A 66,318-nucleotide genomic window follows, 5' to 3' on the forward strand; every position below is an offset into this window, starting at 1 on the left:
ATTAAAGCCTCTGCAGCTAGCTTCTTTTAGAATCTTCTCTGTGCCATTCCAGTTCTTCTTCAAGACCAAACATTCTCTTTTCAGTTTCCTCAACTTCCTGAAGAGGTGACCCTCAACCTTTCAAAAGCTCCTTCTCCACAAGAAGATAAAGAAGTTGTATTTGCCATTAATAAGGACAGTGTTGCTGACCTCATCATCAAACTGATTATGTCCAAGGCATATGACAAAGTCAACTAGCCAATATTCAGTGGTCGAAAAGATGGGATTTCCTAACAGATGAATCATCCTTATTAAAATTGTCATTGAAAATTATTGGTTTACAGTTCTTGTCAATGGGGAGCCTTCTGGATTCTTCTAATCTTCTCAGGGTCTTAGACAAGGAGATCCTATTTCCCCCAACACTTTTCATTCTTGCAGCAGAGGCCCTTTCTAGGGGGCTAGACTACCTTTTCATGAACAACAAAGACATGATCTACCAAACAGGCTGCAAAATCAAGGTGTCTCACCTAGCCTATGCAGATAACATCATCGTCTTTACAAGGTGTGCGTATGAGGCCCTGACTAAACTAATGGATTTCTAGATCACTATGAGAAACAGTCAGTTCAGCAAATTATCATTCTAAAAGCTTCTTTATCCCTGGAAAGAAGGCCAATCTCCTAGCCCAAAGAATTAAATCTCTCAGTGGCTTCACTTTGAAAAATCTTCCTATCACTTACATTGGAGACCCCTTGGAACGCTGTCATCTCCCACAAAGGGGAACACTTCAGTTGATTAAAAGTGTCTTGCATCCATGCCAATCTATCTTCTTCAAGTATTGAGCCCCAGTATTTGCATTATTCAAAAACTTGAACAACTCTTTGTAAAAAATTTTCGGGGATCCTCACCTGATCATAAAAAAATTCACTGGACATTGTTGGATTTCATTTGTTACCCAACTAAGGAGGGAGGACCGAGAATTAGGAACCTTAGAGATGTCATTGCAGCATTTTCACACAAACTCTGTTGGAGACTGAGGCAAAATAACTCCCTCTAGTCAGCAAATACTGTCACAAGAACACTCCTGCTATTGCCAAAGCTTAAAGGAAAACTCTTATATTTGAAGCAGACTTTTAATATTATGGCTGCTACCCAGATAATATCTTCTGGTGTCTTGGAGATGGCAATGTCTCCTTCTAGCATGACTGGTTGACCCCAGAAGGCAGCCTTCAGCATTTGACGAATCAAGACAGAACTTATAATACTCTTGTTAAAAGTTTTTGGAGGAACCACACATGGGACATCAGCAAACTACAGCAAGAGGTTTCTCAGCATATCACTAAACTCATTTTGCATATCCAAATCAATCCTGGTTTTCAAGATCATATGCATTGGAAACAATCCACAAATGGTGCCTTCACTACTAAAGCTTGGGAGTTCATTAGAGATCATAAACCATCTCAAGTTGTCTTCAGATCTCTTTGGAGTTTGGTCCCATTTGATCCCCCTAACCATCTCAGTCTTTTCCTGGCAACTTCTCAATAACTGGACCCCTGTGGACAACAAGCTTAAACAGAAAGGAATCCCCATTGTTTCTAGATGTGTTTGTTGTTTTAAGGACATGGAAACTCCTGCTCACCTTTTCCTTCACCATAAAGCATCAATTGATGCCTGGAATTTCATTGCCACAAAGCTATGGATCACTTCCCCCTGCACAGACAACTTCATCATGTTCCTGTAGGCTTGGAAGTGCAACATACACTCTCAACCTCATTCTAGGGACATCATACCTTTGTTGGTCATGTGGAATATCTGGACAGTTTGTAATGCAGCCAAACATGAAGGGACAACTTTCAGATCAAGCCATATCATATTCAAGACACTCAACTACCTCCAACTCTTACCCAAAGCTAGATTCTGAAACCTGCTCGGGATAGATGCCTTTCTTCTAAATATTCCCCTCCGTATTAAGGAAAATAACTTCAAATTCACTATTGTTAACTGGAAATATCCGCAAGAGGGGCGTTTCAAATTTAATACTAATGGAGCATCCAAAGGTAATCCTAGCATCTGAGGTGCTGGAGGTATTGTTAGAGATCATCATGGACAGGTTGTCTTTGCATTCCTAGAACCTCTTGGTTTTTCCTCCAATGCTTTGGCAGAATTACAGGCTATGTTTTGAGATATTTGGTTATGCATTGAAAGAGATATCAAAAGAATCTAGATTGAAACTGATGCTCTCATTATCATCAGACTCATTTCTCTTCGTACGAAGGAGCCTGGCACCTTCAACCTCTTTTGCAGCAGATCAGAAATCTCTTATCTCAAGCTAAATCAAGGTTGTCCCATATTTTTAGAGAAAGCAACCAAGTCGCTGACTTCTTTGCCAACGAAACTTAGAGGCTCCAACAATTATCCATTCTAAATCTTGAACACATTACAGCTATCCTTATAGTTATGATTAAACTTGATGCTAGTTGCCTCCCCTACATAAGTTTTTTGAAGTTCTAGTACCTTTATTTCATCTAAAGTATCTTACATGCAATTTTTAGTACTTTACCTTCTGTTTGGTTGGGAAATTGTTTGTTCTTTACCCTGAACTATGGCTAATTGACTTGGGAGATGTTCTCCTTGTATTCTTCACTTCCCAGATTTCTATAAATCAATTTTTTGGCTTCTATGCATGCCCTGCTCTACTCCTCCCACTCCTTTTGATATGTTCAGGGATGATTATATGTATGTCTGTTGTGTCCATACTTGCCTGTTTTGGGGGAAGTAGTTGCAAACACGAACTTCACCTCTCTTGTTCTGTCACTTTAGTTACCTCTTGGGAGAGGAGAAAGTCCTATGGATCACCATCTGTTCCTTTGTACGTGTTCTGTTGTGCAGCTACTCTGTATTTGCCTTTGGTTCTGCTGCATTATGTCCGAGATGCTTTTATTGCTGCAGATCTCTTGTTGTGTTGATTCACTATGTTGCTTGGTTTGTTAAAATGGTAACATGTTGATGAAACTTGTCTGCGTTGATATTGCATTGTGTTATCTTGGTAACATTATCTTGGCCTACTTTTTGTTCTGCTTTTTTTGTGAATACATGTTGACAAGACCGGTGCTGGAGGTTCTCTGTACGATATTGGTGAAGTGGTAGAAATTTTTTACTTGCAAAATCCTTCAACCCAACACCCTCATTGTATCTGGTATTTAGGAATTTTGTTCATTGTAAGGGAGTAGTTCTCTTTATTTATACTTTCTTTATAGGGTGTAAAAGAGTACTATTTCTTGTTTATGCTTTCACCGTAATTTTTCATTGTAAAGGAGTAGTACTCCTTATTTATTGCTTTTTAAGAATAATAGGGAGTAAGTACTCCCGGTTATACTTTTTTATTTTTCATGATTTAATAAAAAAGGGATGGGGTCCCTCGGAAAAGTACTCCCCCACCTCCGGGTTGTTTAATTAAAAAACTTGCTAGAAAAAATAGTCTGAAACTGCGAAAAATTGGACTATCTCAAAATTTATATGTAACTTAACCCAAAAGTAGCTCTAAACCCTAACATTTGTAAGCTAACTTTTTAATTTAAATAATAACTACAGAACAAATGGAAAAAAATAAACTTGCTTGAAAAAAAGGCCTGAAGCTGCTAAAACTTACACTATCTCAAAACTTCATGAAACTTGATCCAAAAGTAGTCCTAAACCCTAAAATTTGTTTGGTAACTTTCCAGTAAATGTAAATTTCATTATGTAAAAAGAGTACAGAGATACAATACAACATGTTTTAAAGCTAGGCATCCCCCTCGACAGGCCAGGGATCCGCCATAAACAATAAAGTCCACATGAGCTAATAGAATAGGGTAAGTCAGCACTAAATATCCTCTATCGCACGTCTCCTATAATGATAGCAGCAAGGTTTGATGCATCACGTTCCTCTCTGTCAAATCGACGAAGGTTGTGTTCGCGCCAAATGTGGTAGATAGCCGAAGCCACAAGGGCACGGTAGGACGCAGAGATGGAATCCTCACCCTTCCATTACGTCGCTACCCACAAATTATCCGTTGGCCAATCACAGTTAGGCCAGTCAAATCTAAGGGTCTGTCGGATCACTCTTTAGCACTTTAGGGAATACCTACAATGGAAAAAAGGTGTGTATGTATTTTCATTGTGTCATCATCATATAAGATACATGAACCGCCCAGCTGAGACAACCAAGGTTTGTCCAAGGTAGAGAGTTTCTCGAGAATAGCGAACTAAAGGACAAACGCATGCCTGGGAATTCGTAAGGGACCCAAGAGTAGTGAAGACCAGCCTATTTTCGACCCGTGAGGTCTCATGATACTAAAAATGCAGGCAGTCGTAGGAGTATCGAGTGATCTCCAAGTCCTACAGCCCCTCCGCAATGGATGGCGGGTAATACAAGAAAGATTTCTAAGTAGTCGGTATCCGTGATATACGGCCAATGCCACTGTCCGTCCTCAATAACCACATTAAAAAAAGTTGGTAACTTTTCTAAGGTATATCAGAACTGCCGAATGTATGAAAAAGAAATAAACTTGCTTAAAAAAATTAGCCCAAAACTGCTAAAATTTAGACTATATCGAAATTCTACAAAAATTAACTCAAAAGTAGCCATAAACCCTAACTTTTGTAACGTAAATTTTTTAAACTAAATAATAACTACATAATATATAAAAAGAAATAAACTTGCTAGAAAAAATAAGCGTGAAACTACTAAAATTTGGATTATCTCATACTTCCACGAACTTGAACCAAAAGTTTCCCCACACTAGCATTTATACGGTAAATTTTCTAAACCAAATAATAACTACAAAACGTATAAAAAAAAACAAACATGCTTGAAAAAAAGCTTGAAACTGCTAAAATTTGAACTATCTCAGAATTCCACATAACTTGATCCAAAAGTAGCCCTAAACTATAACATTTGTATGTTGAATTTTTAAAGCTAAATAATAACTACAGACAATATGGAAAGAAATAAACTCAAGCCTGAAATTGCTAAAATTTGGACTATTTCATAATTCGAAAAAACTTTATTTCAAAAGTAGCCCTAAACCCTAGCATTTATACGGTAAATGTTCTAAGCTAAATGATAGCTATAGAACGTATGAAAGAGAAATAAACTTGCTTGAAAACAAACTCCTGAAACTGCCAAAATTTTGACTATTTGAAAATTCCGTAAAACTTGACCAATAAATAGCCCTAAACCCTATCGTATGTATAGTAAGTTTTCTAGACTAAATAATAACTACAGAATGTACGAAAAATAAAAGAGTTGAAACTACTAAAATTTGAATTGTCTCAAAATTTTACGAAACTTGACCCAATATTAGCCCAATTCCTTGAATTTGTATGGTGACTTTTCTAAACTAATAACTATAAAGCGTATGAAAAAGAAGTGTTACTGCTCAAAAAATAGGCCTGAAACTACTAAAATTTGGATTGTCGCAAAATTCCATGAAACTTGATACAAAAATAACCCATACCCTCGCATTTGTATGAAAAATTTTCTAAGTTAAATAATAACTATAGAACATATGAAAAAGAAATTAATTTGATTGAAAAAAAGGCCTGAAACTACTAAAATTTGTACTATTTCAAAATTTCAAAAAACTTAACCCGAAAGTAGTCGTAAAGATGATGAGTAGCACTTTGATGGATCAAAAGTCCCTTTTGACCTTGCAGTAACAATTTTTTGGTAAGTCTTGCAGTAACAACTAGTAACAATTGTGGTTGGAGGTTTTGGAAACCATTCAAGTATTCTTTATTTAAGTAATCTTGTCTCGACGAAAATAGTAAGTATTTGTCTTTGGTACATGTGTTTGTTGTGGTTACCGATTACGTTAAGCACTAGTTTGACGTAATAACATATACGCACAGACCACTTAATAACCCATGTAGTTAGGTTGCGCATTGGATGGTGGCTATGAAACCAACTTCTGAGGGTTGGTCTGAAATGTTCCAAGTCGAGGACCTCGAGACTGGGCATCGAGAGTCCTACTGAGACTTGCACTGAGTATCGCAGTCATTGGATGAGAGTTGTGTTTCATCCGCGACAGACGTTGAACGTTTATGCAATTTTAGTGGGTTAGTTGAAAAAGTGGTCAACTGACTGAACTGACTCGTGGGGTTCGTCATATGGAAGCCCTAGAGGCTTGATCAGTATAACTCGAATCCCCGGCTTCGATAGAATAGGAGTAGTCCTCAGACTTAAGGAATCACGGCATGTGAAGACTGTATCTTGGATCTGTGTTAGAGGTGATTATGTCACAGATATAGTCATCATAAGCCTTGTCCAGTATAGTCGGAGTATGTAGCGAAGATGGTGAGTTCCAAGAAGAGGTATCTCCTATTCACTTGAGATACATTCATGCTTTATGAACCTATGGTCACAGTTGTTCATCGAATAGGAAAAAGATATTCCTATGTCAAGAAACTTGACGTAACGCGATATCAAGTATTAAGCATAGATGTCTAGACCAGGATGAGAACCGATGCCGAATTCCATGCTTTAGACTAAGGCCGGGAGATGGTAGATGGAAGGACCGTACCCTTATGGACTGGAGAGCCTAAATGTTCACAAGAACATCAAATTAGGTTGTCGTCTAGCAACCATCTACCCATCCTTAGTTTAGGGTATGGAATTAGGTATCGATTTTCATCCTAGACTAGACGCCTATGCTTAAAACTTGAGATCGCGTTACGCTAAGTTTTTCGATATAGGAACCTCCTTTTCCTATTCGATGAACGACTATGGCCACGGGTTTATAGAGTATGAACGCATCTCCAAGTGCATAGGAGATACCTCTATCACATACTGACAGGGGACAAATCCTCTTCTTCGGACTCACCGTCCTTGTTATATACTGCGACTATATTGGACAAGGTTTATGATGATCATGTCTGTGACACAATTACCTCTAGCGCAGATCCAAGGTACAGTCATCGAATGCACGTGACTGCCGTGATTCCTCAAGTCTGAGGACTACTCCCGTACTATCGAAGTTGGGGATTTGAGTCATACCGACCAAGCCTCCAAGGCTTCCATATGACGATCCCCGTGAGTCAGTTCAGTTGATTCGACACCTTGTCAATCAACCTACCAAGATCGCATAGAGCCCCGCGTCTGTCACTGATGAAATACGGTACTCACTAATTGAATGCGATTCTTAGTGCAAGTCTCCAAAGGACTCTCGAGGTCCTCCACTTGGAACATTTCAAACTCAATCTTTTGACAGTTGGTTTCATGATCACCATCTAATGCGCGGCCCAACTGCACGGTTGCCAATTGATCTGTGGGTTTTGTTGTGATGTTTAAGTAAATGCAAACATACAGAATGAGCATAATAAAGTAAATGCCAAATAAGCGAATACTCATTTTATTCACTTAAAATAATATAAATTAAATTGTCAAAATAAAATATACTCATGCCAATCTAATTGGCTTTTTGGTCACCTATCCTAATAATCTCCCACTTGACCTAAAGCCAACACCCATTGACCTCTATCCCATCTTATCAAGATGTTAAGTATGACTAATTTGCGATACCGGTTTAGTCAATGGATCTATTGTGCTTTCTGCTGAGATGGCTCGGTCCATCCACAGGTCACCTCTGCTCACCATCTCTTTAAGCAGAGGGTAGCATCTAAAAATGTATTTGGAACGGTGATGAGATCTCAGTTCCTTTCTTGTGCTATTTTCCCGTTGTTATGGCAGAAGATAACTATGGGTTCGGCAATTCTAGGCACTACACCCAACTCTTGGATGTACTTTTTCATCCAAACCGCTTCCTTAGCTACTTCTAAAGTTGCTATGTATTCAACTTCTATGGTGTAATCCTCTGTGGTAGCTTGCTTGGAACTTTTCCAAGTAACCACAGCACCATTTAGCTTGAATACAAAACTTGATTGAGAGTTGGCATCACCATTATCCGATTGGAAGCTAATGTCGTTTTAGTCTTGTATCACTTCTCCACCACCGTAGATCAAGAACATATTTTTAGTCCTTTTCAGGTACTTAAGTATGATTTTGACCGCACTCCAGTGTGCTTCACCAGAACATGCCTGATATATGCTCGTTACGCTCAAAGCGTATGTGACATCAAGCCTAGTGCATTAGATAGCATACTAAATACTGCCCACTACTCAAGCATAGGGATGTCCGACATCCGTTTAAGTTCCTCACCAGTCTATATAACTATGCTTAATCCCATGCCTCATTGAAAGGAATCCTCGTTTTAAGTTCTCCATCTTGAATCTCTTCAAGACTTTCTCAATATACGAGGGTTGAGTTAATCCTAACATCCTTTTGGATCTATCCGTGTAGATCTTGATGCCAACGATGTAGCAAGCATCACCCATATCCTTCATGGAAAATTGAGTGGACAATCATTCTTTTATGCTACCCAATATCTTGATATCATTATCAATGAGCAAGATGTTATCAACAAAAAACACAAGGTACGCAACTGAGCTCCCACTAAGCTTTTTGTATACACAAGGATCAGATTCGTTCTTGAGAAAACCATACCCCCATATGACTTCATCGAAATGTGTGTTCCAACTTCAGGAAGCTTGTATGAGACCATAGATGGACCTTTAGAGATGACAGACTTTTTGCTCGTCTCCAGCAAGATGTGAAATCTCCCAGTTGATCCATATAGATCTCTTCCTCAATGAAACTATTTAGGAAGACCGTTTTCACGTCCATCTACCATATTTCATAGTCATACCAAGCTGCAATAGCGAGCGGTATCCGAATGGACTTGGCCATGGCCACAGGCGAATAGGTTCCGACAAAGTCGACCCCGGGTCTTTGAGTGTATCCTTTTGCCACGAGCCTGACCTTGAAGGTAGTAACCTCCCTGTTAGCTCCAAGCTTATGTTTGGATACCCATTTGCAACCTACTGGCTTAACACCTTTAGGTGGGTCCATGAGGGTCCAAACTTGATTTGAACCCATCGAGTCCATTTCAGATTTCATGGCCACAAGCCACTTATCCAAGTCGATGTCAGATATCGCTTCTTCGTATGTCCTTGGATCACCGTCCAATTGGTTAGTCAAACCTAAGAATCCATACCTATCAAGTGGTTGGACACTCTAGGTCATGGAGAATCGGAGCACTATTACCGGGAAACATAGCTACAGATGTCGTTGCATTACCTTGATGTGGTACCTTACTTGATTCTTCAAGTAGTTCCTCATCACGTCGGCTATTAGTAGGAAAACCCTTTTACAGAATAAAGATTTTGGTTTGTCTCCCACTAGCCTCTTGACATATGCAGGGCTACTCCAAACTCTCAAGTAGTTGTAGGACGCAAGCTTGCCGTGTCATATCTCATATGGAGTCTGAGACACGGCTTTGAACGACGCCATGTTAAGCAACTTGGCCGTTGTCTTAAGAGCATATCCCTAGAAGGACGGGGCAATTCGGTAAAAACTCATCATGGATCGAACTATGTCGAACAGGATTCGATTTCTCCTTTTGGCCACGCTGTTAAGCTAGACGTTCCAGGAAGAGTCTATTGAGAGAGAATTCCATTCTCTTAAAGGTAATCGATGAATTCACCATGTAAATACTCCCCACCTTGGTCTGACCGAAGGGTTTTGATCTTACAGCTAGTTTTATTCTATATTTCATGTCTGAATTCCTTAAACCTTCTAAAGGCCTCAGAATTGTACCTCAAAAAGTAAACATAACCATACCGTGAATGATCATTAGTAAAGGTTATGAAGTATGAGTATCCTCCTTTAGCCAGCGTATTAGTGGTCCAAAGACGTTTGTGTGGATTAAGTCCAACAGACAAGTGGTAAGTGTATTTTATCCAAGAAAGTGTTTCTTCGTCATTTTCCGTTTTAGACAGGATTCGCAAGTTGATAGTTTATCCAAGTCGTCTACCTCTAGACTCCTTAACTCCACCAACTTCCTCATCCTTTCTATAGAAGCCAATATGATACTGTGGACCTTGCGATTGTCCTCATGTCACTTTTTGAATGTCACACATTCTTCGGGCGAGGACCCTTCCAGCAAGGTCATAGGAAGTGGTTTGTCCAAGACATAGCCATGGTTCTCGAAATCTAAGACAACCCTTAGATTCAGCAGCCAATCATTGGAGTTTATGTCATTGAATTTATTAATCTTCATTATCAGGGTTAAAGGGTTCTTAGATATTCTCTACATAATACAATTAAACAAAAATCAGCAGATGATAGTAATATTATTGATAAGTTCAAGATAAAATCTTTAGTCTTTTACTCTCTCACTATTTATATGAAAGTCCACCACTCTCACGCGGGCTTTTGGGAAACCATTTTCTAGTGGGCCTAGGATCTATAAGAACAGTTTACCATGCCCCGCTTTTACGATTCACATGAAAAAAGCCTTGTGGGAGGCAACCAATGTCATTCTCATTCCATGAGATTCCCAAGGTATTCTGCTCACCTCTTCACATGATCCCGAGAACTTCAAGCGAATCATGTTACTTAGTGTTAGGCCTGACCCATCAACCTGTCGCCCCCCACGGCTCATGAGATAGAAAAACATTGAATGTGCTCTTTGTTCACAACAATAGTGCAGCTTTCCTCTATTCCAAGTGTGCCATGACTCGTGAGACCACACTTGGGTAGTGGTAGATTCCTCACCACATTGTTGTGGATGGAAGGCTTGGACAGATCAAGGCATCTTCATCCAAGTCCATTTTGGGCCTAATATTTAACTTGGTCCAGTCAAGTGAGAGTTATGTTTGAGTGCTCGACCGAGACCTCTTCACATAATTATATTGCATGCATAAACATTAAATGCTTAAAGCAATAAAAAATCACTGCATGCAACATAATTCAACATACCTCTATGGGATGATCACGAACCCAACCTATGAGACTCACTAAGCCCGCAGTGAGTCTATGGTCAGTCTAAGGTGGCTCTATGTTGTTGCAAAAGTAATTTACCCATCAACATATAGATAGACCTTGTAACTTCTTCTTGGGCTTTCTTCTCCATGGGCTTGCTTTAAAATAAAAAACCTTATCCAAAAAAATCCTACACTACTCTTATTACAACTGAAAAGAAATCCTGATCAGAAGTTGGGGCAAGTACATAATGAGGGAGATAGCAAGCGTTATTATTTCAAGGCAAAAACGAGAGGGAGAAAGAAGAAAACGTTATAAGGGCATACGAGCCCAACCATAAATATAAACATACAAGAGGTTGTGGGCTCCGTGATCATCCATCCATACATCATATAATATACATCCCATGTAATATTATAAACCATGATATCCAATATCATAAAATTAATTATATGAAGAAAACGCAAGCTCTATATTTACAATTAAAAGGATGATCGAAAAATATGTGCATCAAATGCACATAATGAATCCAATTAATCATACAATTTTAATTTTAGAAAAATCTAATTTTATCCCAAAAAATTAAAACAGCACAATTAATAATTAAGAAAATTTTAGAAATCAAACTCTTGAAAAATGACAAAAAACAACCCAGCCGTCGGTCGTGGGCCTGCAGTGTGCGCTGTCGTCCTTGCCCGTGCACGGCCGCATTGTAGAGCGCTCTCACGCTGGCCCTTTGCCAACATGCGCGCGTGGGGGCGTGTGTGTTGGTGCGGCGCACACTGTGCACTGGCAGCGACAGTGCTGCTGTAGTTTTTTTTTTCTATTTATTATGAAATAAAAAAAACAAGCATAATACATAAAATACTAAATTTTCAAATGCTTAAATCATCAAATTAATTAAAAAAACAAACGAGCGATTTTCATCATATAATTACCTAACAAAAAGCGATAAAAACATGTTTCATAAGCCATAAAAACACGTTAACATGCTAATATAACATAACCATCAGCCTCTACATCGAACCAGGCTCTGATACCATTTGCAGGAAAGCATGGTACGTCCCGAGAACGCGCCAGCAGAAGCGGTAAGCAAAAAATGCATAATAAAAAAAAATAAGCATAAAATATCGAATTCAAGGGTTGTGAGTTCCCGGGTGTTTGATGTATAAAGAAATAAAAGAAGCATAAACAGGGCTGAGGTGAAAATACATAGACCGAAAAATATGAGAGGTAGAAATACAATACCTTCATTTTCTAAAATCTGATTCAAATGTTGTTCACTTGAGGCTCCAAAGCAAGAACACTCTAATTTGTCCACACAACACCATAATTGGAATCTCGATGTTCTCTTTGCTCGAAGAGAACAAGAGAAAAGATTACTCCAAGAGCAAGAGAGAGAGATGGGCGGCCGAGAGGTCGGTTAGGAAGAAGGGGATTTTTTTTTGTGGGTGTTGTGTAATAATTGTGATAATTATTTTCCAAATAATTATATATATATCTTGTATTGATAAATAAAAATGTGTCTAGATATATTTTTTTATCTACAAGTTATATTTTTCTTTATTCTAAATAAAGAGATCCCCAACAATGACTAAAATTGCACTTTTTAGAATTTTAATTTGCTAGTCATTTATTTCTTTAACAGAATTTTCCATGGGCTCAGGAATGGGGCTTGGCCGATCTTTATTAAATAAAAATACAAGTCCAATGAATTTTTATTTAAATTCAATTTTGATAAAAATCCATTCAGTTGGGCCCATCATGTATTTAATCTAATTAAATACATAAGTTCAATTTCTCTTTATTAATTAATAAATCTAATTTATTAAATAATAAGGACAAGCCAATATAAATTAATGCTATTAATTTATTCTTGGGATTTTTTTCATCCAATGGAACTCTCCTTTTGTAAGTAATCTAATTACTTGTGGAATTAATTCCAAATTAATTCCTTGTTCCTTTCTAGTGATTTGTGTGTGGCTAGTTAAGTTCATATTTCAGCTAGACTTAGGCTAGTGTCTAACACTATTATCAATTAAATTTAATTTAACTGATAATTCTTGATTAACTCTTAATTAAGAAAGCCTGTTACCATGGGTGGTCGTCTAACAACAGTCCATGGCACTAGAGACAAGTGAATTTTCGTATGGTTTTTCTGTCTACCATCTCCCAATCTTAGTCTAGGGCATGGAATTAGGTGTCAGTCCCATCCTGGACTAGGCGTCTATGCTTAATACTTGAGATCGCATTACACCAAGTTTCTCGACATAGGAACCTCCTTTTCGTATTCAATCAACGACTGTGGCCATAGGTTCATAGGGCGTGAATGAATGTATTACAAATAGGTCTTGCACGGAGCAAATTTATTATGCCTCCTGGGGTGAGCTTATTTGAGAGGGGCCTCCTTGAAACAGGACCTAGGGACCTCGCTAGAGGAAGAATAAAGTGTTCACTGGAAGCAAGGCTTAGATGCCCTCCACAGAGGAGGCTTAGGTGCCTGCATGAGACAAAGCTTAAAGGTCCTCAAAAGAAGGGCCTAAGTGCCTGCACGAAGGAGGGCTCAAGTGCCTTCATATAGGAAGGTCTTTGTGCCTATGTAGAAGACAAGGTTTTTTATGAGAGGGTGTCTGCCTAGGACAGGGCTTTAATTTAAGAAGTTTGAGAAGGTTGCTTCCATCATGAAATTCCAACAAGAAGGCATTTGTTAGCACATCGAAAATGGTAAAATAAACCTCAAGGTTATTAAGTTAGAATATTAAAGATACTCCTTGAGGGAAGCTTGTATGTGAAGATTTATTCGGTAAGAGGGATGCTTGCCTAAGGGCAATGCTCATTTTCTGAGTAGGATGCTTACCTAGGGATAGGGCTTACTTTCTGAGGAGGATGCCTGATTGAGGGTAGGGCTTTATTTTCTTAGAAGGATGCCTACATGGGGGCAAGGCTTATTTTTTTAGGGGGATGCCTGCTTGGGACAGGGCTTTATTTTTTGAGGAGGATGCCCGCCTAGGGCATGATTTTCTATAGACGATGCCTGCTTGGGTAGGGTTTATTTTCCGAGGACGATGTCCTCCTTTTTTTCCAAGGGGACATCCTATATATTAAAAATTAAATTACTAATAACATTAGAATTAAATAATGATAATGACGGGGCCGCTGAAGTTGGGCCTTGAAAGGAGGTAGTAATCATCCATGGGAGGTCCTCTAGCTTGAGGGGGACTATCCTTCCAGTGGAGTCATCTGAGGATGTACGGGCTCCTTTCATTGTTCTCACGTCTTAGATCTATGTTCTCACAAATGGTGCCAATTGATGTGTTCAAAAAATACACAGATCCAATATAAATGGACGATGTTCAAAGCTTGGGCAGAAGCATATGCAAATCCTGAAAGGCAGACCTGCAAAAAAAGGCGTTGGCACTCTGAAGCCCATGTTAGTATTGGATTTGAGATGAAAAAAGCAAAAGGTAAGTGAATTTAATTAAAAATTAATATATGGTAAATAAAATTAATGAAAAGAGCAAGAACACGTGATAATGTGTTTGTAAAGCATTCAAGACAGAGTTCAGATAGTATGAGAGGTGTGAGGGGCGTGAGAGAGGTGTTTAGAGAGTAAGAGGGGGGTGGGAGAGGTGTTCCCTGTATGGAGGAGTAAACCTATATTTATAGGGGGTGTGTGCCCGTCTGCTAGGGGTGTATCCCACTCTCGAGATTCTTGCGGAAGTTAGTTGGAATGGTTGGAATAATGGGTAGGTCATCCTTATCAGTAGCTAGATGTGCACGCTAAGTAGTCCTTCCTTGCTTATGTAGGCTTCTTTGTCTTAGGAGACCCCTCGCCTGTGAGGAGTCCCAGCCACCAAGGAGGTCCTCCTAAAGCTGATGTGGTCTAAGGTGGATATTGGCACTTGGCTTGATGAGGTGCCACGTGGGAGAGTGGGGACCACATGTGTTGGTTTTTTTGACCGAATATTTTAGCGGACTTTAATCATGGTCCAAGTCAGAGGATGTCCTGGGCCTCTCAGGGGTTACCCTGGGCCTTCCGTTTCTTTCTTCTTTTTTTTTGGGCCGCTTGGGCCTCTTTGGGCCAACTTATTTTTATGCACATCAATAATATTTCACAAATTCAATAGTAAAATAAAAATAATTAGTCAAAACTCCTTATTTTGAATTGTTTTAGTAAGAAGTTTCATTTAATAAAAAATTAACAATATAACCTAATAAGAGTACAATATGGAAATGTAACCCAGTAAAAGTATGAATATTTTCTTACAACAGGAATAAACACTCAAAAGATTCTCACTATTTTATGTTTCATCATAAGTTACACTTTTTAAGTATTTTCAAAATGATACGTCTATTATATTACGGAAAAATTTACAATCTAAAAATAATTATCCAATATTACTACTAATAAAATTAATTAGTTGGAAGCCACTTGATTTCAAGTTTTCAACAATATTTTTAATTTAATAAACTTGAGAATATTTATTCTATATTATGTTTTTTTTTTGAAGTTTGGATTAGTATTTACATGTTATTCATATGGTATTCATTTTAAATTTTATTGTACCCTAGTAATTCATTTTTTTATTGTTATGTAAGATCTTTCCTAGCAAATTAAGCATGTTAAAATATTATTTGCCTATTTATCTTTTAGTTAGAAATATCATTCATCTTTTAAATAGTTTAGAAGAATTACTAATACCATATATTTTCTTCTTTGTTAGAATAAATATTATAGTTGATTCCTCATGTTCTCATTTAGAATCACTTCAGTTTCTCAAAATTCATTTATTGACGTCAACATCCTTAAACTTTAACTTTGTCTCAAGTTGATCTCTCTAACCATATTATAATAAGGGGAAACTGATCAGTTTAGATTTTTTTTCTCGATTTAGTCTCGAAATTTGTAAGTTGTCAACTTGGAGTTAGTGCCACTATAGACAAAGGAAATTAGATTCATAATGATTATTTGTTCACATTTAAGAACTCAAATTTGAATACATGTACGGTAAAAAAAAATTATTTAAATCAGATTCGGTCAAAATACAACAGAGCATACATAAATATGATATATTTGGCATGTAATGAATTCTTCTTAAATTATACACCAATTACATTAAAAAGTATTATATTTGCAGTGTAATTGGTTCATATTTGATTAAACTCGATTTAATTTAGAATTTTTTTATGTACAACAATCCTCGTGATACATTGTGATGGGGATAATTCCTTGTAATATGTCTTCCAAGCATCATATTATGTTTTTTTTAATTGACTAATTCTGTTATATTTTTATTTTTGAGTTATTCGTTTCCTTAATAAAAAGTTGAAAACTAATATGTTTTAATAATAATAAGTAAAATTTTATATTAATTGTAGATATACGTTATGTGAAACACTAGTATGACATAATATTGATGCATTTATATGATCACTAATATATATATATATTGAAAGTATCAAAAATAAAAGGAATATCCCATTAAGGGTACGGATGTTTTCTCATAATAAGAATGAACGTGAAGATATTCTCAATATTGTATATATTTAATGATAAGTTGCACTTATTAGTATTATTATACCTCTAGTATATAATGATAAAAATCAAAAGTACGTGAATTGAAGTACAATTTCAAAATAAATTTCTACTATTTATATTAAAACAAAATTAAGGGAAAATCGAATTTTTGGTCGCATATGTTTGAGACTTTTTCAATTTAATCTCATTTGTTACGATTGTGTAGGAAATTTACATCTCATAAATTGAAAATTTATCATAATTTATTCCCACGTGTATTTTTCATTCAATAATTAACTAAAAATAAACAAAAAAAATGTACAAGAAATGCTAAGGTAACATTGAGAAATTTTCAACTTATGGGATGCAATCTGAGAAAATCACAATAAATGGAACTAAATTGGAACGGCCCCAATAATTAATGGAAAAAATAATTACAAAAATGGTAATGGCTCCTTTAATAATTGGCCAAAAAATCCACTTGACGACTAAAATTGATAAACTTTCAACATACACGATGTAATATGAGAAAATTATAACAAGTAGGACTAAATTAAAAAAGGTCATAACATATGAAACCAAAATTACATTTTGTTCTAAAATTAATTAGCTAGAAGTCACCCATTTTAAATTTTTCAAAAGCATTTCTAATTTAATAAGATTGATAAGTTTTATTTAAAATTTCATGATATCTATTCTTTAATATATATATATATACGTTTAGATTAGTATTTTATATAAATTATTCTACTATAATTTCTTTAAATTTTACTCTGCCTAAATTAATATTTTTACTATTTAAAAATAACTTCAAAAATTAATTGTGTAGAAATAGTATTTGCCTGTTTATTTATTTTTATTTGGATATATGTATCATTAATGTCCAAGTAGTTTAGAGGAATTAAGACTCTTAAATAGTTTTTTTTTCATATATAGAATTTTATCTTCTAGAACTACTTTTTATTTCAATTTATTATTTAAAAAAATTATTTAAGTAAGCATATAAATATCTTTTTCACAATGAGAACAATCACATGAGAGATTCATACTTTTATATATAGTATAGTGTTGTAGAAATAACAATTCACAGTTGAAAATATAAAAATAAATTTTTCAGGCTGAGGTGGGGATATCTAGCCTCTTTCAGGAGATTCAAGTTATTACAACAAACTTCTCACTAGTCCAACAGTATCACTCTTGACTTATCCCCTCCAAGATACAACAGCCCGACAACGTCGTACGACTCTAACTTACTTTGGACAATTAGTAGAGTCCAAATCTCCACAAATAAAAAATAAAAAATAACACCTTCCAACAAATAATATAACTCTATCTTATAATTGCATGTAGTATATGTGTATATGTGTGTCACGAAACAAATAGAATGATCCTCTTTTATAGGTATAGAAATCATCCACCAACTTAATGTGAATTAATAGACAATTATGTAATAGAAAGTGGTGATAAATAGGTAGTAATGTGTATGAATATGATGTAGTAGTGGGATGATGGTAATGTAATTACAAACATTATGACCATAATCATCTACTAACCTCAACCTCAATAGGACAAATATGAAGAGACATACATTATAATTTAAATATTAAAATGCAATATATATTAATATATATACTAACAATCCCCCACTTATTTTAATATTAAAATTAAAGAGAGTATACTAGCTGAAGGGAGATTATTATGCACAATGAAGGTATACTCTGCATTGAACCTCCAGTTAGTGAAACAGTAACCTTTACTTCTGAGTCAGTAGTGGTCCTAAATTTGAACTATCACTATTTAGGGGAAATAAAGTATCACTGCACACACATAACAGTCAAGGTGTTAACATGAGCTTTAGCAGCCAGCACATTACGACCTTGTGTTGTCCCGATTTTCATGAGTATTTTTTAGAATAAGCCCAATTCTCATAGGAAATGGCCTACTTCCACACTCATATAGGTGAAATCTGTCAAGGGTGCTCCTGTAAATCTAACACCCCACTCATTCGAGCTACAGATTTTCATTAAGAATTAATAAAGTCAACCTCCACAAATCTTTATAGGATAAAATGCACCCACATCATAGGGATGAAAAATAATTATGATAAGATAGTAAATTTCAAAACAAGCCATTATATGATTCGATTTTTTCATTGAACGTGGTTACAGAATCTCTAGTCCCCAGGTTGGGTTTCCTCACACATGACTTATGTATATATGGGCTTTAATCCCATCTCCCTCGATGTGTTCCAAACCCTTTCTCTTGCCAAAGCCTTGGTTAATGGGTCTGCAAGATTATCACAAGATCTAACATAATCAACATTGATATTACCACTTATCAAGTATGATATCACAGTATTGTGTTTTCTTCTTATAGGTCTGGATTTACAGTTATAATAACGATTTTGTACTCTACCAATCGCAACGGTGCTATCACAATGAATTAAAATTTGAGCAATTAGTTTTTCAAAATATAGTATTTGAAATAATAAATCTCTCAGCCAATTTACTTCCTCACTAGCCGAAGCTAAAGCAATAAGCTCAGCCTCCATGGTAGAGTTAGCAATAATTGTTTGCTTTTTAGACTTCCAACAAATAGCAACACCATCCAAAATAAAAATGTAACTATGGTGGAACACGAATTACCTAATAAGGTGTTCCAATCAGCATCAAAAAGACCTTCACGTACAGCAGGGTTTTTTTTATAAAACAAGCCACATTTTATTGTACCAAGTAAATATCTCATAATTATGGCATGCCAATGTTTAACACCTGGTTTGCTTGTAAACCTCTAAGTACTCCTACAACATAGGCAATATCAGGTCGAGTGCAATCAGTCGCATATCTCAAGCTTCCAATTAAACTAGCGTACTCTTTTTGATTTATCACATCATCGTTTTCAACAGGAAATAAGTGAATACTTGGACCAAAAAGGAGTTGCAACATGCTTACAATCAATAAAATTTTACTTTCTCAAAATTTTATCAACATAATGCGATTGGTCAAGGAAAATACCATCACACGTTTTGTTAATTTTCATACCCACAATAAAAATTGTCTCACCAAGATCCTTCATGTCAAAGTGACTACTAAACATATTTTTTGTCTCTTTAATAACATTCAATGTAGATGCAAAGATCAATAAATCATCCACATAGAGGCAAATAATTACATGTGAATTATTCCAAGACTTATGCTTGTCACACTCATTTGGTTTAAAACCATTCTCAATCATGAAGGAATCAAATTTTATTACATTCCTTAGGTGACTATTTTAAGCCATATAGGGATTTAGTTAATTTACACACCTTGCTTTCTTGGCTTGCTTCCACAAAACCCTCAGGTTGGTCAATATAAATTCCTTCATTTAAGTCTCCATTCAAAAATCCAGTTTTTACATCCATTTAATATATATGCAAATCAAATATTGAAGCAATAGCAATTAAAAATCTAGTGGATGTCACTCTAGTTACCGGAGAATACGTATTAAAAAAACTCTAGACCTTCAAGTTACTTGAAACCTTTAGCAACTAGTCTATCTTTGAATTTGTCAATTGCACCATCCGGCTTTAACTTTTTCCTGAGGACTCATTTACACCCAATTATTTTACAACCCGGTGTTAAGTCCAAAAACTTCCAAGTTTTATTTGAAGTTAGAGATTCCATCTCATCATTCACAGCCTCTTTCCAAAAAATAGCATCAGATGATGAAAAGAGCTTCTTTTAAAGTAAGAGGGTCATTTTCAACATTGAAAATATAAAAATCAGGACCAAAACCTTTTTCTACTCTAGCTCTTTTACTTCTCCTTAGTTCAATATTATTTTCCTCATTTTTCAAAACTGAAGTGGAAGAGCTAGGTAAAAATAAAATATTCTTTTCAATAATTTGACCCCCCACTATTTTTAGAATTAAATGGAAACTTTTCTTCATGAAATATAGGATGCCCTGATTCTATAATCACATTATCTTCCAGATTTAAAAATCTGTAAGTTGTACTATTAGAACCATAATCAAGAAAAGTACAAGTTGTAACTTTTACTCCCAATTTAGAAATTTTAGATTTTTTTAACCTCACATAGGCTAAAAAGCCCCAAACTCTAAGATATCCCAATTTTGGTTTATAATCTCTTCACACCTCAAAAGGTGTTAATTTAGTTTTTTTATGTGGAACTCTATTCAACACAAAACAAGCAGTTAAGATAGATTCACCCAAAGATTTGAAGGTGCACAAGATTCAATAAGCATGGCATTTGTCAAATCAACCAATGTTCCATTTTTTCTTTCAGTTAGACCATTAGATGTAGGAGAATATGGTAGAGTAACTTCATAAATTTTTTCCAACGAGATAACAAAAATATTAAATTCATTTAACTCATATTCTCGGCCCCTATCACTTCTAATTCTTTTTATTTTCTTACTGAATTGATTTTCAACTTCATGGAGATAATCTTTAAACTTCTCAAAAGCATAACTTTTATTGTTCATCAAATAAATGTAAGTATATTTAGCAAAATCATCAATGAAAGTGATAAAATAATAATTTCCTCCACGAGTTAAAATTCCTCCAAGTTCACAAATATCAGTGTGAATTAATTCTAGCAATTCGATTTTCCTTTCAACACTTGCATGAGGCCTTTTTGTGATCTTGGCTCTACTACAATATTCACATTTCTCAAAATCTATTTTTATCATTGGGATTAATCCTAAATTACTCATGATTCCCATATAACGATTATTAATATAACATAAACAAGCATGCCAAAAATTAATAGGAGAAGGCATATAAACAGAAGTAGAAGATACTTTATTCATCTCAACATTTAATTTAAACATCCCATCACATGCATACCCGTTACCCACAAAAATACCTTCTTTAGTAATTACATATTCATCATATTTCATAATTTGTTTGAAGTCAGCCTTGTTGAGTAGAAAACTCGACACCTAATTCTTCCTCATGGAAGGAGTATATATAGCACATCTTTCAAGATCAATATCCTTCCTGATGTAAATTTCAACTCAACTTCTCTAATTCCAAGCACTTAGGAGGTATGGGAATCACCAAGCATAATAGTTCTTGGGAAAAAAAAATTTAGTCCATTAACTTTGTCCGCGATTAATTTTAGTACACTAACATTTGTTGTTATCATATTTTGACCAATAATTTACAGAAATGGGTCAATTAAATACAAATTAGGATTTTATTGTCAATTTTCCGGCTAATTTAAACATTTCCACTGAAAATTGTTGACTTGACAAGGCCATGGTGAAAAAGCAGCCAGTATAGCCACATGTATTTCCACGTAGATAATAACGTGTACATCTTGTTAAATTATAAGTCACGTGCAAAGCACGTGACTCTTCTCAGTCAAATTCTTCAGAAGAAGAACGAACAGAAGCAGAACTCCCCAAATTCTTAAGCCGTAATTTCCCACCCCTCTTTTACGATTTCACTCTATTATTGTGTGAAATCTAAAATTTTTGCAACTAAAATAGTAATGATGAGAGACCCATCCCTCAATGGAGATTATTTTTCCCTTTTTATTAGTTGGTAATTGGCTTTGGGAAGGAAACCTAACATTTTTCCCTCTAAAAATTGCCACCTCAAATGCCATGTAACACTATAGTGCAACATGGGACTAAAAATCCCCAAATTAAAGAGCATGTGCCGTGCACATGCTATTTTCCGGCAAAAAATACAATTTTCGTTCGCTGTCGTGCTTAATTGACCCATTTCTGTAAATTATTGATTCAAAATATGATAACAACGAAAGTTAGTGTACTAAAATTAATCGCGGACAAAGGTAATGGACCAAAAAAAAAAATTTCCCTAGTTCTTGGCTCATCAAATAGAGTATACACTTTGAACCAATTTTTCTCATAACAAACATAGCGGTTTGCACCAGAGTTTGCCCACCACCCATCAACACTTTCAACCTTGTGTACGTCTGTTATCATTGCCACAACTGGCTCCTCTATCACGTTAGCTTTCGGAGCAGTCTAACATTTTCTATATTTGCAAAATCGAGAAATATCCCACTCTTGCCACAAACACAACATACTCTTCGAATTTTGATCTTGTGCTCGGACATTCCCATTACTTTTATTGGGAAATTTACCATAATTTTTCTTTAAAATTTTCTCTTTTTGATTCAAATAGGTATTTTTGTGAGAGTTAAGTGCAACATTATTTAATGAAATTAAATTTACCTTTGTTGTGATTGGTTGTGTATTGCTCTCAGGTGGCTATATAAGTACATCTTGGCCCCTTGCCTCTTATCCATGTGGATTCACATTATCAAAGTTTCAAGTGCCATTTTCTTTTGCTTGTGGCGCATTATTTTTTGAAATTCCTTTCCATGAAGGAGGGAGTTTGTCAATGATGCCACAAACAAGAAGGTTATGTCCAATTTTGATGTCCTCCAACCGGAGCTCTCCAACAATCATAATAAAATATTGGGCTTGGTCTGCCACTGATTTGTTATCTATCATTTGGAATCGAAAAAATCTGCTAGCAGCATACTTTTCCACACCTGCCTCTTCGGTATCATACTTACTCTGCAATGCTTTCCAAATTTTCGTAGCAGTAGAGTATGTTCTATCATAATAGTCGTAGAAATTATCAGATAGACAGTTGAGAAGATAATACCGACATTTGAATGCATCGTTGTAATAGTTCTCTACTTTCTCTTGGTGGATAGCATACTCATCATCATTCATATTAGTTTCATCAACCTTGTTTGGGTTTTTTCCAGTGAGAATATAGGAAACTTTGAGAAGGTTTAGGTAAAAAAGTACTTTACCCTACCATCTCTTGAAATGGGTACCATTGAAACGAAATGGCTTGTCAAGATCTCCTACACTAACATCTGCTAGATTTTCAACTGTAGCCATTGAATCTCCTCAAAATTGTTGTAGGAATAACAATTCACAGTTGAAAATATAAAAATAAATTTATTGACTTGTCCCCTACAGGATACAATAGCCCGGCAACGTCGTACGACTCTAACTCACTCTCGACGAGTAGTAAAGTCCAAATCTCTACAAAAAAAATAATAGCTTCCAACAACTACTATAACTCTCTTATAATTGCATGTAGTATATGTGAATATGTGTGTCACAAAACAAAGAATGATCCCCTTTTATAGGTGTAGAAATCATCCACCAACTTAATGTGAATTAGTGGACAATTATGTAATAAAAAGTGGTGATAAATGGGTAGTAATGTGTATGAATATGGTGTAGTAGTGGGATGATGGTATTGAAGAAACGTAATTACAAACATTATGACCATAATCATTCACTAACTTCAACTTCAATAGGAGGACTATGAAGAGACATGCATTTTAATTTACATATTGAAATGCAATATATATTACTATATATACTAAATGGTCAGTCTCCCTCTCTCTCTGTCATAACTCTAATTTTCCTTCTTGCACCTCTTAGTTTCTCTCGTCTTCCTCCTCTCTCTTCTTCTCTCTGGTGTTGGGCCTCCCTCCACCGCCATTCTTCCTCGATTCTCTTCAGGAATTTAATAGTTTGTTCCTCTATATATGACGGCTTCTGTCCAGTGTTTTTCCTAGATACAGAATCGCTTCTCCTCTCTCTAATCTCCTTCTGTATTCCTTAAACAGTTCTTCGTGAACTAACCGTAGTGGTTGAACAGATCTTGAAATATCTTAGCCTTAGTGGCCCTGGGTTAATCTAATAGCCTTTATGGCAGTTTTTGGTGCATTTGTTGCTTTGTGGTTCCAAGCAACCGTGAGTTTGGGTTGAAGCCTTTGTGTCTTTGTGTTTACATTGACTAGATCTTGCTATCTGAGCCTTATTCCTGTAAATTGTTGAATATTTTATCTCTTTTATACTGTATTATTTTTCTATAATTCTATCTTTGTATCTGTATAGATCTTTAATTTTTATCCTGAAAATTGTTGTATAAGGGGTTTCCAAACCCTATAATAATCTGTAATAGTTGGTAGGTTTTTTGATTCTTCATTTTCTGGGCTTGGTTCGAGTTTTGGAGGATACCTAACAGTGGTATCAGAGCAATGTTCTCCTGGTAAGATCATTCCCTTCTTTTGCAATTTTTTATTTTTATTCAGATCCATATCAAACCCCCTTGCTATCTTTCTCACCTGGGCAAACCCTTGAGGCTGCGGGTATCTGGTTTTGAGAAGTAGCGTGGGTTCCCTCTTAACTGTAGTTTATCTTTTTTATTCTCTGATTTTATTCTTGCTAATTATTCTGTGATTATTTCTTTATATATGGCTGGATATAATTTTACAACCGTTTGATGGTAAGTCAGATTTTTCTATATAGCAACAGAAAATGAAAAAAATTTTAATACAACAAAAAGTGTTTAAAGCAATTGATGAAAAATATGTTGATAGTTTTAATAATGATAAAAAGATTGAAAATGATGAGTATGCTTATTTTTCAATTATTCTTAATTTATCTGATTCTATTATGAGAAAAATAGGAAAACAAAATTCGCTGATCTTTTGAATAAGTTAGAAGAACTCTTTACAGAAACTTCTTTACCCAGTAAGCTTTTCTTACTTGAGGAATTTTTTAGATTTAAGCTTGATTTGTCTAAAAAATATTGAAGAAAATTTGGATGATTTTTCAAAACTAATTCAAGACATAAAATTAACAGGAGATAAAAACATAGATGATTACTCTCCTATAGTGCTTTTAAATGCTAAACCTGAAACCTATGGACATGTTAAAGTTGCAATTAAATATGGGAGGGATAATGTAAGCTTAGAAACAGTAATAAGTGGTTTAAAAAGCAAAGAAATGGATATTAAAGCTAACAAACCTAGTCATGATAAAAATGAAGTAAATTTTGTTAGAGGCAGAACTAAAAAGAGAAATTCTGATTATAAGTTTAGAAAAATATAGAAAAAGCAAAAGTAGAAGTAGAAGTAAAAGTAGTTCTAGGCCTAAGTATAGAGATGACAGACACAATGAAGATAGATATAAAGAAAAAAGATGTTATAACTGTGGAGGTAAAGGGCATTTTATAAAAGAATGTAAGAAGCCAAAGAGAAACAACACAAGAAAATCGCAAATGTACCTGAAGAAACTTCTGATGAAGTTTATATGATTTGTGATACTAAACAACACAAAAGAAAATGCAAATGTATCTGAAGAAACTTCTGATGAAGTTTATATAATTTGTGATACTAATTCTATTAAAAATTCTCTGCATATAAATGAGTGGTTTATTTACTCTGGTTGCACTTATCATATGACTCCTTTTAAAGAAATATTAACTAACTATACAACTGAAAAATTGGGTTCTATTTTTATGGCAAATGAAAAGATATGTGATGCTCATGGTCTTGGTGATGTTTACTTAAATTTTGAGAAGCTCACTTTAAGAAACTTTAGACATGTCCCTAAATTGTGTCATAACCTGATATCTGTGCTACCCTTGAGGAGGAAGGGTTAGAAGGGAAATGGGGTAAAAGTGTGATGAAAATCATTAAGGGTTCCCTTACTGTATTTAAAGCAAAAAAGAAAAGGAACTTGTATGTTTGTTTTGTTAAATATGACATGCTTGCTACTTTTGTCTTAAGAACAAATAAAACTGTGTTATGGCATAAGAGGTTAGGACATATCAGCATGAAAGAATTAGAATTACTTCATAAAAATGGTGTTCTAAAAGAAAATTTTGAAGATATGAATTTCTGTGATTACTGTGTTCTAGGAAAGCAGCATAGAGTTCATTTTCCTACATCACCTTCCCTAAAACTTTCATCATCCTCATGCATTTTAGACTATGTTCATGTTGATGTGTGGGGACCTACTAACATTCCCACACATGGTGGAAACAAATATTTTCTTTCAGTTATTGATAATTTTTCTAGAAAAAATTTTGTTTTCTTAATGAAGCAAAAATTTGAGGTTTTTGAAAAATTCAAAAATTGAAAAGTTTATGTTGAAAACCAAACTAGTAAGAAATTGAAAGCTTTAAGAACAGACAATGGTCTGGAGTTTTGTAATCAGCAGTTTACTAATCTTTGTAAAGAATTTGGCATTAAAAGACATAAAACTACTCCTTACACACCTCAGCAAAATGGTGTTGTTGAACGTATGAATAGAACTTTATTAAATGAAGTAAGATGTTTATTAAATAAGCCATTTTAACTGCTGCTTATCTAATCAATCGTTCTCCTTCTGTTCCTTTAATTCGAAAATTGGTTGAATGTATTTGGTCTGAAAAAGATGTCGATCTTTCTTCACTTTGCATTTCTGGTTGTTCAGCATTTGTTTTGCAAATAATGATAAACTTGACCCACGCTCCCAAAAATGTATTGTTATTGGTTACTCTAAGGGAACTATAGGGTATAGACTCTGGCTCAGAAGCCAGGTAGGTTTTAAGGTTATAATCAGTATAGATGTCATTTTTAATAAACCTAAAATACCCTATTTTTCTAAAACACCTAGAAAAGATGAAGAATATAACATAGAAACCACTTTTAATAAGGTGGGAGGAATCTGTAGAGGATAACCAACAGGGGATGAGGTTAATGAAGAAAATCAACAAATAGAAAAACATCAAAATATTGAAAATACTGAAAATTATTTCTCAAATAGTAACCCTGAAGATAATTGCTATGAATATAGATCATTATCAACTAGCCAGAGATAGAGAAAGACGAGATTCCCTCTAGGTATAGAGATTATCACTTAGCCTTATTTTCTGAATACCTTGAACCTTCCTCTTATGAAGAAGCTGTAAAATCTATTGATTCCAAACAATGGATAAAAGCTATGAATGAAGAATCCAGTCTTTATACAAAAATAAAACTTGGGTCCTAGTTCCTAAACCAAATAATGCTTCTATTATTGACTGTAAATCAATTTTTAAAATAAAGCAAGAAAATAATGAAACTCGTTTTAAAGCAAGATTAGTTGCAAAAGGTTTTACTCAAAAGGAACGGATAGACTACACTGAAATCTTTTCCCATAGTTGTAAAATACACTACCATTAGAATTATTCTTCCTTTAGTTGCTCATTTTGACTGGGAATTGAAGTAAATGGATGTCAAAACTGCATTTATGCATGGTGATCTCAATGAACAAATCTATATGTGTCAACCAAGTGGTTTCATTGATAAAAAAAAACCCCGACTTTGTCTGCTTACTTAAAGTGTCTCTTTATGGTCTAAAACAATCACCTAGACAATGGAATAAGAAATTTGATCTCTTCCTGCATTCCTTAAAGTTTCAAAGAAGTACTTATGATCATTGTTTATACCTCAAGAGTTATACTTGTAATTTTGCCTTCGAATAAGAAAAGTATTTGTAATTACAACCACAGCTTCAGAAAATATAGTTATAACTTTACAAAGAGTATGGAAATATTAGTGTAGTTAAACCTAACCTTAGAGGGTGACGATATAATGTACCTGACTTTTATAGGGCATGTATGGTCAATTTGCACTAAAAAAATGCGGTATGGCTATTCCAAGACGCACGGCTTGCGACATCCTCAAATCTTGATACATTATTAGCATAATAATGCGGATAAGTTGTGTGATCATGCATGTAATTTTTGGTGTTTAAGTGAAAATTTATTTCGCATGATAAATTCTTAGAGGAGAGTGAAAATTTAAACAATAGAAATTGTGGTATTAAAAGTGTAGAATTATAAAGATAAGGTAGAACAAAATGCAATCTTCTTTTAATATATGTATATCTACATCTTATACACTAAAATTAGTAAAACAAAATACATATAAGATGAAAAAAGGGATGAGGTGGTGGAATTAGGACAAGGTGTAAAGACTCGTTACATCATTATCAATTATATATATATCTAATACTATATCAATATACATATATATATACATACACATATCTACTAACTTATATATAGCGATATTTAACTACATATATATATATAGATATCCTTAGAATAAGGGAGAAGAAAACAAAAGAGAGAGGACGTGGTGAGAGGAGAAAAAGTGGAAAAGAATAAAACAAAAAAAACAGAAAATAGAAGAAAACAAGAGAGAGAGTCGGTGCAAAGAGGAGAAGAAAAGAAAAGAAAGAGAAAGAAGAGAAGGGAAGAGAAGGGAGGAGAGGAGGAGAGATTTTGGTGTTATCTTCCATTATGATTAAGATCAACAAAATTTCTACAACAGATTAGGTAAGTTTTTTTCATCTTCTTGATCAAATTCGTGCAGGAGTTGGGTGTGAATTGGAATTGAGGAAGATACACTAATAAAGATGGAAGGAAGACATTAGCATAGGCTCTGTTTTCAAATAGCTTCTGTAAATCGTGATTATCTTGAGATATTCCGGTCCATATTTGGTGATTCTTGCTTCTGTGCAACCCATACGATGTCTATTAAAACTTTATAGTTTAGCGGAAGCTAATCGGTCGTTTAACAGGTAAAGATCAAAACAAACATTCTGTTGCTCTATTTCTATTGAAAATCAGACAAAGTGCATTTAAAACCTTTTAAGTTGAGATATACTGGTTCAATCTGCATGATCTTTTTGTAAAATGAAACTAGACATAGAGAAGATTATATTCAGAAAATATGGTGATTTTTGCAAGAGTCTATCAGTTTCTAGAGAATTTTAAAACAATAGATCTGAATCTGTTGCAGTCTAAATTAACTAGGTTGTATTAGAACTTGAATAACTAATTATATATGCATCCAATTTGTGTGATTCTTATTGTAATTGAAACTAGAGACACATGAAAATATATGATGTAAAAGTTGAACCTTATCAATTGTATTTCTGTCTGAGGAAAATTTACAAGTTAAGACAGAGATTTTGTCAAGGAGATTTAAGTAGATGACAAAGATAGATTTTAATAAATTAATTCTCAGGATTTAAAATACAAATTATACACCATTAGAAAGCTTATTTTGTCTAGTATATTATATTAAAACAGTTTTTAAAGTTAATGATCATAAATAAAGTTATGATTTAATTAGTGATCAATGCCCGTAGTGTGAGGAGTATAGATTTAGGGGCGGTAAGAGTAACATTTAAAAATATAAGCATTGGTTTTAATACATCCACATATATACTGATGGAGAGATAATCAAGTCTACCTTAGTAGATAAAATCGGAAGAAAAATCTAATGTTTGTAGAAGGAGATATTTAGAGATTAGTGAGAAGTGTACAAATATAATCAAATGCTTTATGAAAAACTATAATATTATTGACCCCATGATTATAATATTTTATAATTTATTATAGGACACAAGATCAACGTTCAAAACGCAACACGATATTATACTAGTTAAATAGTTGAGAAAGTGAGGTAAGTATAGTTAATTGGATCTATATATATATGTATTTACTTATCTATGTGTGAACTTGATCAGAAATTGTCCTGTACTTATCTATATAATTGCATTTTTCGTCCTGTATGTATAGGGGTATGGAAAATTTGTTCCTCTAACTTTCGCGGTGGCAATTTTGGTCCTTCAGCCCATTTTAGGACCATTTTGCCCTTCTAGTGAAAAATGAACCTTAGCCCCTATCATGCTTCAAGTTTGGCCCAACATGCTTCCGAAATAAACTAAGCCCTCATAAATTCATACCTTTTTTCGACCGCCTTGTTCCCGGGTATTCCAAGTCCTCGGTTTTACGGACATCTTCCAACCACACTACCGCAGTAGATGGTTCGCAAGTACTTGGCTCCTTCAGCAACAAATAGCACAGCCCTATTTCGTTTCCTACCTTAGTGCGTGAAAGGGACTCCAATATGGGACTTAATAAAGTTTTGGATAAACAAGTTGAACAGAAGCCTAACTTTTTATTGAAGAAATATAGGAAATATTACATAGATATTATTCCTCCGTTGGAGGAGACAACTGTTTTAGCCTCTCATGGTGTAGAGGATTTGACTTGTTGGGGAAATCCCCATAAACTGAAAATTTAAAATATTACAGAAGATTAAAAGACTCAGATCTATAATGCTTTGAAGAGTAGGAGAAGTTTTTTCTGATGATCCCCTTCTACTTCATTACCTCATTATTTATAGGTGTCCGCGGACTTCAAACTCGGACTCCAACTTAATTTTTGATGACGTCATTGCTTCCGTCATCATCTTGTCTTTTTCAAATGGCGTCATTGCATACGTCATCGCCCCATCCTTTCCAACTGTCTTCCTTGTTTTGACTGTTGGCTTTTGTTGTTTTCTATCGACAGTCTTATCCTTTCGACCTTGTACATTGTTTAACTTTTACCTCTCTTGGTAAAAATTTTTCTCTCTCCCTTGTCTTGGTCTGGTTCGGGTTTATTTTTCGTGACCCGAATCTTTGTCCCGAACAGGGGCTTTTCTTGTTTCTCGCAGCAAGGGCACAGATGGTTATGCCATTGCCCAACATGCAACATGATGCACGTCTTCATCCTTGTGGCTTCGGTTGCTGGCAGCTTATTTTCCCAGATTAACATCCTCTTTTTTCCGAATAAGCTTTCGACAAATTCCGTGCTTTTTCCTGTCATGGAATTTAACAGGAATGATCCATTCACTTTGTTTGAGAAAATCTTGAATGGATACTTGACTTTATCCATCTCTGTGAGACAGACCCATAGTCCCCAAGCTCTCCTGGTAAAGATACTATCTTTACTAATGGCTGATACCAAGGGAGCTTCTCCTGAGGCAGCTTTGATTTTGTTGAAAGCTACCATATCTGGTCTCTGCAGCTTCATGAAATGGAATGCTGGCTGAGACCCCTTTCCTGCAGTTTCTCGAGCTACTGAAACAAATTTTATTTCCGGAACATCGCCTCTCTTCAAGTGGGGGTTGTTTTGCCATGAATGAAAGACCGTCCCACTAATCCACTCCGGAAGTTTTGAAATTTTCGGAAAACTTGGTATGAACTGAAGTAAGAGCTCCAAAATCATACCATTCTCTGACATCTTCTGGTTTAGACCCTTCTAACATCCAGACTCTGTTATATTTTCCGGATGTTTTGATAATGGTCTTGCCTGGGTTGACTCCTTTGTGGGAAATTAATTTTTCCCACATACGCTGATAATCCTGCCAAGTAGAAGAAGATATTAATTCGTTAGTATCAGCCTTAGAGGTGCCTGTCATTGGCCTAAGGCTAATCTCTCCCTCTTTAACTCCAGAGGTGCTGGGTTGACTTGAACCTACAGGAATTGCACTTCCTGTGATTCAATTGTTGCTGTTTCACCAGAGTCTGGTGATGGCCTTATGCAATCGGTACTTGAATCCGACGCTACAGGTGTAGAGCCCTGTACTCTAAAAGCATGTTTTGGGTCATGCTCCCTCAACTCGTGAGTCATCCCCGAAGGTGATGCCTTCCGAATTGGTTCTCTTAAGTCGTTCCATAGTGAGGTGGATGCTAATAAGGAACTCCTTATTGCGACCTGGACAATGTCTAGATCGGCTCTTTGAATTTGTCCGGCAACTTGGGCGTTTACCGCTACCTATCCGAACTTTCTGTCAAGCTTCTCGAGGTTTTCCCGAAGGTGCCTGAGTCTCAACATGATGGAGTTTGCTTCAGATGCCTCCATCTCTCGTCAGGAAATCTGCAAGAATATTTTCATGAGATTTTATAACGACAATATTATAACAATAATATTGGCATTCAGCTTGCCATCTGATAATACGAGCTTTCTCTATTTTTTTACTCTAATTTATTCTTTAAGAAAGCTTTGATATTAGTATTATCAACTTTTAAAGTGAATTCTTTAGCAAGTAAAAATAAAGGCCATTTCTTGAAAGCCTTTCAAACGGCAAAGAATTCTTTCTCGTTTATGTACCAAACTTTGGCTTGTTGTTCTGAGAACAACCCTCCGGTATATCTACAGGGTTCTTCCCCTGTAGTCGTCTTCTTCATGAGCACCGTTGCCCATCTGTAGTCATTGGTGTCTGTGTAGACTACCAATTCATCCCCATCTTGTGGTATAGCAAGCTTTGGAAGGTTACTACAAACTTGTTTTAGCTCACGAACCCTTTTGGTGTGGATTTCTTCCCATTTCCACTTTAAACTCTCCGTTTCTTTCAAAAGTGGTTGGAAATCCTTTCTGTATCTTGCGAGATCCTTAATGAAGATTCCTGCAAAATTAACAGCTCCCAAGAAGCTTTGCAATTGCTTCTTGTCTTTGAGTACATCTGGAAAATTGCGGATTTTCTCCATAATATGATCCTGCAACTCAATCCCTGTTTCATCAATAAGGATTCCTAAAAATTCAATCTTATTAACTGCAATAGTGGCTTTATTTTCATAAAGTACTAATCCTTCTCTATAGCATGCATCTGAAAATATTTCAAGATGTTTAATATGTTCTTTCATATTTTTGGATACAATTAGTATGTCGTCAATATAGACAAAATGGAACTCAAAATAATCTTTGAAAAGATTATCCATTTTTCTTTGAAATATCTGGGGCGCATTAGCTAAACCCATTGGAGCACATTCCAAATATATTGTCCCTATGGTGTGGAGAATGTAGTAAATTTCTTTGATTCAGTCTCCATCTTAATCTGATAAAACCCAGATTTGCAATCGAATCTATAAAACACTTTTGCTCCTTTAATGCAATCAATTAAGTGTTCTCTACTAGGAATGTAATAACCATCAAATTCTAATATCTTATTAATACCTTTATAGTTAATAACCAACCTGGGTTTACCTCTCTTTATTTCACCATGGTTTCTTACCAGAAATCCAGGGCTACTGTAGGTAGAGACTCCGGTTTCAATGAGTCCAAGACTGATATGCTCTTTGATTATCATCTGCATATCCTTCTTATCCTCCATGCTCATCTGGATAGGTTTGTATCGAACATACTCGTATTTGCACTCATCTTTGATCTTCATAGTAGCTTCAATTTTGTTCCTATTCCACCAAGCCAGAGGATTTTCACTGAAGTTCCTCTGAATAAGCCTCTTGACATTCTCAAGAGAACGCCTGCTTTCTTCGCTGATGTCTAGTGATTTTATGTTCAGTAGTGCTTCTTTAAAGTTCAGAATTTCCTCCTCCGATTCCTTATAGAAGCTATCGCTGTCTACGAGTCCCTACTGCCTGAAAGACAAAAGGACCTTACCAAATTTCATCTTATCCTGCATTTCTAGATGAGTTAATCTGGCATCAAAATCACCACATTTGCTGCGAAATTTTATTGGCATTATCCTATTAAATGACTTTTCTCTTCGCAACACCTGTATCTCACTATCACAATTAGTAGTAAAGATTAACAGATTCCTCTAATTATCCTGCATATATCTTACAAATGGTTGAATGAAATTGTTACCTAGCAAGATATCGGCACCTGTATCATGAAAATATATAGGAGGTATTTTTACCCTAAACCATGGTGATCCAAATGCTCCTCCAATCATGATTTTGGCTTCTCGTATTCCCTTATTGAGTATCAGGATTTTTTGCGAAAAATCCCTTCCTGCGATAACGGGTAAGGTTTCCCTTACTTCCTTAGGAAAAACTCCAGGTTTTGCCGTGCAAATTTCTGATCCTGAATCAATATAAGCTGCAAAATATTCTGTCTTATATTGATCATACAAAATACCAACATATATGTATATGGAAAAGGGACTCGTCATTCAATCCTTATAGTAACACCATCAAGACTGAATTCCATTCCGTTACCTTTTCTTCCCCATGGTTTATGATATTCGAGGAAACTTAACCCCAAAGTCATACTCCCATTTTCTCGTCCTGCAACACCTGCTACTAAAATTTTATGGCCTGCTATTTCTAGCATACCCTCATATTTTCCAACAACAAGTTGCTGCAAATGATATGAGTCATCACAAGGAAAATAATTCTCTTTCTCAGTGATGTCAAATATAACTTGTATTTCTTTCCATCCTTCGGGGCATCTAAGTTTTACGTTATCTACCCTAATCTCTTGAGGAGTTAAAGCTTTTAATAACTCTTTCTCCTTTCCTTTGTAGCCTATAATCTTATCTTCCGAAAATGACATCCGACTACTAAACTCAGTCCTAGAGCTAAGTGTCCGATCTAAGACTGGGTGATCTTTTATAATAATATCAACACCACCTATTCTAGGTATCCTAATAGGGTCTGGTGTCATTACCTTTTAGCGCACTCCTTGAAAATTTTAGGAATCTCAATACACTCATTCCTAAGAAACAAATTTGAATGATGGGTATTGGAAAGGGCATATGCAAGTCTATAGGTTATAGAATACGGTCTATTTCCTTCTTTCATTAGATCTTTTCTTTTAAAATCTTGATGAAGGGTTAAGACTCTACTGAAATCTTGGTCTGCTAGGTTGTATGCAATCCTAAGATGAATGTCAAACATCAATTTTCCTGCATACAAATTTCCTATCATTGTTCCAAGACAACCATCTCTTAAGTTATTGATTCTTCTATCCATTATCAATAAATGTATTTCTGAATCAATTCCTTCTTTAAAAGTTGCTTTTATTACTACTTCAATAGTCCCTATATGGATCCATTTCATAGTAATAGCTACTTATTCTCTAAGCTTACTCAATTCTTCAAGAATTTCTTCTTTAGGAATTAACTGCACTTCCATCATATTACCAGTAAGTTCCATGGGTATAGCAAACTCACCTGAACTTACTTTGTAGATTATGTGATGCTTCCTTTGTTTCAGTCCTATCTGGTTTAGGACTTTCCCCAATTCTCCAATCCTAAATCCATCGTATGGGCTGAGGTTGGAATCATGTCGTATGATTCTTTCCATGGTTTTGTTTGACACCGTCATTCTAGAAAAGAATCCTGATAGGCTTTCAGAAGTTTGAAGCCTATCTCCCTCGTTGTAATTATTCTGACTCGGTTGAAGATCCATCTGAATCAGTCTCTATTTCCTCTTCACAGACGCTTTTGTCTGAATGAAGATCTTCGAATTGATAGATAGGTACCAAATCGCCCTAGTATACTACATCTAGGATATCATCCGTGGCTTCAAATTTTCTCAATTCACCACGTTTGCACGGGCAGTCGGGAGATATATGTCATTTTGCTCCGCAAGTCCAGCAATTGCAGTCTTTAAAACTTTCATTGGCTCGGGTATGGGCCCGTCTGAAAGTTCTTCTTGTAGGGGTTCTTCTAGTGGATCTTGCATCTGTTCGTCTAGATCCTTGGTATGAAACCCTTGCTGGTCCTGTTCTCTATCCAAATTTATATGTTCTGGCTTTGAACTTGGACCACCATGATCTCCGTCGGGAAAAGGTTCTTCTGAAACTCCTAGGGTAGGAGTCACTATTATGCTTCCTCCTTTTCCTTGGCTCACTTGATTCTCCTATAATAGTTAGAAAATCATTGTTATCACAACAGAGAGGGGTTCGTTTGATTTTACCTCTCAGTCTTTTCATATTCTTTTGGATGGATGCTTGATAACACCAATCCTTCAGTTTGTCTTTAAGGAAAGACATTCTTCGCGCCACTGAGTTGTCCTTCATTGGATCAACATTTCCCTCCATGGACTGCATATCTTTGTGAAGAACATTGGAGCTGCTACTTCCGTTGCTACTCCACTCTGGAAAAAGTACTTGCGAAACCAATAGATGTATTCATCTACTGCGCAAACACTTCTAAGTTCAAGGCTGAAGAGCGCATGTGCATATTCTCTAGCCTTTTCTGCTCTACTTCCTTCGAAATATCTATCTCCGATGAAGTGTATCTTGATAAGTCTTCCTAGCCGGTCTGCTATCGCACCTTTTGAGTCTCCGGCAAGAATGTTGGCTTTGCTATCTTCTGGGGTATTATCCCATCCGATCTTTATCGATCCCTCTAAGCTCAATTCCGCAAGCTTTATGAAGTTTTCTTTGTCGAGTTCTAAGGTAGTTGCTGCTATCTTGATGGCTGCAACCCATTCGTCTATCAATTTCTCGGTATTTCGGAAATCGATAATATCCAGGTTCAGTATAACGCCATATGGATGTAAGGGCTAGAGCATAGTCCTTGCCCAAGGTGTATTCTCCGGCACTCTTTTTGGATTTCTTCCTGAATTTTCCTTTAGCTTGGTTCCCACTAACGTTGGAGTGGCATTAGTGTGGATCTCCCAAAGGCGTCCCTGATTCGCTCCTGTCAGGGCTCTCTGGTTGATTTCTCTTCAGATCTATAATTTCTGCCTTCAGATCTATACGACCCTTGTGTAGATCGGGAAGGATCTTAAGGACCTCGTCCACCTTTTGGCTCAAGGATTCTATTTTCATAGGTATATGTATTAACCTATGTCCATAGTCTTGAACCGTCTTTTGTATCTCTCTCAGATCTTGGGAGATCTTTGATGTATCCGGCTCGAGTTCTTTCCAATCAGTCATAATTTTTAGCACTGAAATTATGCAGGAATTTACCCGTTCCGTTTCTCCTGGCTGGGATTCTACCATGAACTTCAGTGGAATGTATACGTCTCACTGTATTTCCTGGTAGTACTTGTCGGACTTCAAAATTTCTCAGCCACTCTTGTTTTTCTTCTGGCATGAGAAGTTTTGGATCAATCCTCTTGGGACCGTTGTCACATTTGTCAAGAATTTCCATGAGAAATTCTCTTCTTTGTATTTTCAGAATCTGGAAATATTCCCTGTTTTCAGAATAACTCAAACTTTTGTTCGGTTCCATTTTCTCTTGGAAAGTCTCCTCCATTAGGGGATAAATAATATCAAAATATAATACAATTATATATTTCTTCAATAAACCTAGGCTCTGATACCATTCTACGCGAGAATGAGTGGAAAATATGCATTAGAATGAAAAATGATTGAGACTGGACTAAACTGCACATTTTAAAGCTAGAAACGGGTAAAATTGTCCAAAAATTGGCCAAATTTGTGCGGAGGACTGAAATTGCGAACTTTTTGAAACTTACTGGACTAAAATTTCCAGTCCTATAGTTACGCGACCAAGAACGCCACTCCCCCTTACTTATAGGACTATTTTTGCAATTACGCCTAACTGAATTATATGGTTGTCTCACGAAATAGTTGTTATGTTTTTTATCTATGATTGTGTGATACATATGGTGAATAAAGTTGAATTATGGAGATTGATTGTAACATTCTTCTAATTGATTGATTTCGTTTTTGAATGAAATTGAATGATGGAGTTGTCGTAAATGATTGGGATACGTTTCTATTTAGTGATTAACTGAAGTTAAATTATGAAGTAGTCATTGTACAGATGATACACTAAGATAAATATCGAACGGAGTTGAATTATGGAGTTAAAACATGAATGGATTATTGATATGAAAAGATAGTTTACCTAATCTGGGGCATATTCAATGGTTTACGATGATGTGATGTGATTGATGACAAGCTGTCTATGTTGTCATGATGATGCGATATATGATATGAGAAAAATGAATATATAGCTAGGTACCGTGGTGCAAAGGGTACCAAGATATTTCGGGTAGCGAGAAATATCCTATGTTGTTAGCTACACACTGGGATGGTGTGGGGGTGCCATGACCTATGTGATGTCCTATGCTGGGATTGCTATACACTTAGCCAGTGTGGAATATCACATACGATGAGTATTCTGTGTTGTTGATTGTATGACATTGACTGAGATGATGAGAGCTAGCAAAACTATTGAATATGATTCAGTTAGGCTAAGCGGGGTCCAAAGGAGATAATTAATACTTAAGAGAATTAAACTTTAATGATATACGATCATGTTGTGAATAGTATTTGATTCTGATATTGATTTCGCTTGACTATTGGCATTATTAATTCATGATTTCATGCAATTGTGTGACAAGTATCCATTAAATGGTATTGAAATTGCAACTTCGTGACTATAAAAAGAATATTGGTTGATTGTGGTCGTGGAATGAAATTTGATTTTATGTTATATGTGCCTATATATGTGTATATATATGGGCTAATTAGATAATACTTACTGAGTTGGCAACCAATAAAATTTGCAATGTTTTTTTCAGGAGATAGATCATAAGGTAGTTTGTTAGCCGTATAGGTGGGTCAGCAGTGCCATCTTAAGTCGGGAGCTCTAGTTTCATAGATACAATAATGTTATACCAAAATTTTATTGTACTATTTTATACATTTGAGGTTTATATAAATATTAATGAAAGATGATTTATCTTATTGAGATGAATATGAGTTTGTTATGGGAATTGAATGTGGTTACGGAAGGGGTGTCACATTTGGGTAGTATTAGAGCAGGTATAGGTTACTGAGATGAGTCTAGGGATTGAAGGATGATTTGTTATGAGCCACATGTTGACCCAATAGTTAGTAAGGACAAGCCGGTAGAATCGATAGGGGACACGATTGTACTTGCAATGCAAGTGGAGTAGATCTAGAGTTAGAAGATGTACCAACTTATTTTTGGTATATAAACCTATGTGTATATACTGTAGTGATGACTTGATGGAATTTGATGTAAAATTTATCTGAGATAGATTTACTAGTGCAGAATAAAATTTTATGACTGCTTTATAAAGTCAGGGGACGACCATCTTTTTGCATAATGTTAGAGGTTACAAAACACATTACCTATATTTGTCTGTTACTATTTTCATATGGTTTTTGTAATGATGTGAAATATTTGTAACGGCTCACGGGAAGAATGTGAAGCTGTTAGAATGACCATGAGAAAAGCTGCGAGAAAGTGTATGTTGAAAAGGTGCTACAAAAACCGCGTGAATATGGACAGCTTCTTTTACCAGATAGTATTACAAAATCTGTTCCAATCTTGTGCATTAACGGATACATTTTTTAACGGCTACTTTTCGAAGGCTCTATTTTTCGTTCAGAAGGCCGTTACAATAGCCTGTACAAAAAAGCTTATATAAATGTGTGTTGCAAGTTGTTTTCTTTACATTTCATTTGTTGTAGAATTGCTTACTAAACAAATAAATTCTCAATATCTCTCTGATTTTTGTGCATATACACTTGATTAGGTAGATTATTGCTTAACTTTTGGAATGGAAACTGTTGATCTATTGAGTTTGTTGACCAGGTAACAATGACTAATTTAACCCTTTTTGTTAATTAAATTGTAGTTTACTTATTTCAGTTTTATGATTTTTTGATCTTATATGTTATGTATTCTTAATTAGTGTAATGTAATATTTATAAATTTATAGGTCGAATTATGTAATTATATATATATGTATGAATATGCAGTGATATATCATCATGTTACGACAACTGAGGAGATGGATGTAAGATAGGAACCTCCAAGGGAGGGCAGGTCTTATACCGGAGTTTGAGGATGGGGTTAAAACTTTCATAGAATGAACTAAGTGTCAGTGTGGACATATGTATGGAGGCAAAATTAGGTGTCCTTACTGAAAGTGCAAAACACAAAATTCAAAACACCCGACGATGTCAGTTATCACTTGTATAAGGGGGTTTATGCCAGAATATTATAATTGGATATCGCATGGTAAGGAGAGGGTGCAAGAGTACTTTTATGCTGTAACTGCCCCTCCAGTGCAGGAAGACCGAACCTCAATTGCTCATGAGGAGGGTAACATTTGGAACATTTCGTTTCTGAGCAGAAGAATCGTTTTCAAATAGTGTTCGATCGATTACATATTAATCAATATTTGATTGATTGGTCTGAGGTTATCGACAAAAAGTATTTCTCTAAGCCACTTCGTTTCCAATTTTAGAGTTCTCAACAACAAACCCCTTCCCTTACCCCTCTATTCTAAATTCATAAAACATTTTGTATAGTGGATTGTATACCTACTATTAGAATCATATGAGCTAATAATCTTCGATATGCTCATATTGGTAGATGTTATTGTTGCTGTGATCAAAGAAGCAGTACCAAATATACCCTTAGAAAAATCAGAAATAGTCTGAGCTATAATTGTTCGTACCTGTAAAGAACTTAAACGTGACAGCAGTATGATATGATGACAATGCTGCAGTTGTGATTGATCAAGAAGGAAATCGTTAGTGGTCCACCGGCTCATAAAGTCCTAGAAGATGCTTGGGGCTCTTTAGCTATCTATAAGGCAGCTGAGAAGACTCTTATAGGACAGATAAAGCTCTTTAAGCAGGAACTCAATAGCTCAATAACTCAAAAGACTAGCTCATAACTCAGAGCTACTAACTCCAACATTGAGCTCCTAACTCATAGCTCAGAGTCTATAGGGGTAAGATCAGTAGAGCCTTACTGCATTCCTTCATAAACTCAGGAATGCTCGGCTCGGTATTAGAGCAATAGCGCCCTTGCTCCATTCCCTCCTTGCAGGATGGTTTGGTATTTTGATGATCCCTACCTTATTGACCGCAACTTCTGTATTTATTATTGCCTTCATTGCTGCCCCTCCAGTAGATATTGATGGTATTCGTGAACCTTTTTCTGGATCTTTACTTTACGAAAACAGTAATTATTCTCACTGGGTTGATGAACAACAGATGGATTGGGGTAGAGGATGATTTTTGGTGCAGCAGGGCCGAGTTATTTTTCTTCTTACCACAATGGTGTGCCTGATGATGATATAAAGTCCTACCTATTAGTATCGGTCCTAGTTCATATTATTACGATAGTGGCCCCTATAGTTCTGTGTCAGGATTGGCAAACCGATTTTACGATGCTGCCGACCAACTATTGTGGAACGGTTTCACCGGAGCTCAATTAGCATCTATTGCTGAGTTGGTGAATATCATGGCGGACGGAAATATTTCTAATTGATCATACGATCGAACATCCCAATAGGCTAATAAAACATTGCCCCCCTCTCGTCACACCCTGCCGGGAGTTTACTATAGTACGAAGAAGTTGATAAAAGATTTAGGTTTACGCGTTCAGAAGATTGATGCGTGTAAAAATGATTGCATGTTGTACTAGAAGGACGATGTCGATTTGAAATACTGCAAATTTTGTGGAGACGCTACATACAAGGCAACGTGGAAGCATGACCCCCGCTGCAAGAAGTCCCCGTATGCAGTTCTTAGGTACCTCTCGCTTACCCCCATCTGCAAAGGTTGTATGCTTCGACAGCAACTGTGGAGCACATGACGTGGTATGCCACACATCAGACCGAGGAGGGCTTAATGTATCATCCTTTCGACGCAGAGGCTTAGAAGCATTTTAGCAGGACATCCCGATTTTGCAAAAGAACCGTGTAATGTTCGACTGGACCTTTGAATAGACGGTTATGCGCTGCACGGCCAGTACGTTCGTACTTATTCATGCTGGCCCATTATCATTACACCATACAATCTCCACCCGGGTATGTACATCAATTCTAAGTACATATTTCTTACGATGGTGATCCCTGACCCTTCTAATCCGAAATATCTCATCGGTGTGTACATGGAACCTTTGATCGAAGGATTATGACAATTGTTGCAAGTGGGTGTTCAAGTATGAAAATGCCACAGACAAGGCATTCATTATACCAGCGGCGTTAATGTGGACAATGAATGATTTACCTGCCTATGGGATTGCGTTTGGGTGGAGTACCACCAGTATTATGGAGTGCTCGATTTATATGGATGACATACAGGCATTCTATCTACAGCACAGTAGGAAGACGTGTTACTTTGACTGCGACAGACATGAAAGCACCACGAGCAGCGAGTGAATCATCCAGGGAACGCAAAAGTGGAAGCAGCGATAATAAAATGCGTAAATTGAAACGGAAACGCAATAGAATCATAATTTCAAAGGGTGCACCTTGGAGTTTTCGGGCGTTCGATGTAGTTAATAAATAAACGACAATAAAATTAACAGGGCTAATAGTTGAACAAAATATGAGATGTACTAAACATAAATCAAGAATTACCTCTTTCTTTGATTTACTTCGAACCACCTTCGTTTGATCCGTTCACTCAAGACGTCAACATAGAAGCCCTATAAAGTTGCGTCCACACCACATTGGAATTTGGGATCCCTCAATTCTCTCTGCTAAAAGAAAATTAGGGAGAAAACAGACCAAGTGTGTATGAGAGGAAGAGGGGTGGCCAAGTGGAGAATTAGAGAGTAGGAAATTATTTTTGTGTATGTGTATTCATTCATTCATTAGTTATTCTAAATAACTAATACACATATATATACCTTGAATGGATGTATTAAAATATGTCTAGGTTCATTTAACCATCCATAAGGTAATTAAATCTTTTATTCCAAATAAAGGATGACTAACATGGCACTTTCCAAAAGTGATTTTGCTAGTTAATAATTTCATTTTCTAACAATTTCCACCAACTTAATTAATGGGCTTGGGCTGATTTTAATTAATTTTACAAGACCCAATAAATCTTAATTAAAGTCCACTTAATTAAGTCCATCATATATTTAATCCAATTAAATATATGAGCCCAAAAAGTCTTTATTAATTCACAAGTCCAACTTATTAAATAATAAGGGCAAGCCCAATATAAATTAATCCAATTAATTTATCCTTGGCCTTATCCATCCAATGGATCTCTCTCATATATAAGTAATCCAATTTCTTATGAAATAATATCTCAATTAATTCCTCGTTTCTTCTTGGTGATTTGTGTTTTACTCTTTAGGTTCACCTTTCAGCTAGACTTAGGCTAGTGTTCAATACTATTAGTAATTAAATCCAATTTAATTAATAATTCTCGATTAATCCTCGATCAAGAAAGCCCTTCATGGGTGTCCGTTTAGCAACGGTCCATGGCACTAGAGACTAGGCAAATTTCCGTGTGAACTTTTAGGCTCCCGAGTTCATACGGTACGGTCCTTCCGCCTACCGCCTCCCAGCTTTAGTCTAGGGCATGGAATTGGGTATCGATTCCCATCCTAGAGTAGGCGTATATGCTTAATGAGATCGTGTTATGCCAAATTGCTCGATAAAGGAACCTCTTTTTCCTATTCGACCAATGACTGTGGCCACAGCTTTATAGAGCGTTAACGTATCTCCAAGTGCATAGGAGATACCTCTGTCATATTTTAATAGGGGACGGATCATCTTCTTGGAATTCACCATCCACTCCGACTGCACTAGACAAGGCTTATGATGACTATGTTTGAGACACGATCACCTCTCGCACAAATCTAAGATACAGTTATTGCATGCTAGTGACTGCCATGATTCCTCAAGTCTGAGGACTACTCCCGTACTATCAGAGCCGGGGACTCAAGTTATACCGACCAAGCCTCCAAGAATTCCATATGACGATCCTCGTGAGTCAGTTCAGTCGATTCGACACCTAGCCAATCGACCCATCAAGATCGCATAGACGTCCTACGTCTGTTGCCGATGGAACACGTCACTCATCAAATGAATGTGACTCTTAATGCAAGTTTCAGTAGGACTCTCGATGCCCAATCTCAAGGTCTTCAACTTGGAACATTTCAAACCCAACCCTAAATAGTTGGTTTTATTTTCGCCATCCAATGCGTAGTCCAACTATTGCACGGTTGTTAAAGTGGTTGTGGGCATCTGTTGTGACGTCCAAGCAGTTCTTGATGTAATTTGGTAAGCACAATACATACGTGCACTGATGACAAACTCTTACCATATTCATCGGGGCAACATCGCTTAAATAAAGATTGCTTGAATGGTTCTCAAAACTGCCAATCCAATTGGCTTTTGGTCACCCATTCCAACAAGACAGTTTCTCCTTGAACGCCATCCCTACCGAAGGAACAAGAAATTCTTCACAAAGAATTATGTGGAATATCAGGTTGTATGTCTAAGGCTGACAGGAGAGCAGATTCGCGATTGGGTTGCTGACAATCCTATAGTTGAAATACCGTTGAAATACCCTTCCGGCTATGGTAGCGAGCACAAGTGGACAAAGAAAAGCATCTTTTAGGATCTTCAATACTGGGCAACGCATCTGATCCGACACAACCTTGATGACATGCACATTGAAAAAAATGTATTTGACAATATATTCAACACCATGATGAACATAAAGGAAAAGACGAAGGATAATTTGAATGCACAGAAGGACTTGAAGAACATCTGTTATCGGCCAAAGTTGGAGTTGGATGAATAGAGATCGAATGCTATGCCTAAGCGGTCTACACCCTTACAAAGGAGCAGAGAGGAGGATATGTGAATGGATTTGTGGTTTTAAGTTTCCCGATGGATACACGTCTAACATTGCCTGCTGGGTCGACATGAGGAGTTGAGGATGCACGGCATGAAGGGCCACGACTGTCACGTATTCATGTAGAAATTGATCTTAGTTGCCTTTCGTGAGATGCTTTTCGAGCATGTATGAAGTACATTAATTGAGGTGAGTCTTTTATTTCAGAGCATATACTCGACCATGCTTGATTTCACCAAGCTACGTGAGTTAGAACATAGTGTCCCGTCATAATGTGCAACCTTGGGAAGATATTTCCTCCAGCATTCTTCAACTCAATAGAGCATTTCATTGTTCACCTGCCATATGAGGCTCGCATAGGGGCCAGTGCAATACAGGTGGATGTACCCCTTTAAAAGGCTCCTACGTGACTTGAAGAAAAAGGTGAAGAACTAAGCACATGTCGGGCATCCATTGTCGAGGCATATATTGTCAAAGAAATCGGATTATTCTCTTCACACTATCTTAAGTCAGATGTCTATCATAACGAAGCATGCCTCGTATAAAAGATGATCTCACGAGCAACGAACACAGAATCCAAATGTCTATTTTCAACCACCTTGGCCGAGCCAGGGGCCTAAAGAAAAGATGACTCAGTGGATCAGAATGCCACATAATTTGAGACATATATGCTGACCAACTGCGAAGTAGTCACGCCATATTATGAGTAAGTTGTTATTTTTCAACTTCGCAATTTTAATATACATGTTAAGTGTATATATGTATTTATATATTAACTGAATTTCCAAATAGATAGTTCTTGAATGAACTGTACCAGCAACACTATTCGAACAACTAGTATCGACTGATTTCAAGAATTGGTTCAAAAGACGTGTAAGTTTATGCATTTTTTAGTATACAAATGATTGTTGTGCTACATAAAATATTGTATAATATATGAACGTGTAGGTTTATTCCCGAGTTAAACTACACAGAACACAAGCCCTAAAGTGTCATTATTGAGGTCCAGTGCATAGGTTACGATGTTCAATTGTTACTTTGTGAATGGTTATAATTTCCACACTGAATATCACAGCAATGGCAATTCAACCATAAATTATGGGGTGTGTGTAGAAAGTTCATCGTATACAGATCAGGACGCCGACTTCTATAGGATAATCAAAGAGATCATTCAATTGACATACCCACTTATTCCAAACTTGCACACCATTCTATTCAAGTGTCATTGAGTCGGTCCAATAAGAAGCATGAAGGTACACCTTCGTTATCACCTCGTTGATGTAAACTTTAAAAAGGTGTACCAAAAGGATGAATCGTTCATATTGGCACAACAAGCAGTATAAGTGTACTACACTGAGTACCCAAGTATGAAGAGAGACAAAGCAAATTGGATGGTTGTTTGCAAAATCAAGGTCGGAGAGTAGTTAATGAGTCTCGATGGACTGATATTGCATATCAGCGGAGAAGTCATACCAGTCCCTGAAGGATACGGATAATTAGACGTACGATCTCTATGATCCGGATGGTATACAAATTTTTTTTGATCTTTCGATTGCACAACAGCAAGGTGCAGGTATATCATTGACGCAACATGTCCAAACTGATAATGAAGATGATGAGGATGATGAAGATAGCTTCGAGGACTACAATATTGATGAATATGAGGCTACATAATTTAGTGTTTTGTAATGACATGTTTCAATTTTGCAATAATTTATTAAAAAAGTGTATATTTTTAAAAAAAAAATTATATATTTAGAACGGCCAATTATTAAAAAGACGGTTACAAAGGCCATTACAATGTATGCCGGGAAACTTTTGGCTCCATCTAGAAACATGAGGTGAAATGAACTTTTGTAATGGCCAAATATTAACTTGGCCGTTACAAAAGCCGGTCCACGTAATATTAATAATGGAAAAATAAAAAAAATTGGTGGGATCCATTTATTTTAAATGGCCGTTAATAACTGTTCCAGAACTGGTACTATTTTGAAATTGTAGAATTGTTTAAAAAGTTGTTACAACACTTATCCTATTTAAAATATTTATATTTGTAATTATGATATCATAATATCCGGGCACCCGAGTCATACTAAATTTAAATATATATATAAGGATGTGTCTATTAGATCATATCAAATTATATGATTTAAAATCATATGGCACAATTCAATGATGCACCGTCTTGAATGATTACTCTTATGTTCTAGATATGATATCTTGACATCCGTATACCCAATAAGGCTAAAGTTTTGGCAAATGTATTCTACTGTAAGTATGATCATATATAACGACTTGATCTGAATTTTGACGGCCCAATTAACCCATGCAGTTCAACAATACAAAATGATAGTTACATCAATATAATACTAATATTTATGAATATAAAAATTTATTGCATACTGTAAATATATATCAATATCAACTGTAATTTTTTTTCTATGTATATCAATTGTATTATTCCATATAATGGTTACTTTTCTACAATATTGAATTGTTCAGTACGAATTTTTTTTATTTTTACATTTTAGTGAAAAATAGTACCCTTTTTAACAGCTTTATGAATGCCAGGACCAAAACGACGACATTTTTTTTAATTTGGAAGACCCTTTGTAAGAACTATATTCGTTTAAGTTAAGTACAAACATTATATTTTATAGCTCTCTTTGTAATGGCTTTTTACATGGTTATATGATTGGAATTCCTTTAGACACGACTTTTCACACATTGTAATACCTTCTATATCGGCTTTTGGAACGATCATGGACGTTACAAATATATGTATATATATATATATAAGGGGTACTTAACAGATTCTTCCCCACCGCCGCACTAGCCACCTAAGTCCTCCATCCATTTATTTTTTTTCATAAAATACTAAGTATTTTGATTTGTATGGATTATCTTAAATGTATGTAATTTTTTTAAAATGTATCTATTTAAAAATTTTATGTAATTCCTATAATTTTTTTTATAATTCTCTGTAATTTTGTAAATTTTTAATACATTTCCAAAAATTTTAATAGTTTTAGAAAAAATTAAAATTTTCTGTCATTTTTTTAAAATACTTAGTAATTTTTAAAATTTTTAAAAAGTTGCTGTAATTTTTAAAATTTTTCAAAATTTTTGGTAATTTTAAAGTTCTTCTTAAATTTCTGAAATTCTTAAAATTAGACTGTGATTTTAAAAAAAATTGTAATTTTTTAAAAAAATATAATTTTCTATAATTTTAGAAATTTTTAATATATTTGTGAAGTCTTTAAAACTTTTCATGATTTTTTGTTATTTTAATAATTTTTTGTTATTTTAAAAAATTCTAATAATTTTCTATAATTTTTAAAATATCTAAATTTTTGTGTAATTTTAAAATTTTCATAATTTTCTATTTTTTTTTTAAATTCTATAATTTTTTGGTGATTTTTAAAAAAATTCTGTAAAAATACTTATTTTATGTAATTTTTGCAATTATAAAAAAAAAATTGAACCTTACTGTAATTTAGGAAATATTTGGACCTTAGTGCCATTTTTAGGGAAAAAAAAGATGGACCTTAATATGTAAGTTTAGGATAAATTTCAACCTTAATGCAATTTTTAGGAAAATTTTGGAGCTTTATTCAATTTTTAGGAAAACTATGCATTTTAGGAGAATTAGCCAAAACTGGACCCTAATGTAATTTTAGGAAAGATGTGGACCTTTATGCCATTTTTAGGGAAAAAATGTTAGACCTTAATGCAACTTTTAGGAAAAAAAATTGGAGCTTTATGCAATTTTTAGGAAAATTATGCATTTTAAGAGAATTAGGCAAAAATAGACCTTAATGTAATTTTAGGAAAAATTTTGAGCCTAATTCCATTATTAGGAAAAAATTAGACCTTAATATGTAAGTTTAGGAAAAACTTCGGCCTTAATGCAATTTTTAGGCAAAATTTGAATCTTAATGCAATTTTTAGAAAAATTATGCATTTTAGGATAATTAGGAAAAAATGAACCTTAATATTATTTTAGAACAAAATTGGACCTTAATGCAAATTTTTAATATTAATATTTTTTAAATTGTAGATCCATGACTATCGGTGATCCGCCTCCTCTGGAACAAGGTTGTGGACAGGGCCGTGGTCGTGAACGTGTAGCGCCCCTACCAATTCTCCTCCTGTTGGTGGTGTGGACCGAAGCCTGTAGCCGTGTCGTTGCCAATTCCTACAGATACCACCACAGCAGGATCACCTGCGGTGTGGCCAAGCAATTCACAGGCCCCGGTCAGGTTATGGGATGCGCCGCCACTGCTACCAGCCACCCAGAGGCAGTATATCAGCCTCTGGGATGCGACATATGTCCGTAATATTTATTTATTAAATTATTTTATAATATTTTAATATTTATTATTTTTAATATTTATTTATTTTTTCAATCCGATCGAAATTTTCACACTGCGATCCATGCTACAGTCAAAATTCGCTTCCTTGGGGGAATATATCCGAATCCCACAGGAGCACCAATTATTCTGATTTAATAATGTAAGGATAAGAATAATATTTAATTTTAAGTAACACTTATATTTTTTTATCTAACATTTATAATTTTTGAATATGTAAAATTTGTAGTTGTCTTACTGGTGGGACTGCAACGACAGGTCGATGTTCAAAGTCGTCAAGTTGCAGGCGAGTAAGTTCTTCCAAAAGTAATAGGTTTTTTATCTAAAATAAATTATATATTTACAAAGAATTCTATTTTTTGTATTTCTTATATAAAGTTGAATATGTACAAAATTATTTAAGAATTTATATTTAATACCATAATTCTTAATAACTAATATCATACATAAATATATAAACATATAAAAGAATATCTAAAAATATAATGGGACGGGTCCAAGTTGGTCCTCGACCGAATTTCATTTTGTTCGTGCCAGCCCGGCCCAACCCCACCAACTTTTGTACCCACCCCCCGCGAATCGGGCCCCCACTGTCCCGGCCCCATTGCCATCTCTACTGCAAAGTTAACACTATATTTGGTTTTATTTTTAACATGTTTTAGTGTGTTCTGTGGAGATAGAGAGAGAAAAACAAAAATAAATAACTATATGTTAGAGATAGTGTGTATGTTTGGATTTATTTTTAGAGATAATATAAAACAAGTATGATATGTTTGATATTGTTTAGTGGGAGACAAAAACTACTGTTCATTGTCGAATCATATCTCTTTTATATATATATGTATATATATGTATGAATATGCCTATAATTAGTTAGACTTATTTCGACCAAAAATAAATGAGCCACTATTTTAAAATATCTCAAAACAACACCAAAACTTTCAAAATAAATCAAGGCAAATATTTACTATATTTCAACCATATCAGATATGGACGAAAAGTGAAACCAAATACTACTATGTAACATTTTGCCCAAAATTGCAGTTTGCTCTATACTCTGTTCTTCCCTTTTCTATTCATTGCAGAAAAATGAAAAACCTTTGAAGAAAATGCCAAGAAAGTGAAAAAGGAAACACATCAACGCCAAAATAAGGACAAATAACATTCACAGGCAACAAAAGACAAGACTGCAGAGACTATGAAGTAGCTTGCCTAGGATTCCTGCCTATGCTCTTACATATATGTAATATTTTTTCCACAAGAAGCCAATAATTCCATACTTGTTTCCAAAAATTTACCTATAATTTTTAGGGTAAATTTGACATAATTACAGCAATCTTTTCCTTAAATTTAATATAATTAAAAATATTTTTCATTATTTGAATAATTATAAATACTATAAATACTTTTTCGTCATTTTTTCCTTATTACAACGAGCTCATTCTATTAGCCACTATTAAATTTCTATCCAATTTTTATGGTAAACTGATCAAAATGATATTTTGAATTATTAATAATAATTTTATATATTTCTTAGATGTTTCAAAAAATATTATCACAGACTAATATTCTTTGCGGATTATTTATTACCCACCCTGAATTTCTTTTTTGTATTTTTTTCAAATATATGTATTTTCTTAGAAAATTTTGGTAGGGGCAAATTAATAATGTACACCTCAACGTTTAAGAGCTACAAAATTATTTTCATTTGAGGGGATGTTTATAATTTTTTAAACAATAAAAGATATTCATAATTATGCCAAAGTTGATAAGAAAATGTTGTAATCTACCCTAAATTTCATCTAATAAATTATGTTACGATTGAGGCTCATGTTCCAAATAACAGAAACATGTGTGTGACCTTTTTTGTAATAACTCCAAAAGACCAGTTCTGGTTGCAATCAAGTGAAAGAGCTTATGGTCTCCAATGGCTACTCAATGAGGCCTACAGATTGCCAAACTCAAAGCATAGCTCTTCATCACTTGGCTAATTGGAGCAAACAGATTTCTAGTAACCAATTTCTCAGACATTGTGTCCTAGATTTCTGATTACCATTTTCTCAGACATTTCTTGTTCCTGTAATTGTCTAGAAACTTCATATTATGATGTTCCATTTGGGACATGTTATGTGATGAACCATATATAGGCTGGGGGCTCTCCAGAGTCAATCAGCTTATATTTCACTAACTCCAGACCTGTAGCAGAAAAATGATCTTTCATCAACGAAGAAGCCTGCGAATCATATACGACAAAACGAGTACAAATTACAGCTACAACGAGATCGGTCGTGTGAGTCGAGGCAACTCACTCAGACACATGCCTAGATTTTCATGTGCAAATGAAGATCTCTCTAAAGTTTCTTTCCTACATATTACTAAAGAGGGAGCATATATCCTTCAGATATCAAAACGGTTACGTACTTGGCCACCAGTAAGAAATTAGTAGCAGACCTATCTTCCCTAGTGCAGTTCAGAAATCTTGTCAAGAATTCCATCAAGAGTTGGACATAATGTCATTCAGTTCTTGCATCACAGTCCCGATGTTGGGCCTGTGGTTGGGAGACTCGTGAGTGCAAAGAAGAGCAACTTCTCCTAGCCTAGCTGCCTCAGATTCGTTGAACTTCCCTGCAAGATTTGCATCTATGAAGTCTTCGAATCTGGATATTTCGGCCCCATGACAATTTAACTGAGTGATTCTACTTTTGCCCGATAAGATTTGGAATATGATCATTCCAAAGGCATAAACGTCGCTCTTTTCAGTGAAGCGGCCGGTGGTTGTGTACTCAGGAGCAAGGTAACCCATTGCAGCACTACCCTTGAGTGTTGAGAAGACGATGTCGTCTGCTAATAGTTTGTGTAGGCCGGAATCTGAGAGCAGTGGGTTGTAGTGTTGGTCGATAAGTACTTTTTCAGCTGATATGTTCCGGTGGACTAATGTAGGCTTGTTTTTCTGGCTTCCATGCAGATATTCAATTCCTGGCAAGAACCACAAAACAATGGAGTCAATCATACATGTTAAACATCTTAATTGTACCAAAAGAAGCAATTCTTGGAAGTGCCTTAATGACTGCAGTTAAATGTTTAAATATCTTCACTGACCTTTGGCAATTCCTCTGATGATAGATTTTCTGATAGGCCAATCAAGAACATTCCTTTTGCCTTCCTTAAGATCAAGGTATTGTAACAAATTCCCATTTGGAACAAAGTCATAGATGAGAAAGCACTCTCCTCTACCCTTGGAACAACAGAAACCTCTCAACCTTAGAAGGTTCTCATGTTTCAACGAGGTCAAAAGTTTCAAGCCCTTAAGGAATTCAGATTCGTCAGACTTACAGCTAATCTTCAAAATGCACTTAACTGCAACGAAGGATCCGTCTCTTAATACCCCCTTGTAGGTAGCCAAGAAACTACCCTTTCCCAGTAAGTTCATGTCAGAGAAGTATTGGGTTGCAGATTCCACTTCATCCAAATTGAACATGTGGCTCTCAAGAACCTCCTGCGAGAAACTGTTGACGTCTTGGCGCTTTGCCAGAGGATCCCAGCCGTTGGAATACTCCAGACTGATAAGAGGAGATGCACTTCTCCTGCAAACCTCTCTAGACTGGTCGGTACTCAGTCGACTATCACTAGAATCAAATGTACTTCCGATTTTTTGCTTCTGCCGGCGATACCATGAAAACGTAAAAAGTCCCACAACTGCAAAAGCAACAATAAGTCCAAGAATCCCAACCACAACAGCAGGTTGAGGTTTTCTGGACTTGTTCACTCCATTTTGTTCGACATTCGCCGACTCAGGAATATCTTTAGAAGGCAGATGACTAGTGCCTGGTCCAAATGGCTCTGGTTTATTGGAATTTTTACCAGAAGCAGAGCAAATTTGCAGAGGAGGAAAACCGATCCCGCATAATCCTGTGTTGTTCTCATACTGGAAACCTTCATCCAGTCTCTTCAAGGCTTCATTTCAGCAACCACAAAAAGGAAACAAGATCATCAAATAACATTTTCACCATTCATCATAATCGTGTCAATTGAAACCATAAAAGATAATTTGACAGATCAAATGAAGGAAAAGTAAGTACCTAGAGGGACATTGCCAGAGAGAGTATTATTTCGGATGTCGAGAACTTTGAGCATTGGTAACCCAGCCAATTTAAGTGGGATTGAACCAAAAAGGTGATTATAACTCAAATCCAGCCTTGTTAACATCATTAATCCCCCCAGACTTGCAGGAATTGCACCAGTCAACTGGTTGGACTGGAGAGCAAGAACATTTAGCTTCTTTAGAGAGCCAAACTGAGTGGGAATGTTTCCAGTTAACTTGTTGTAACATAGTTGCATGACTGGAAACAGAAAAAACCATAATTGAAGCTGAATCACCATAGGTAAATACATAAAGCAGAACATGATTATCTCCTAAGCTATATGAAAATGAAGATCAGTGCTGTTCATGCAATTGTCTCAATGAAGCATCTTTTTACTAAATGGCAGGCAGCTATGTGCCAGAACTCAACATGAGCTACAAAAAGAATCAGAACTTTTAACTTTTCATTTGTATTTTCTATGTCTAGAAAAGGTCATCGTTCATGATCAAGAGATATATTAGCATAGCAAATTTAAGAAGTTCCACAAATAGTCCCTATACCTCTGGAAAGCAACATAAAAATTTCCCACAAAAGCTAAAGTTGCAACTGTGAATGAACTTGAGACCACCCCATTTCCACAAAACACAAGCTCAAAACAAGGAGAAAATAAAAACAAAAAGAACAAAGGAATTTATTTCAAGCAAGTTAGCAGAAACAGATCTGATGACCAAGATTCCATCCCCCCCCTCACCAAGCTAAAAGATAAGAAGTAACAGAAAACCATGTTTGTGTTTTGGGCTTAATAACAATGCAAATATCCACCGACAGAAGAAAGGGATGGCTTTTGCAGCAGAATAAGCCCAAAGACATTCTTTTTCTTTCTTTTTGTTTTCCTTAGTTTTAGGATTTCAAGCAAAAAGGAAGACCAAGAAACTCACCTTGCAGATTAGACATATCACCAATCTCAGGGGGTATATCACCAGAGAGGTTATTGACATTGAGGTACAAATCAGAGAGCTCAGTCAAGTTAGCAAGCTCTTTAGGTACAAGCCCATGAAGCTTATTGAAGTGCAAGTACAACCCAGACAAACTCTTGAGCTGACCAATCTCAGGTGGTATTTGACCAGATAGCCCTTTGCCTTGCAATGAAATGTTGACCACTTGGCCATACTCATTGCAGGCAATCCCTTCAAAGGAGCCACTGCATGGGTCAGTAGCATTGACTGACCATGAAGAAAGAAGGCGGTTTTCAGGGTCTAATGAGGACTTGATTGCCATGAGAAGAGACAAAGAAATGTTGGTTTTTGATGATTGAGAGAGTGTGAATGGCAGAAATGGGAGGAGCAGTGTGAAGAAGAAGAATGTGGGAAGTGAGAGGACAGCCATTCTTGGACTTGAAATGGGAAAGCTGTTCTTGGTAGAAAGCTATCTCCTTTGCTATAGAGTAGTCTGCTGCAAAATTTGGTCTTCTTAGTTCAAAATGTTTCCACTGTTCTCTCTCTTGTCTATGAGAGAAAGAGAGAGAGAGAGGGTGTGTGTGTAATGTGTGTGTTTCTTGGCAAAGATTGCTTCTTTTTTGGCTCAAATAAAGTCACTAAGACACTCTTCTGTGCGTGTATTGTGTGTGTCATTACTGTGGTGTGGAGAGAGAGAGAGTTGAGTAGATCTCTGTCTGTTGGTGTTGGGGCAGATTTTGAATTCATCGTGACTGGGAAAGCCGGTAGCCGGTCGCTATCACATGGGCTAACGGCAGCCTTTTACACTGCTGACTGTTATTATATATATACTCTCTTTCTTTTTGCCCTTTAAAAATAGTAATTATTAATTCATATATTTACCAATTAAAAAACATAATGTTTTGAATATTATATACATCAAATATAGATTAATGCATGATTGCATCTGCTCAGATTATGATTATTTGAATTGATTACAATAATTTAATTATTATAATAATTTAGGTGCAATTATTACATGCAAGAAAATTTAATTTATTATTAAAATAATTAAGTTTCCATGTTGATGAATAAATATATAGATTACATTCTATTTTTGATAATTGAAACTTTTACTAATTTATTGGTAATAATTAGGTGTTTTTATTTATTGAAATTTAAAACTAGAAAAACAACTAGCTTGTTATAATTTATCTATGTAATTGGATCAAATTCGAAATTTTTTTAGATTATTTATGAGTTTGAGAAAAAATACATAATTTCCTATTTATGTGTTTATAACAAAAAATTGATATATTCTTGTTTTGTGGTATTCTTGGTTCGATAAATATTATTTGATTCATTATTTATTAAAATTAAATTAAAATATTCAGTTTGGTATTTTTATTTTATTTTTATGAAAAATTCATATTCAATTAGGGTATTTTGAAATTTTTTTAAGCGAATTTTACCTAATATCAAATTGGATATTTTTATGCATACTTTTTTTTATTTTGAAATTTCACATTAACTTTATGTTATTAATTTTAAAATTAATTTGTATGACCCAAAATACTAAAAACTAAAGTCCAATATTTTGTTTGTCCTTTTAGCGTATCAAATTTTTAATTTATCGAAATTTTAATTAGCTCGATTTAATTTTAAGAAATGAATACACAGATCTATGTATTTAGGCAAAATTGCAAAACTATCCCACAATTTAGGACCATTTCAAATTTGCTCCCATATTTCATGAGATTTTAAATTTAACCTTATATCCCGTTAAATTATAAAAAGAGATCAAGATGTCGCCTAAAAAAAAAGTCAAACACTAACAAACATTAAGACTAACGCCCGAGAACAACGTGAAAGTCACGTCCATGTTAGTCAAAAAAATAGTCAACCATTAGTTTTAATTTTGATAGTAGAAAGAGGCTTTTTACGCGAAGTTTTGTCCTCTTTTTGGTAATTTTTAACTGAATAACATGGTAAATTTAAAATTTTGTGGGAGGTCAAGTTTAAAATAATTCTAAAACGTGCGAGTAATTTTGCAATTTCTCCTATATATATTGTCTATTTTTGAGAGTTTGAAAAAGAAACGTATAAATGTTATTATAACGACTTTTTTTTTAAATTTACGAGAATTTAAATATATATATATATATATTTATTATCCAAAGTTGCTTCAAAAGTGGGAGGAGTAGAGTACTATCCAAGAAGATTCTGCTAATTTATTACAGATGATGTTGTCCCATAATTTGAATCTTGTAGTTGTTCAAGACATTAATTGCCCATTTCAAATTTCCTCTTTATTTCTCTTTTCCTCCTATCCTCAGACATCCTTAAACAATGCCTCCCTCCCCTTTCCCCTTGTGAATGTTATTATTCCACAACATTTTAGGAAAGTCCTAAGATTAAAATTTTCATTTCATGATTGCCACCCAATGTATAAATATATATCTCGTCTTTTATAATTTATTTATTATTTTTAATTATATTGATGTATTATTTAATTTATCGAGATGTTGTTATAATCATATATGCAATTAACGTCAAAAAACTATGCGAGTTATTCCCTAAAAAGTGAGCTCGTCACTGCATAACCACTCCCTATTCCCTCATAATCAAGTTATGGTGTAACTACTACGACTTGGTTCGCGTTAAATAATTTCACTCTATGAAAAAACATCATCGATCCCTCTTTGATGTGGTTGGGATTTTAACGAAAGGATGAAATGAGAACCTTACCCATGAAACAATAGCTCATCAGGTCACGATTTACGAGGGGATTTTTGGGTAGGTGTCTGGTCACAATCAATGAATAGTAATTCTGTTAAGAAATAATATTTTTGGTATTTATAATAGTGTTAAAAGTTATATGGTGTGGTGGGTTGCATGTACTTATCATGTGCCTTATGTATGTTAAATTATTTTTTTACCCACGCAGGTGAATGTTTTTTATCAATATACATCACTCTTGAATTTATATATATAACTATTATGTATATCATTGTCGAACTCAAGATAGGACGATCAAGGAATAAAAAAAACCTAATAAATTTACGAGAATATCAATATGAACTAGAACTTTCCCACGTACCCCGTAATATATATATATATATACAACATTCGAATTATGAATAACACTGTTTTTAGGGATAATAACACTCCTCTTTTATAATATTCGGTATAATTACACTACACACTTCATGGTTTATAAATTCCATCTAGACTATCTAAGTTTGCTTACGTCTGACAAATAAATCCCATTGTCAGTTAATATTCATCAAATTTGCTGATATTAACAAGCAAAAAAATTAGATAAAAATTACATTTAGCCCCAATTGACTTATTATTGATTTATTGCAGGTCAAATAATTTTCTTATGATCTAATTGCCCTTATACATCTAAACACGTTAATGCATGTGAACAGATATATCTCCATTGTCATAAAAATAGTTTAGTCAGGAAAATCTTTTTGACTTGCAATAATAATAAGTCAATTGAAGATAAATATTAATTTTCATTTAGCCTTTTTTTGTTAATATCAATAGATTCAGTGAATTTTTATTAACAGGGAAACCTATTTATTATATGGAAGCAAAACTCAAAAAGTACTAAATATAAATTTTCAAATTACAAAAAAATTACTTATAATTATATTAAATATAATGAAAAAAAAAGAGTGTAAATATACCTTATTTTTACTACATTTATGAAAATCTTGAATGTACAACTAAAAGGGAATCCCACTCAAATTTAAAATTTCAAAGCAATTAAATGTAGTGGAAATTGGATGGGGAGTAGTCCTTTTCAGGGTTGAACTATCAAGTGCTTTTTGGAGATAATAACATATTTGTACCTTTTTGTCCAATATTACAAGTAAGGGGGAGATTTTTGGAAATGTGGAAAAAAAGGTTGTCTTGTAGGGGTCACGAGTGTCCATTTCCATCATCATTGTAAGAAGGAAAGTCCATTTCATTTGTTAAAGTAATCTGCCAAACAAGTATTTGTTTGTACCTTTCTTATCATTTCAATTATGTGCTTTTACTCATACTTCAAATTCAAGCTGCCCCACTTTTTTCCCCATCTTTTTATATTATTTATGTGGATAACTATATTTACACTACCTAACTTATGATTAGGGTGTCTCGCAACGAGTTTTTCTAAAATTTGATGCAATTACAGATATCATCTCATTATTTGAGAAATTATCAATACGCCCCTAATTTTAATGGTCATACAACAATTAGTCCAATCGTTGGTCTCGATTAGGTTTGCATCAAAATGCCATTATGCACCAAAAACTATAATTTTATTTATTTTTTGAAATTTTTAATGGCCTAAGTGGGTACTTTTTTTTATAATTTTTAAAATTTTTCCATCCATACAGCCCGATTTTTTTTTTTAAAAAAAAAACACAGAGTAAAGACAAAATCGACAATTTCATACCTCCATTCAAAGATTACATAATTTTATCGAACATCAAGGGACATTCATAATTTTTCAAACAATGATGGGATATTAGTAATTATGCCAAACTTTAGGAGAGGTCGTTGTAATCCTAAAAATTATTCTTACTTTTTTGGACAGATTACACATACACCCATCAGAGACGCCAACATTATTTTCAAGATCACCCCTATTTTTTGAAAAATTACACGTACATCCTTAAAAACGTCGACATCATCACACAATTATACCCTATTTTCTAATTACCGAAGATAGTCTCTTTCTGTAATTATGCAAAATTTATGCAAATAGAACATAAGGTAGGACGTGTAAATGTAATTATTCCATTATCTCTATTATTTATTAGGCAGAAAATAAAACCTCTCCCTGTGTATCATATTCCTAGTTTATGTTTTCCCATCTTCTCCTTTGTCCCCACCCCATCCAAAAAAATTAAATGGAGACATGTTGGATATTATTTTCAGACATCGTTATGTGAAGATAAAATATAGGTAATAATAATGTAAAAAATGCAAGCAGTTCTCTTGTGATATTACAAATGAATAAATTACTCTCTTATTAAAAAAATAAATAGCGACTTACCTCCCTGTATTTTGTAAAATACAATAATTTACCTCTTTATGTTTTTTAAATGAAGCAATTTACCTCCCTATATAAGGAGATAAATTTATTATATTTTTTTTTTTATAAGGGAGTAATGTGCTCATTTTAAACAGCACATGAGGTGAATTGCTATTCACCCTAATAATAATAGGAGAAAAGGAAGTTGTAAAATACCTTTGAGCTCCCCCTTCACCGTTTTAACCACCTTCATGTGTCCCATATACTGTCTTTTCTATAGAAGAGACGCTGCATATATATAGTGAGGGTACGTAATTCCCGCACCTACCGCATAAATAAAACTGACTCGTCAGGTACAACAACAATAATTCAACATTTGAACTTTGTGAATTGCATGTAGAGAGAGAGAGAGAGAGAGAAGCATCACTTCACTTCAAATCATGCTCTAAATCACAAGACTCACATTGTCTTGCCTGAGATCATTGCTGCACCTTTCTGTGTGGGGAGCACTCAGATGTAGATACATAGGGATCTTTTCTATATAGTACATTTAGCTTAAATCATTTTCAATTAAAAAAAAAAATAAGTAATTCTATTGTGATATTGTAAATGAGCTGATTATACCTTTATAAAAAATAAAAGTGATTTATCTTTTTAAATTTTTTAAAATACAATAATTTACCTCCTTATGATTTTTGAAATGAAGCAATTTTAGAGAGGTAAATTGCTTCATTTTAAAAAGTATAAAGGTGTAAATTGCTATATTTTTCATAGGGGAGTAATGTGCTAATTTTCAATCTCACGTAGGGATAAATAGCTATTCACCCATTACTATAATATAGATTGCACTGTTAACATGACATAATTCATATTATTTAATATTTTTGTTTTCAAACATATTCTATCTTGAATAATATTTGTCTATTATCATTCATCATCTCATATGAAAAATCTATTGGCGTATTTATTTCGAGGATCCGATTAACCAAATGTAATTAAAGTTGTATTATGTTAGAGATGTGATTATTTAATAAAATTATTTTTTGTTTATTTCATTGTATTGAAGATGTGACTGATATAAGTGATTATATAACGTATTGTTTACTTCAGGTGATTTATGTCAGATAAATTTCCCAAATTGCCCCTTTCATTTTAATTTCAAAATACTTTAAAAATCCATTAAATGAAGGCATCATTCACTATTTTTCTTTGATCTGCACAAAGAGTAAATATGCCCTAATCTTTCCTTTTTCCTCGTCCCAAAGTCGCGCTGCCCTTCCCCAATTCTGCCGCCTCAATCATACCATTCCTAAAAATAAAAGAATAGAAGAACGAAGGAAAAATCTTAGTAAAAAATTGAGAAGAATAGAAACAAAAATAACAAATTTTAGGGATAATTACACTCTTCTTTCCTGAGATTTAGTGTAATTATACGCAGACCTCCTATAAATTAATAACTTACATCTAGCACCATGGAGGGTTATTTTCATCTAACAAATAAGTTTATTCATTAGTCAAAATTTACTAAATTTATTAATATTAGTAAAAATAACTGAATGAAAATTCTTATTTACCCTTGATCGCTACTGATTTATAGCAGGTGATAATTTTTTTCTGACTAAACTACAATTATAATAGAGAATATATACCTCCTCACATGTATTAACATGTGAAAAGGTATGAGAATATTTGGTCCTAAAAAGACTTATGTGACATAAGATAAATAATAATAAATCAATCAGGAGTAAATATAATTTTTTTAACTTTTTTATTTTAATATAAGCAAGTTCGGTGAACTTTACCTAACGAAAGACTTATTTGTTAGATAGAAGCAAAACTCAAGAATGCTAGATGTGATTTTTCAAACCACAAAGAATATACAGGTAATTACACCAAACTTCAGGAGGGAAAATGCACTTATGCCTAAATTTTTGAGAGACGTAGTTTCCAATCTGGAGAGGGATTCGGGAATTAATATCAATTTTAGGGAAGAAGTAACACATTCGTAATGTTTGGATTTGAATTTTGAATGTTTTGTTTTGTATTCTGGAGATAGAGAAAGAAAAATAGAAATAAATAAATGTGTGTTAAAGATAAATGGTATATTTGAATTTGAATTTTGAGGTAATTTAAAATATTGTAAAATAAGTGGTGTATTTTTAATATTGGGATTTGAGAGATAAATCACAATTCATTAAAAATCATATCTCTTATATATATATATATATATATTTATATATAAATATTGTGTGTTTAATGTTGTATTTTGAGAGACATAAATCACTATTTGTTATCAAATCATGTATATATATATAAGTATATATATTATAAATAAAAAGTTGAAAAATAGAAAATATGAATCCAAACAGAGTGATTGAGGTTGAAATAATTTCATATCCTATTAGAAGCATCAAAGATAACGAGTCTTCATCCCACCAATTGATCAAAGTGGCGGAGCAGCAGTGCCGTGAAATTCTAGTTACGGGAAGCAGCAAAATAAAGAGATATGGAGGAAATAAATTAGATCGAAAACTGAGATGGGAAGAGGACAAATACTTGGAAACCGAGGCCAAGGTTTTTTGATACGTATAAATAGTATGAAGGTAAATCAGTAAAATGGTGTCGTGGTGCTGATTTGGCAATGTGATGGATTGGCCAAACTCACCTCTTAAAATGGGTTTGATAATATAACAGATAATATGAATAATGTGGGGCTTGGAGTTTAATACCAAGCTTCAATAACTCCAAGTAAATATTATACTAGTCTGCACTATTAATCTAACATAGCTAATCACCCAAAGCAAACATGTCCTATGAGTAGATGAAAATCTTCATCTAAACCTTACATCTTTTCTCTCACCCGTTATGGAGTGGCATAGATAAATCCTAAATCACCAAAACGAATAGAATGATAGTTACCCAATCCAATTCATAAAGTGTTAACTGACTTAACTCACATACAACATTATTTAAATCAAACAAATATATATTTCTGAGCGCAGTGCTGTGAAGAACACGTACAATACTGTCGGATAGAAAATTGACTCATAGCCCACAACCTTATTTAACATGAATGATATCCAAGTCGGTTCATATATGAACTTAAAAACCAAACTTTGTAAAGGTTGAAAATAGTGCACAAGACAAAATCCAATTAAAGATCTACAGCATGAATGAAAACGAACTTCAGGTCGACAGCCATAAGAAAAAGACATCAATGCTAAAATTTCTCCCTTGTTTTTGGCAGATTCTTCTATTTTTCATTTTCAAACTAGAGCAAGCATATGTATTCCCTAATTTTTCTCCTAGTACTATTAAATCCATGTACATTTTGACATATCCAAATGAATGTATAATGGACTAACAAATAGGCATATTTTTAAGGTTAATAGCGAACACCTAATTTCATGAGCTCATGAATCCCATAAAGATTCCTGCCTCATTGTAGAAATCTCACACAACTAGTGTATTGAGATCACTTCCAAGTGTTGGAATGGAGAACACAAGTGTAAAGGAATTCCATACAAGAGATGAAGTTAGAGCACACTTTCTCCCAAGTAAAGGATCAATTAGCCTATTCTCATATAATCAACAAAGATCTTGGTGGATTAAGAAAAGCAGTTGAACTAAAACACTTCAAAATGGTAAATCTCTTTTCATAAAATATGACTCAAACAGCAAATCCATATTTCCACCGTATATGTCTTCAAGCCACAAGAGTGCTGGCAGTGGTAGATTCACTGCAAAGGAAATACAACAAATGAATATAGCAATTAAAACAGAGTTTGAGGGAAGAAAAGAGAATGGTAATATAAGGTTCTGCATACAGATGATAGAAAATGCCAAAGAGACCAAGAACTACCGAGAGAAGAATATCAAAAATACTGTATTCAACCAAATGAAATTTAAAATACAAAAAGATAAAAATAAATAAGTTCAAAAGAGTGTTTGATATAAAACCAAGCTAGATCAGAAGAGAGACAGACAACCCAAGTACTAGTAGTTCATTCTTGATTTTGAAATATACACAAACTAAAAAGGTTAATATTCAAAATCAGTAAAATCCTACTTGAACTGATCTTTTCTTCAAGCAATGATATTTCAGTAATAAATTATCAAGATTTTAACTGATGGAAAAATAAACAATTGAGGATATAAACTCAAACAGAAAGATCTTAGAAAAGTGAAATTATAAACTTACTATTTCCATACAGGTGGAAGCTTCTTAGTCTTCTTATAGTAACGAGCAAGTCTGTGAATTCTGCTCTCAACAAGAATTAACCTAAACTTGGAATCTTTGTCCTTTCTGTTCCTCTCCAGATGCTTGCGTATTGCAACAGCTTTCTTAATGAGGTGGTAGAGGTCCTCAGGTATCTCAGGAGCAAGTCCTGGGCAGAGATGCAGTCATACTAATGAACATACTTTTATTTAATAAAACATACTCGCAACAAGGCAAAAGACGCACCATGTGCCTTAAGTATCCTCAAAATCTTGCTTCCAGTTACACTCTTCACTTGGGCGATGCCATGAGAATCACGAAGAATAACTCCTATTTGAGAAGGCGTCAAGCCCTTTTTTGCAAACTTACAAATGTTTTCTTCAACCTGAAGAAGGGATGCATAATTAGAAACAAGATACCATCTATATAAACGATGTACCAATTTTAAGGCACCACTAGCAAATACTGTCAAACAAGGATGTCGTTATCAGGGCTAAACCAAAATGCCAAATTTCAGAATAGAGTTACAAAACATAAAAATTGATCATGGATATAGTGGCACAAAAGTTAGGACTCCAATTAAAGTGCCCTAAGAAAATAACCCAAACACATTTGAAAGCAGAATCATCTAGCATTGCTTTGAACTAGATGTTATAACAACTTCCTCTTAATATGCCCTAACCCAGAGAACTCCTAAGAAAACACATACCATCGAGAAGTTCTACTTTGATGGTTGATGGTTCATGTCCAAAATTGAAGTTTTATGAAATGGGAAACTAGAAAGTTATTACTTCATGTATTATTTTATTACATAAGAAAAGTTAATACAGAAATCAGTATTACATTAATAAACCTATACAATTCCAGGTTGCAATGGTCATAGCCTAACCATCCCCAAGTTCCAAACCTCAGTTGCAAAATAAAGGAGCTGGTATGACCCCTAAATCAGAGACTGATCAAGAGGTGGTTCAGACGGTAAACCCCTGAATCCTATATACCTATAATACGTGCACACTGACACACCGATATCAAGGACCTTGATCTTATAATTCATGGGTATATCCAATAATAATTCCATTAACAAAAAAGACTATTAACATCTACGACTTTTATTATTTATTTCATTATTCTGTGTGAATAATATCCTAAATTTATGCAATATAGGCCAGAGGAAAAATAACTGCATAAATTTGTTTGTCCATTTTCAGGATAAATACAATTTTGGTCCTCAAACAAAGCTACTTATGCAGTTTTGCTTTTCAAATAATTTAAGGTTGCAGTTTCGATCCAAAAAACTATTGTTTTTTGGCGTTTTTAGTCTTTGCATTAATAAAACCATTAAAGTTAACGGATGTTTCATTTGAAGGGGAAAAGTAGCCATTTTTCTCCATTCTGTAGTATGTTTCAAGCTATTGTGTCCAATGCACCAATTTCCCCCATTTTTCTTCAATCTTTAAGAGAGAGGAAAAAAATAGAATTTAAGCAATAAAATTTTCTAGATAATTTAACTTTAACTATCCTTGAAGCTTGAAGATAAATGGGGGAAATGGGTGCATTTGACCAAAACTTGAAAAATACCACAAAATGGAAAAATTGTTATTTTTCCCCTCCAATTGAAACTTCTGTTGACTTTAACGGAAGCACTAAAAATGAGAGGAAAATGACCATTTGAGGATTAAAACTGCAACCTCAAATTGTTTGAGAACCAAAATTATATAAGTGGCTTTGTTTGGAGACCGAATTCGCAATTATCCATCCATTTTCCTATAGAACCCAACCTAAATCCTAAATAAGCATAAGTTCTTAATTTACTTGTTATGTGCCCCAACTAAAACCTTGTAAGAACACTTTCATTCTATTGCAAAGTTTGATTTAAATATCCATGGCTAAAGTAACACGCTCCTAGTTAGAAGGAAAGTTATTGAATTTGATTTATTTAATTAATTTATTATATACACAAGACAAATAGGCATCATAAGTATCATGGTGGTAAAGCAATATACATAGCATTCAATGTATACCAAAACCCATAGTCCAAGTCACTAAACCGCCTGGAAAAGTTGGAGGGCACTTCTAGCACAGTGGCTATTTCAACTCTTCATTCCATCTTTGGCAGCATTTCGTCCATCATAGGTGAAACCGGATGACAGACAAACATAACTCAAATCTAAGAAAAGAATCCTGGCGACCAACTAGCTGAAACACTAAATTAATAGGTAGACTATACAAATATCTTCAATTAACCCCAGTACGAAAATAGCTTAATATACGCAAAAAAGGAAGTTAACATTTGAAGCGTCCAGCGGTGTATGCAAATAGGCGAATGATCTACGAACTTCGTTCACCACTCATTTGATCAAAGAGAGAGCAGTAGTATAACAAAGGGACGCACTAAACTCTATAAACCACCTCAAGGCATACTAATTAAATTGAAAAAATCCGCATACTAATTAAATTGAACAAATCCGCACATTGATAAATAACGATATCACGAAGTTCTCATCCTAAAGAGTAGAAATACACAGACAAAAAGGAAAGGAAATAACGAAAAAGACATAAGGAACTTTATCACTTACATCCTGAGAAGAAATCTTAAGCCAGCTCGGTGGAGTCCTCTTGTATGGAAGTGCTGATGCTGAAATACCCTTTCTACATCATCCAGAAAACATATAGTCAGAAACAGAAAAACCGCGCTCATTATGTGAAACAAACAGAGACAGGTCGAGAGAATGCGGACCCTCGGCTGTGCATACGACCCATGGCTGCGGTTGTCTGGATACGAGCGGCGGCGACGGCGGGGGGAACGGCAGCTGCAGCAGCTCTTCTAGTGGAGCAGAAAACCCTATGCGGATAGAGAAACGGAGGTTTATATATCTGATGAGGTATTTGTAATTGAGTCCTCGAGGTTGAACTTATTTCCGTGTTCAGTCCAATTTAGTGGGTTATAATAATATTCTTTCAAACGAAAAATGGATACCACCCGATCCACCCCTATTATATTAAATTGAGTAAATTATCTTTTTATAATTTTCGGGCGCTTTAAAGATATCTCGTCATATATTTATTTTATAGCTTATTATATTGGATAAATTATCTAGGAGGACAAATCTTGATTATCTCACTTAGGTAGATGTGTATTATGTAATGAGGATGAGGTGAGACACACACACCTATTCTTTCGATGTCGATACAGTCGCCGATGCCTTCACGTTATTAGACAAATTGTACGCTTTGCATGCCTTCACGTTATTAGACAAATTGTACACTAATTACACCACCCGACCCCGTTACCCCCCCTGCCCCCCCCCCCCCCCCCCCCCCCCGGCC

General features: G+C 34.8%; 3 protein-coding genes and 1 long non-coding RNA gene across 4 annotated transcripts; 1 reads left to right on the top strand and 3 right to left on the bottom strand.

The window, feature by feature from the left end:
* Positions 8,700-9,194, bottom strand: LOC110012919 (uncharacterized mitochondrial protein AtMg00820-like). The gene is made up of 2 exons (XM_020698052.1): positions 9,166-9,194; positions 8,700-9,069 (listed from the first exon to the last, which is right to left on the bottom strand). The coding sequence occupies exons 1-2, from the start codon at positions 9,192-9,194 to the stop codon at positions 8,700-8,702; spliced, it is 399 nt and encodes a 132-aa protein (XP_020553711.1).
* Positions 28,354-48,910, top strand: LOC105173351. The gene is made up of 3 exons (XR_848736.2): positions 28,354-28,522; positions 39,256-39,314; positions 48,408-48,910. It is a non-coding gene; the product is annotated as an uncharacterized LOC105173351 (long non-coding RNA).
* LOC105173352 (probable LRR receptor-like serine/threonine-protein kinase At5g10290) lies at positions 50,936-54,451 on the bottom strand. Its single transcript, XM_011095057.2, has 4 exons — positions 53,741-54,451; positions 52,800-53,060; positions 51,820-52,674; positions 50,936-51,696 (listed from the first exon to the last, which is right to left on the bottom strand). The coding sequence occupies exons 1-4, from the start codon at positions 54,186-54,188 to the stop codon at positions 51,215-51,217; spliced, it is 2,046 nt and encodes a 681-aa protein (XP_011093359.1). The 5' UTR covers positions 54,189-54,451; the 3' UTR covers positions 50,936-51,214.
* LOC105173353 (40S ribosomal protein S13) lies at positions 62,176-65,886 on the bottom strand. Its single transcript, XM_011095058.2, has 5 exons — positions 65,729-65,886; positions 65,568-65,640; positions 63,238-63,376; positions 62,974-63,160; positions 62,176-62,512 (listed from the first exon to the last, which is right to left on the bottom strand). The coding sequence occupies exons 1-5, from the start codon at positions 65,749-65,751 to the stop codon at positions 62,479-62,481; spliced, it is 456 nt and encodes a 151-aa protein (XP_011093360.1). The 5' UTR covers positions 65,752-65,886; the 3' UTR covers positions 62,176-62,478.

The sequence above is a fragment of the Sesamum indicum genome, linkage group LG11 (genome assembly GCF_000512975.1).
Source record: "Sesamum indicum cultivar Zhongzhi No. 13 linkage group LG11, S_indicum_v1.0, whole genome shotgun sequence".
Classification (NCBI taxonomy): domain Eukaryota; kingdom Viridiplantae; phylum Streptophyta; class Magnoliopsida; order Lamiales; family Pedaliaceae; genus Sesamum; species Sesamum indicum.

Bases quoted from the DNA above. Each gene is read 5' to 3' on its own strand.
- LOC110012919 (XM_020698052.1), bottom strand. From the start codon at position 9,194: ATGAGGAACTACTTGAAGAATCAAGTAAG. The intron at 9,070-9,165 runs GTACCACATCAA...ACCACTTGATAG, and splicing joins TACTTGAAGAATCAAGTAAG to GTATGGATTCTTAGGTTTGA.
- LOC105173352 (XM_011095057.2), bottom strand. From the start codon at position 54,188: ATGGCTGTCCTCTCACTTCCCACATTCTTCTTCTTCACACTGCTCCTC. The intron at 52,675-52,799 runs GTACTTACTTTT...GCTGAAATGAAG, and splicing joins CTCTGGCAATGTCCCTCTAG to CCTTGAAGAGACTGGATGAA. The intron at 51,697-51,819 runs GTCAGTGAAGAT...GGTTCTTGCCAG, and splicing joins CATCAGAGGAATTGCCAAAG to GAATTGAATATCTGCATGGA.
- LOC105173353 (XM_011095058.2), bottom strand. From the start codon at position 65,751: ATGGGTCGTATGCACAGCCGAGG. The intron at 63,377-65,567 runs GTAAGTGATAAA...TCCCTTCTTCAG, and splicing joins TTAAGATTTCTTCTCAGGAT to GTTGAAGAAAACATTTGTAA. The intron at 63,161-63,237 runs GTGCGTCTTTTG...ATCTCTGCCCAG, and splicing joins GAGGATACTTAAGGCACATG to GACTTGCTCCTGAGATACCT.